Below are 71482 nucleotides of genomic sequence, written 5' to 3' on the forward strand. Positions count from 1 at the left end.
ATTTTACGCTGGCAACTGTGCAGATCTAGAAGGCCTTGAGGAAGGCACTTTGACCCACAATGGCTTAACAAAGGTGTGAACACGCACATACAACCGAGGGTCAATCAGTATGCTGAGAAAAACAATATACACATTACAAATGTTTCCTAAAAAAAGTTAGATTAAAGAAATAATAATAAGAAAAAACATCTTTGTGCATGTTCTAATCCGTTATTCAATTAAGCCTCAATTAGCCTTTAATCCCTATTACCAGTCCAGTGAGAGACGAGCGCTGAAGGAATGAATCAGTGTCTCCCTGAAGAGGAAGGAAGAGCAGAATAGAAAATGAAAGGCTGCAGAGATATAGGGGGCTCGGGGCAGTTTCTGATAACAAAAGTACTAATTAGTGTCGCTAAATGATTTATAGAAATCAGAATAGTGTGTGTGCGCAAGTGTGTGTAAGATGGAAAAAGGAAGGTGGAGAGAATGAATGGAGTGTTTTGAAAGCGTGCCCATTTTTACCAGACTATTTTCTGCACCTACGAAGTCGAATGAGGGAAATCCTCCAGGGGTTGAAAATTGCTGCCAACAAATATACTCATATACACACACACACACACACACACATACACAAGATGGACGGATGAGGGAAGTAGTATAGGCAGCAAAGAGCAGAGCACCTCTTATGGCTTTACTTTCGACAGGCTGTCATTCTGCGTGTGTCCATATATGGCCTCCGCAATTCATTCGCTCTCAAGTTTGTCTATCAGCATGACATCGTCCCTCCATTATTAAAGACAGCCTTATGGACGCAGAGTTTGGCCGTCATGAATAAGGCTCCTCGCTCAGCTCCCCCTAAACCCGCCCACCGTCCTCGGTCTTCCACCCCTCCCATCCCCCAGTCCATCTGTTTTGGTGGAGGCCATCCATTAATAAAGAGTCTGTCCTTTCATTTTCTATTTCCCCTCCTTCTGTATTATTTATTTGCCCATCTATCCTCACTTATGGAGACCAGATATGGTTGCCTGATTGGGATGCAGCACATCCAAACTTCCTCTTGGATGAAAAACTTGATGGAAACTCGATTTCATCCAAACCTCAAAAGACAGAAATTCTCTTTCAGATATAAAAAAACATTTAAAGTTTATAACTAATACGACTTAAATGTTTACATCGGAATACTGTAAACCAGGGATATGCCCTCGCTTTGTTTGGGGGCCACTATTGCAAAATGACAAGAGGTCATTTTGCTGCAGCAGCCCCATACATGCTTCTCGGATTTTGGGAACATTTCTAAGATTTTTGCGGTTTTTTTTTAGGATTGTGGGATGCTAGAAGGACATGTTTCTAGGATTTTAGGGTCTTAGCTAGAGCCTGTGTTGGGTGGTGCGGGGATCGTCCACTCCCACTTTTTGATGCTGTATTATGCCCTCTGCTCCTTTTGTATACTAAAAGTACAAAAACAATTCCCTGTGTGAATCACTTTTTCCTGTGAACTAGAAAATGGTTGGGAGGGTGGCAGATTTGGCCCAGGGGCCATAAGTTTAGTATCTCTGCTGTTAACTTTCTGATAACCACTTAAACTGCCAATATCACATCTAGCACAGGCCCTGACTGGCAGCTCCACTGATTTAAATGAAGTATTTTTGCCAAGCGTAGGTGTAACAGCAGCTGAGTCACTTCAAATGCAGAAAACCTGCTTGATTAGAGCCGTTTTTATGCTCCCAGAAGAGTCATAATGTGATGGCTGGAGTTGGTGTGAAAAAGTATTTTTCTGAAAATGCTAATTACTGTAATTAACTATTCACCTTAAAAACTTTTTAAACAGCATTCATGAGCTCATTTAAATTGCAAATCTCCACCTGTCAGATGGAAGTATTTAGCCTAAATACTGTTTTAAAATATCATCCAAATATTGTTGATTTTTGTGATCTTTTGTGATCTTAGATTGTCAATGGCTCGTCTTTTCCAGTCTCCGTTTAGTGAAGGTTTTAATACCTGACTGGATTGTGATTTTTGATGTTTAACCATAACATTTGGGTTAAAAATACAAACAAGCAAGAAAAAAAAAAACAGAAATACAGTAATATAATAATTATTTCTCTCTTTTTTAAAAAAAAAAGTTTTGGTTAAGAGCTCTATATGATATTCGGAGTGTAGATGATGTGAATGATTCAGAAGTTGTCTGCACATGGCTCTCAACATGGTGGTGGCCAAACTAGCAGCTAACGGTGCTAACAGCGCTAAACAGATCAACAGTGCTAACTGGAGGAGGAACCAGAGGGTGGGCACTATGCTTCTGCCACAACGTCATCCCACAATTATTGTTAAACTCTTATTCTAATTGATTTCTCTAACTACTTGGGGGCAGCAGAACAAAATGTGTCACTGTACTTTTAGTGAATATTTTAGCAAACAGTTTTTCCAGCAAACAAAGAGAAACACAGTCATTAATTTTAGATGTGTTTCTGACCACCTGATGAATATCACTCCAATATTCACTCTCCTTTTAGCTCTGTTTTGGTCTCCACCAGCTCCTAAGGAAAATTAAAAAGCCCTTTAGTATCCAGATGTTCCACTATGTACACCAGCTAGATTTGTCAGTCTACCTCCCCAGCTCGAGTGGATGGTGGGAGTTTCGTGCTTTTTAACTATTAATAGCTGAAAACTGGATTGGTGAAAGCAGAGTTGCAAGCCAGAAGACAAAACAAAAATACATTTCTGCTTGATTAGAGAAGCTTTTAAGTTAAACAATTTGCAAAAGATACAAAACTAGTGTCCTCATTTCCATAGTTTCCAGCCTCTGCATCCTCATCTACACCCACCTATCCATCTCTATTTGACTCTTTGTTGATTCTGCATCCTTTTGGTGGTCAGCAGCATTCATATTCTCCAAATGTCATTTGGACAGGAGCTCATAAGGCCAGGAAGGATGCTGTTTTCTGCATCCTCTTGGTGGTCAGCAGCATTCATAATTTCCAAATGTCATTTGGACATTAGCTCATAAGGCCAGGAAGGATGCTGTAAGTGGGGGTGATGGAAGAGGGAGGTCATAGGGAGGGGCACGGGATGAGAAATGCAGTAAAGTCGTCTCCATGGCCTCTTAGAGACTCAGAGATTTGATTACAGTTACAGGCCAGAACCAGAGAAGATAGATGCAGATGGATGCAGATAAAAAGCGTATCACATGGCTCACTCTGGTTCTCTTTCACCAACACAATGGCATGAGGAGGCGCCAGAAAGAGATATAGTGTGAAGCAGCTGAGTGCCACAAGCTTGATAAAGAAAACTGGGAGAGGCCTGATGACTTCAGCTGTGCCCGCGTAGGAAAACACCATTTGCTAAAAAGGCCAGAGTGTGATATCTGAGTGGAGCCATTTTCACCTCTCAGAAAGCTAAATTTAATCTGCGATTACTGGGCTTCATCTGTAATCTGTACACCACCTCAGAGAGGCACTCAAGGTATGTTTTCCTGCCCCCTATTGGACAGAAATAGAACTGCATGACTGGACAGTAGTTTTTTGTCAGCAAGTTTTAATGATACAGTCATCAAATTCTCCTTAAAGACAGCAATATAATTTATCAAAATCTCTACATCTTTATCATCTCATGCTGTGCAGTATATCATCATTGTCCTCAACCGTAGCTGGGAGAAATTGGCTCTCGTGGGTTGCAATGTGTTGGACAAATTTTTATTAAAAGCTTTTGGACATTCATCAGAGTAAATATTTAGCAAAAGGGGTTCCCAAATCTTATAAGGACATCAAAGAGAGCAGAACTTTGGTAAGAAAGTCACAAATGTAGTCCAACACATATAGAACTCTAAACATAGACCCCAAACTGAGGATAACTCAATGCAAAAGGAGAAAAGGATATCAGTATCATAAGGGAAAAAATACAGTATTGCACTGAAAGAGTGCAGATTACAACTCTTTACGCATCCAAATCAACTAAACATGCTCAGTAATTTGAAAAAATTGAGAAAGATGAACTTAAAGATGAGTGACTGTTACATTCACCAGGTGGCCCAAAACATGACATCAAGCAATTTTTTTGTGATTCTTTGGGTCAATCTTTGCCCTTCTGTGACTTGATTTATTAATGTGTGCAGATTTGTGTAGTTTTGTTTAACAGGGCATGAATCCAGTGAACAAATCAGCAGTTTAATCACCTTGGCTGTCATTTTTACTTTGCCCACTAAAGTAGATTTATCACAATTCAATGAAGTAATGGCACAAAGTGAGGTGGTGGCTCATTAGTAACTGCTCCACCAACACAGAGCATGGAGGAAGCTGCAGGAACTGATTCTTGTGTTAGTGTCTGACTAGCAGGGCTGAATGCAGCGGCTTTGATTTAAAGCTACAAATATCAGATGTATACATACCAGAAATAAAGCTTGAACATATTCAAATCACAGTTTGAAGTGTGTTATCCAAACTAAAAATGAATCCAAGTTGACAAAGAACAAGGGAACTGGGCAGGTAGGGAGACACTCATCAGGGGAGTAAAAACAGGTGAGCTGACTGCAGGACAAGCGACGGACAGGTAAAACTAATCAGGGCGGGGCATGCAATCAAAACATGGCAGGAAAACACAAGGGAAGGAAGTAAAGTGATCGAAACAAAGGAGTGATTTCAGTGACAAAATAAAACAGGAAACCTTGAGGATTACAAAATCAAAGGAGAAAAAAAACATGACCTCGAAGAAATCAAGGCAGATCATGACAAAACTCAAAACTCGAAAGGCGCACTCAGTAGACTGCAGATCTGACAGATGGTCAAGTGGTTTGCCAAGCTGATCGCAGCTCTAGACAATTCATCTAAGTCCTGCAGATGCTTTTCAGAAGCTTCCAAAAGCTCAGATAAATAAGCGCCTTGTCTATAACTGGACTTCAAACAGTACTAACTCTCTCTGTGAGCTACAGCACAACAAAGTAGGAGATTAAAACAATAAATATAACTAAAACAGGCCAAAAAAATAAACTTAATTGCTTATGGTAGAAGCACAGTTTTCAAGGAAAAATAACCAAATTTATAAAATCTGACACTCTACAAAACTGGTCAGGCAAATCATTCCGCTTCTGAACCAGTGTGGTATAACCAAGCCTCCAGGAAGTGCGCCAGACTCTGATGCAAATTTGACACAGTGGCCAAAAGTGGAATTAGCAGTGGATAATTTTTTTGTGAGCGGCAAAACCTAAATTTACGCCAGCCAGTTCAATAACCTTTGGAAAGTCTAAAAGAGCCGCAAGATTACATTTTTTAGACCACCATTCAAGATAATCCTCCCACTCTAAAAACATTGTTTAAGGCAATTTTCTTGTCACGTTTTAATAATTTATCACAATTTGTGGGACATTTCTTACCAAGCTCAGAATTGGATTTTTTTTCCATGTCACTGAAAGAAATAAAACCAATTTACTGAGGGTTCAAAGTGTCAAATAGCTTGTGAAAGGCATCTGAATGCAGCACAATCCAGGTTTTAAAGCGTTTATATAGAATTATAGTATGCAATGTAATGGCTAAATTGTATGGAAACCAAGAAGAAATTTGTTAATATAGGCTAGTATAACATAATATATGGTAGTAGAGCAATATACTGTAAAATATAAAATACAATAAATCATGCTAAAAATACTGGTTGTTAGAAAGGACAGCTGCAACTAAGTAACGGCAAGGGAAAGTTAAAAAAAAATGCTTTCTTCATTCCTTTATGTACATAAGTGGACGAATCTGCCATTGATAATGAATGTCAGAGTGTGCGAATGGCTGCCAGGGGCCTGATGCATGGTGTTGCTTACACATCCAGTAAAAAAGAAATCTCTGCTCATTATCATCCATCTCACTTACTCCGTCTCACTCTCTTAATCGCCCCCACCCCCACACAACACCAGCAGACATGCGGTACACACAACACCATAATAGACTGGGGCACTGGACTGTTTTTCTAATTGGTGTGTATTGATGAAACTGCCGCTGGTGTTGCCACAGATACAAGTCATTAATGTTACCCCCCGCCTGGCCGTGTAAGACACACCGAAAGACAAACACATACACACGGTGACAGTTTCAGGTTGCCATGGAGACTGCTGAAATGAATGAATGAGATATGATGTGTGTAATAGCAGGTGCGAAGGAAAATCGATACATGGACATGCTTTCAGGTGGAATCTCAATCTCTTTTTTGTCCCCCATCCATCAGCACCCTCCCTTCAGTGTCTGCCACCTCGCTACGCTTCTCGCTTAACACACAACTCACCTTATCAATCACAGCAAAGTTACAAGGTGGAGCAACAGTAAAGTCTCAGAGTTTTATTAGAGCCCGAACAGAAAGAAACAACTGAAAACAGCAACACAGTGAACCACAATCAGGTTTACTTCAATGATGGAAAAGCAAGAATTCATTCCATTAAGTTACAATGAATTAATGAAGAAAAACATCAGTAAAAAATCTAAAAATTCACAGTGGTTTAAATTATGTTACAGATTTTTTTTTTTTAGCAAGAAAATTGTCTAATTGTCTTTTTTTTAAAATGTTTTTTGTTTGATTTAGTTTATTTTGGTAGTTTTTTGTTTACAACTAATTATCAAGTAAAAATACTGGAAGAAGTTATATAATATAGATGAAATATTTAATGAAATTATAACAATATTAATAATAAATATAGTTTTCTGGACATATTTTTTCTATTTTTTAAATCATTATTAAGTTCTTTAAAATAAATTTTTAGTACTGTCTTGCAATTTGCGGGAAATTGCAATTTTACTGTCCTGCTCTCATTCACTAAATTACACCCGGTATGCTGCTTACTGGATTCTGTGTGAACGCAGCATAAATCAATGTCTGAAAAAACACTGACAAAAATGAACTTACAGTACGCATGCATCAAGGCTGCTGTACAAAGAACGAACAAAGGAGGGAAGGCTGCAAATAAAGTCTCTCATTAACTAAAGTGGTTGCACCTTTGGGAGGTAGATACTTTTTAAGCAAAGGGGGGTTGATTTATCCTCCTTGCCTCAGGTGGGTCAGGTGACCTCTTTCTGGGACTTCAGACTTCAGACAATACACCCATCACATTTTCTGACTGTCTATCTGTGAAAATACTCCCTTTATTACAGAGCAACTCCACAAACAAGCTGACATGCGAGTCTGCCTCAGCAGCTCAGTTCAGTAACAGAAAGACAAATGGAGAGAGAGCTTCTTTTAGTTTGAGTGCTTGTAATTCTGAGAGTTCATTTGCCCGGGCTGAACTGCAGCAGAATGAAAATAAATGTCAGACACAAGACGGATATTGAAACAAAGGGAAACAGGGACCAAGGCAGGGCTGAGAGGAATCAACACACACACACAAATAAAACAAAACACACACACACACACACGCACACACAAATAAAACAAAACAAAACAAAACAAAACAAGACATACCACATCTCAGGTAGTTTAATCTCATATTAAGTCTTAAAAATAAGACAGCAGGTTATCAAAAGTATGATGCAAGCTCTCACAATCGTTTAAAAGTTAATAAAGAACAAAGTAATGGTTTTAAGATGGAATAAATCACAATGTTTGTTTACAATAAATTTCCAGGTAGAAAATCCCTGCATCACGTACATAAAATGAAATACTGCAGAGCACACATTGCCTCATTGGTTCATTTCAAAAGGCCGACTTCAAAAAATCATTATTAGTTCAAGTGAATGCTATATTTGGAATATTTTTAATGCTTTATCTTGCCGTCAGACAGCTCTTTCTGACGGGGAACTGAAGTGGTTATCTCAAAGCCACCAGACTCCAGTGACAAAAACAATAATTTACTTTGCAGAACATGGGAGTTCTGCTGCTGTTCTGATTGGTTAGTGTGTAAGGTAAATACAGGAAATATTCTCAATATAATGTACAATTAATCTGACAGAGATTTTTTTAGATGGGTAGAATATATTTTGCTGCATGCCCCGTCCACAGCAGTACATCACTCAGCTTTTGTGCCGGTAAATTTAATTTATGAAAAACGCTAGAGAAGCAACACAGTACATAAAATTAGCACAGCAGAAACATCGGACAGGTCGGACAACTACAACATATCTTTAAATGTTACAGCTGAAAATCAAAACAGAAATAAACAAGTTTTACTGATCTCACATATCTCCGGTTGTCTTCCCAGAAGTGGTTGTTATTGTTAGGGCTCATTTATGTTTAAAGTTAGATATGGACACAGACAGAGTTTTCTATCCTTTCACTTGTGCTTATTTGTGCACCTTTTCTGAAAGGTTATATATACGGACAAAACAGAGCAGTACTATAAGAGATCCTGCTGGCAGTGTAGTGTAGTTCAAGTGAGATAACATCCGTAGGAGGCAACAAAACATTTAAAAAATAGCAGAACAGAATAAGTCAATTATATAGGAAAAAAGAATTCTCCGTCCACATTGTTGTGATGTCTTTAATGGCCTAAAAAAACAGCTATGTCTACAACAATGCCTCTGTAAGGACTTCCTCCATTGTCCCCTTTTTGGTGTCACATGAACCTTTTGACTCGAGCCTCTAGTGCCATTTAGTGGCTGTATCTATTCTGACGTCAAGGTCACGTGGAAGTATAAAGGCAGTGATGTTTAAAAAGTTTGAAACGTATGTATCTATTTTCATATGTAAAAAGAATATAAACAAGCCCTTAGTGTGACGACACAATGATTTGGTCTATATGAGATCACACTGTAATGTAAATATCTAACTACATGTTTTTGGTATTATATTCAGCATTTTCCCTCATATTGATGCTCAAACATTGATAAATCTTGGGGATTTCATCAACATGGCTGCTAATGAATATTTGCAGACATTGACCGCATATACTTCACACAGTTACTGTAGCATTTGAAATATGGGTATCTGTTAAAAAAAAACATCTGCTCACTTTACCTTTACTTTAATATATATACATTTTTATTCCCATAAGAAAGGTTCTAGCTTCATCAAGTCACACTTACAGTACATTTAGGGCTGCTGGAAAAAGGGACAGCCCTTTTTTCCAACATTTTTATAATCCATAAAGTATGGTCCTCAGCAAATGGCTGCAGTCATAATTTACGCAGTATCTGCAAACATATGCAGTAAATGTACCTGTGGAAAAAGTTACAGATCTGTTGCAGTAACAATATACAGTAGCTCATTAAAAATGGCTTCAGTCTCTAACATTTTCCACTCTTGCCCAAACATGAGTGCAGTTTTTCTGTGAGAAGAACTCATTTTTGTTCCCACATCATGTAAACTGTGCTGGCTATGAGTCCAGCATTAACAGACGCCCTGCTGGTTCAGGGTCAAGCTGAGGTCAAAGGTCACCAAACCCGGCAGGACTTTGCAGCTCGGTTCATAACCGACGATTCGGGGCAGCTGAACGCTTTCCGAAACTCCTCATAGTTACTCATCGCCCCGATTACTCTGCAGGGTAACAGTGATGGTAAAGGTCAGGTTGTAAGGATTTTGTGTGTGTGTGTGTGTGTGTGTGTGTGTGTGTGTGTGTGTGTGTGTGTGTGTGTGTGTGTGTGTGTGTGTGCTCACCTGTATTTTGGTGGACTGTGAGCTCCACTCTGGATCTGGTCTCTGGCTGCTTCTGGTCTGTATGAGTTACATCTCACCTAAAGAGTGCAAGCACATTCAATAAATGATTTGATTGTCTGTGTGTACTAAGTTTCAGTGTTGGACAGTAACTAGTTACATGCAACTGAATTATAAAATTTATGTAATTGTAAAATTAAAGGTAATGAGAAAAAATCTAATTAAAGTACAGTTACTTTTATTTACCAAGGAAAAATATGTGGTTTTTTTTGCTTGGATGAACTGTCCCATTAACCTAATTTTGGCTAAGCAGCTACTCAGGGGAAAACAACAGCGAATTCAGGGATGACAATGGAAGTGCACATAAATATTTACTGGTTGAATCATGGCATTGGCAAGAGTGTGAAAAATACTTTGTGTCCTTACGTGTGCATAGCTCAAGAAGAACAGCTGGTTGTTGTTCAGCCCAACTCCAGGCAGCCGAGACTCCTCCACACCACCTCTGCTCTCATCCACCCACCGCCGGTACGCCTGCTCACAAACATAAAGACAACATTGGGCTTCTTAACATGACATGGCAAGTTTTATAAGTAGTCCTTTCACATGAAGAGCATTTGTGGTTTTGAAATACAAATAAATGCAAACCAATTACAAGCCTAGTCACAGCTAATTAACAGATGCCACACTAATAATTATAATAAGTGAAACTATTTAGGGCATTGGCATGGTTTACTGACACACCTAAATGCAATAAAATCAAAGTTAACATTATTAGCTAGACCTGGAATTTTCCATACAAAAGGTCGAAGTGTCTGCCCTGAGAAAGGCCCAATTTCTGCAACATCCGGTGGAGCTTTTCTTCTCTGGTGGCAGTGTCATGTAAGAAAACAGATCATACCCTAAAAGCCTCTCTTATTCCTCCATTGTCTGCTATGTTTTCTGCCAGAGTCCTCTTGCCTCGCACCTACACAAGAAAATATCCACAAAACACAATTTCTCACATTATTCCTTCAAGTATGTACCAGTTTTACACAGGATTACATACATTTTTCTAGACATTTTTTTCCCATGACTTTTCAAGGACCCGCAATGAAAATTCCATAACCATTCACAAAGTTAACAAACATGGCGCAGTAGAGCTTCTATAGTGTGCAGATGACACCCAAAAGTGCGGTTGGCCCGTTAAGTTAATTTGATATAATTACTGCCTAGTGGTTCTATGTCACCTTTGACCTTTGACCATCAAAATCTAATTAGTTCATTGTTAAGTCCAAGTGATTGTTTGTGCAAAATTTGACATCTTCTCAAGGTGTTCTTGAAATATCACGTTCACAAGAAATTAGACAGGCATAGTCACAGTGACCTTGACCCTTGACCTATGACCACTATATTCAAATCAGTTCATAACTGACTTAAAATGGATGCTTGTGCCAAATTAAAAGAAATTCCCTTAAGGTGTTCTTGAGATGTCAGGTTCACAAAAATGAAACGGATGTAGGGTCACATTGGCCTTGACCTTTGACCACCAAAAATTTAATTGGTTCATTGTTGATTGAAAGTGGACGTTTGTGCCAAATGTGAAGAATTTCCCCTGAGGCCTTCTTGCAATATTGTGCTCATGAGAAGGATAAAATAAAATAAAATAAAAATGAAACCAAAGTGTCGTGTCAAACTTCTTACTTTCAGGCCTGCCTCCTCCCACTGGTAACCGTTATACTGTTCAATCATACAGCGAGTCTTCTCAGTGAAGGCCGTTTCGGACGAGTTGGTCCACCAGAGTTTGAGATTGCCATTTTTGTCATATTTGCGACCTGTTCATAAAAATCATCACACTCAAAAGTATATTACCACTCCATTTTAAATCTCTAATTTTACTGTTTCATTGGTCATTGATGGCGATCAGTGTTTACCGTTATTGTCAAAGCCGTGTGTTAACTCGTGTCCTACTATCACCCCAATGGCTCCGTAACTTAAAGATCTAGAAACGAAAAACAGTAAGTAGTTAAGTTCTAGAGACGAAACGCAAAATGAATGATGACATGATGGTTAACGAAAAACATCACACATCGATTTATATAATAACTACATCACATCAACATCTACAGAAAATAAATATGCCGTTATGTTATATTATGAGGAAGGTTATCCCTGGAAGATTAATGTAATTTATTTTTATTAATTTTTTATTTGTATTAATTTCATATTTATTTTAATCATTTTACTAAATCTTTGAATTTCCCAGGTTTGGAAACTGTGAAATTCCAAGACTTTTCCAGGTTTTTCATGACCATTGGAACCCTGTAAGTAATGCACAGTATGGTGACATAAAAAGACTTGCCTGAACTTCGAATAAACATTAAAAAAAAAAAAATGTTTTAGCAAATATGTGTTAGAATTTGAAAAACTTGTCCTTGGATGACAGAAAAATGAATCCCCCAAATTTGCGTACTGTGCAAAGTTATCAAAGATTATAAGTTATCATTTATAGCTGTAATATATTTACTAATTAATTGAATAAAATAAATTTAAAAACCACAACTTCTTCATAAAACTGATGTAAAAATTAAACTTACAATTGATGTATGATTCAGCATGAAGTGCTAAATTATACTGTTAGTCCACCGGGCTTAACACTACAGTTTTCTGTGGTTTTCCATCAGGAGGTTTATGTTTCGATAATTATTTCTGAGCCGCACATTTCTCACGAGTAAAAAGCATGAGGTGGCACTTTTCTTCAGCCTGTTAGTCAAGCGTGTTTCATTTCTTTAATCTCACCTTGGATACTCTCTTCCCCAGAAGAAGGGTTTTTGAAGCTCTCCCGCAGGAAATCCTAAACGAGAAGACCAAAATAGTTTTCGTCTGTGTGTCTTTAGCCCCGTCCAGACAGGAGTCATTTACAGCAAAGGGTCGGGCCTTTTTTTTTCTCTATTTCAACCTGTGTGAGGCGCTGTTATTTGTGATTACAAACTGTGATTTCTCAGGGGAGCGACTATTATAAAACAGATCACATTTGACCTGTTTTAGGAGGCACGTTCCTCATGTCCTCTCTGTCAGGTTTACTTTGTTTTTTATGCAAATTCCCAATTATTTCTGACACCGAGATGCCTACTCAGCCATTTGAAAGGAATAATAATCCCCAAAAATGTGTCCTAAGCAGATTCTTAATTGAAATCACTGAGTGTAGCATCATCCTGTCTGGACAGAGCCGTACAAGTCAAGGACTTATGAATAATTACGTTAAACATCAGCTTCTCAATAATCAATTAATCTTACTGATCTGATTTGTGGAGGAACTGTAGAAGGCGTTGACAGTTGTTGGGTTTGTAAACCACCTGCAACAAACAAACAAACAAACACAAACACATTATGGCATGTCAACACAAAAAGGTCACACAGCATTTTGACATGAAATAAGTAATATCACTCACTCTGTACGCGGGACGGGCTTTCGGAGCCAGGCGACATCAGACTGGGCGATGAATTTCAACGTCTGCATCACATTCCCGTAGTAGTCCTTCTCACTGAAACTTAGCTAAAACGCACACAAATGCAATTACACACTGTTAAGTGCTGCACTTGTCAAAAAGTAACTTGTTTCACCATGGCAGCATGTGAGAATTACAAAGGTTACTCCACAGATTCAATGTCACGTGGGGCAAGTAATTAATACACAAATGATCATCTTGTGGATGAAGTTTTCGTTTTACTGCTAAACTTTTAAAATATAGGGCGACCTCTAGCTGTGCGCCCCATATGTCTGAGGCTTATGCAGCAGCCTGGGTTCAAGTCCGGCCTGTGGCCCTTTCTCTCTACTACCTTTCCTGTCTCTTTGTAACTTTCCTATGAATAAAGGGAAAATGCCCAGAAAAAATAATCCTTTAAAAAAATAATAACAAAAATTAAAATGTAGAACTTTAAGTTCAATTATTTCTTTACAAAAATAAACTGATATTTTTGATATTTTGATATTTTTGGGCAGACAGACACAAAGAAAAGACAAAGATAATAAAATGTTGATTTGTTTTCATACTCTTTCACACTCAATTGTGCAAAGTCAATTCCCACAGGGGCAATTAAGATTTCATTCATTTTTTGCACACTCATCTTTTAATTTTCCATTTCCGACCCCATGTTGTACCCCTGCAGATAAAAACAAGAAATGCTTTCAGTATTGTTTTACAGACCTCCTTTAAGTCCTCGTTGAGGTAGGTGTCGTTCAGGATAAACTCCGGGTAGCCGACTTTCGCCAGGACTGCGTGAGCCTGTAGAGACAGAGAGAGACAACAGAGTGAACGTGATGGGGCGTTTAAACAGATTTTTTATTTTTTACATAATCATATATAGAACTGAATAAGATTAAATTCTGTTACAAAGGAATAAAGAGTGTGAGTCACAGTCAAGGTGCCCTGATAAAATATAATCCTGAAATGTCTTTGTTACATAAGAAATGAAAAGCCAGCGGGAACAATAAAAAGGTCTAAATACAACGATGTCCCTATTGACCCGATTCAGTCTAACATGCTTGTGTTACTAACAAAAACTCAAGGTGGAATGGATTTCTTTTAATGTTTTCAAAATTGGCATTTTAACAAATTTGGTGGATGAAGAGTTTGAAGGAGAAAAGTACACCATAAAAGGAGCATTTTCAGAGTCAACAGTCCTCCACATACAAAGGCAGTAAAGTGAAGGACTAAACGCTGCGCCGTGTCAAAGAAAACAAGGTCTTAAATCACGAAAAGTGTTTGCACTCATGATGAAAGAAGATAAAGTGGGAACCACAGAGGTCAAGGTTATGTTTTCATTACAAGCCGGTCAATACTGTGGTTTAGAGCTGCAGTATTCATATTAAGAATAAATTAAATGACTGAGTGTAATGAGAAGCCTTTTAGCCTCCTCTAGCTCGTTGTTTGGACTTCATATCACATCGTAAGTGCCTGTTAGTGTCTGTGAGTGGACAGTGCTATCTTGTCTGCAGCAGCCTGAGGGTGGAAGCCATCAACAGACTCAACAAACTAATCCAGGTCCAGCAACACTGTGGGGGTGGAGCTGGACTTTCTGTCGGTGTCATAATGGGGAGGACACTCTCTAAGTTATGTGTCATCTGGGACAGTGTCTCCCACCCACTCCATGATGAGATGGCCAAGACTACACTCGGTGCAAGACTCCGAGATGCACCACAGAGCGCCACAGGAAGTCATTCCCGCCTGTGGTCATCAAACATTTCAACTGCCCCTTCAGAGTGTCACACAGTCCGAGTCAATACTCCCTTTGACCCTTGGACTTATTTCACCAATCAGCAGCTACTGCCCACAATTTATTCATTGTTTGTGCAACAATGACTCAACCTGACTTAAACAGAGCTGCCCCCCAACGTGGTAAAAAAAATGCAGCTGATATTTTAGAAATGAAAATTACATTTTGAGTCGAGAGGAAATCAGAGAGGAAGATGAGCTGTTTCTTTAAAGCAGTTATATCTTTATATGAACAATTGATCACATGACTGTAAAAAGTGTCAAATCTCTCTGATGAACCTGGAGGCACTTTAGCATATTAAACACACATATATATGTGTGTGTGTGTGTGTGTGTGTGTGTGTGTGTGTATATATATATATATATATATATACACACATACATGCAACAAGCAGCTAGTATAAAGTCCAAGATCCAGCAGCCAAGGACAAATATTTTTCTTGGGATTTGGTGAAAATCAAAACAGTGGCACCCCCAAGTGGCCAAAAACAGCAGCTTAAACTTTATAGCACAAAAAATGAGTTATTTCTTGTGGCTGTGGAGTTACTATCCAGACTGAGGATGGACTTGACTCCCTAAAAGACTTGGTATGTCACCCAATATTATCAACTTCAAATAACTTCTCACTCTCTTAAAACTAATTTTCAGGCCACTTTCTACTTCTTGCAGTTTGTGGGACATCATTCATTCATCATGTCCATTGCCTTTTTAGTCATGTTTCAAAAGAAATCACACCAATTTGCTCAGGTTTGAAAGGTTTAAATGTACGTGACAGGGCACCTGAATGCAGCACGAGAAAAACTGAGGATACCGATGCTAATATGTATCCCTAAATAGTATAATTCTGATTGCATTCATACTCGTAGCGTGTATTTTTCGGTCTAATTTGCCTAATTTTCCAAGCTTTAAGAATAAAACTACTTTGCCACTCAGTCCAACTTCTTATTCCAATCAAAATAATCAGGAGTTTGTTCTGCTTTTTTAGGTGCATGCAAGAGCAGACTGAGACGGTCATGTAGCTCGCAGAAGCGTGCACTGCTATGTACTGCAAAACCACGCCCATCCAAAATAATATCTTTTTTAGGGAGTCCTGTGATTAGACAGAGGAAACAGAAAGATGGTGATGAAGCTGTCAGCTGTTCTTGCCTTCTCTATGGCTCTCTTCTTCGTTATTTCATCCATCCAGTCGTTCTCCTTCTCCAGCATGTCGATAAACGCCCAGCGAACGCCCTCAATCAGCTCCTCCATCTGAGAAAACACACACTCAAAATGATTAGAGACAGTTTACAAAAAAATACAGCGCACAGCCTCACTGCCACATAAACACACACAGCCACAATGACGCAACATTGAACGCCTGACGTCACCTCCAGGTGACACACAGACAAAATACACTCAACACACACATCTGTTACACATACACAAAAATAAAACGTGTGACCCACAATTTAAGACATGATGTCATTTCCAGAGCACACACACCATGTGTTTCTTGTCCTCCTGGAAGTGTGTGTTGACAAAGAGGCGCCCGGTGGCATAAACAAGCGAGTTCTCCACGTAGTTAACGCACTTATCCCAGCGCGGGGTCAGAGAGGTGGTTCCCGTGGTTACCTGGTGGGAGTGTGAGAGACGGAGATGCAAGGTGACATTGTCTCTTTCTCCACACGGCACTAACTGTCACTGCTAAAGTCTCTTGGCCTCTGAATCATCACAATGATTTAACAATTTATTTATTTTTTAAAATTGTTTAAAATCAAGTGATTGTATTTAAGGCATAGATTGGTTGACGTACCGGACATGATTTATGTGACTTAAGAAATTGATTTATTGAAATTGATGAATTGAATAACATGATTTCTTTTTCTTTTTCTTTGAGGTTTTTAACACTCATACTCCTGCTATCTACAGTATACCGAGTCGAGTTCAGGCAGGCATCGAGGCTAAAACTCGACAGAAAGTCAACACTTGTGATGGGAAATTTTGGGACTGTTATGAAATGATTTCACATATCATAATCTGTACTTATGGCAAGCTGTGAAGTTCATTTGGAGCTCCATCTAAGGTCTTAAAAATAGAAAACTGTGGCACTCAAAATTACATAACTTTCCCAGCTCTCTAATTACTGTCATGAACATTTGGGGACTTTGGGGACAGAGATTGAGAAAAGTTAAGAGCTTCCTACTTACATTTTTTCAGGATTTTAGGTTTTCCTAATTAAAAAGAGATTTTTACATATTTTTATGAGGCTGGAGCGTCCTAATTTTATACCACATACTAATTCCAAGCAGGTTTTCAGTCAGTAGTCCATTCCATCTGGAAAAGTGACAAAATATACATACTAATTGCACATTAAATGACCTTGCAATGGATGTTTTTTTAAATCTCACTCCAAGAACTATTCAGTCTCAAAAGTATATTTTTAAAGCTTCTCTGCCCTTATTTTCGCTTATTCTTTAAATACACTAATCTTTGATTTATATACTGATTCAAAGGCTTTTTATCGTCTTTTTTGGTAACTGTTCAGCACTTTGTGACACTGGTTTTCAAAGGTGCTATGAGTCTGATGTTCATGCACAAAGGAAATGAAGCAGCTAAAATATGTACAGTAGATATAGTAAGAGACAAATAATCTTTTGAACCTGTATAAATTGTGCTCAGCAATTTGAAAGATAATTTTGCCAGTCAAGAAAGTCACAGTTTGCTGTAAAACTGTTCTCGCTTATAATTGAATAATGCATACTTATTCCTCTTTTTTTATTCTTTAATGCATGTGCAAGAGGCTTTTTACGTGTACAATGGAAATTAGAGAAAGAAGCACCTGGTCTTGCTTGTTGTTTTGCTTACTGACTAATAAAAAAATGAGCAGGAGCTGCTGGATTAAACACTTCAGGTAATATAACGTCACATTTGTTCATTGAACAGATAATGTTTAAAGGAAGAATTGAATCAGTTGGATTCTGTGTTTGATTTATAGTTCTGTTAAATAAACTAGGAATTCAGACCTCTTTTTGTATACAGTGGAGCTACATCGTGTAATTTACACCAAATTCCAGCATTTCACAGCCAAACACTTTCCATACATGCTGTATAAAGTAGAAGAACTATAAACCATTAATCTGTAAAGGATCCTCATACCCGTTTCAACCTTTTTTATGTTTTCTTTTGCTTTTTTGTTAACATAATTTATTGGGCTTTAGAGGTTTGTTGCCCTGTAATTTATCTAACTTTTCTCACAACCTAAACACTTAAAAATCCAGAACTAAGTACCAACCCGCGCAAAATCCAGATATCTGTAAAGAAAACGCCGGCTCAGAGTGGTGATCCTGGAAAAAACTGTCCTCCACTGTACATAGTTAGCAACAGTCCTGGAAAAAGAGAGAGAGAGAGCGAAGAGGAGGGACATTTATTAAAAGCCCACATGTAATCTCATTATACACTATAATGTACTTATAATGAGAGACAGGAGCCCTCAAGCCCCTCTGTGTGCTCATCTGTCTGTGTGTGTTCTCTGTCTGGTTGTTCGTGTGTGTGTGTGTGTGTGTGTGTGTGGGTGGGGGGGTGGGGGGGGTACCTGGGATCTGTAGTGTTAATAAGGTTGAAAAGTTCCTTGAAGTACTGCGGCACTCGGACGATGACGGGCTCAGAGGAGGAGATGGTGCGAGTTGGGTCGGCTTTAGACTCCACCATGGCTTTTACAAAACCCAGCCAATCAAACTGCAGACAATAAAACATATATTTAAAAGCCATTTTGTTTATTTAATTAATTTAATTTCAGTTTAAGTTCTTTTAGTTGGCGTAACGTGTTCATATTTCATTTCAGATTGGACAATACAAATATATGGTATTTTATTGGAAGATCTTATTTATGATGTTATGATGTCTATAGGATTTGTTCCTTTACACATCAGGGTTTTTTCTGCGATTCATTCCCATGTCAATATATTTTTTCAAACAGTTGTTTATGTCATGAGCACATTTACACAGAACACAAATATAACAAGGTAGAAAAGCCATGTAAAGGTCAATTTTCGCGATTTCACACTAGAAATAAGGGCATCAATCAATCACAATGTGCAGAATGGACATCGTGCCACAACATTACAATGACGGCGGATTGTTGCATATGTCCCAAATTTGCATCTCTGCCATTATAAATGGATTTGATGTAAAATATTAGAGTATTTCACATTTTCGTGTCGTTCATTCGTCACACCTCCAGTGTGTAAGGCCTTAACCCTCTTGTGCTGAGTTTTGGTGTCTTTCACAAGCATTTAAAAATTTTAAAATGTGAGCAAATTGGATTTTTTTTTTTAATGCATAGGACAAAAGCCAATCAGCAAATTGGTAAGAAAAAAATATGCAATATATTAGTGACAAAGGTGACAAAAAATTACCTGTAAATTAGATAAATGAGAGAGAAAAATGTTAGAAAATTATCCCAAAAATTATACCTGTGGTATGTCGCGCTGCAGGTCAGAGAGCGAGTGTCTGTTATACATGTTCTCACTGGTGCGGTTTTCGTAGGGAATCAGGATCTGCAAACACAAAAAAGTAATCTTATTCAGACATGACTGATCGGGAATTCAAAATTAAAATAAAAAATCATTTCCCTTTAAGTTGATGAATTTATTTCATATTTCATATTTCACAGTTAATAACGCTGGGGTTTAATTAGCTCCAGACCCAATTGGGCCGATAGAATCATCTCCATCTCCATACATTCAGTGAGATTATATTTATCTGACGTGACGTCTTTACATGAGCCAGTTTGGTCTCGAAGGCAAGAGCTTTCTCCATCTGGGTCAGTGCTGCTTTCTTTGGAGCGCCCAGCATGACGGCGGTATCTACCATCAAACTCAGCAAGGCGGCACGATACTGGAGAGAGAGAGAGAGAGAGAGAAAGAGAGAGAAAGGAAAAAAGACAAAATGTCAGTTCTGTGGGAGTTTGTAAGTGGATGTTTTGAAGAAGTTTTGATGTAAACGCATCCATTGTTTACTTCAATTAATATAGAATATTCGCCTTATTTGGATTCTTTACTTGCAGGGGAGGCCGACAAGAAAAACAAAGATTTTTCACAAATTCATCTATCACAAGGTGATATACAAAGGGTCATTTTGCAGCCGTCAGCTTCCCTTTGCAGCCTAAAGTATAGTCTTTCTTCTGATTCAACGTAGAGCTTTGTATATAAATGGATAAAGACTGTACTTTCTACTGATAGTGACAGTGTACTAATAGCATGACAGTGAGAGTTTTTCCACTTGAGAAAAATTAGTCGCTGCATACTAATTGCATTTTTATTCTAGCCTAATGAGCCAACTATTAGTGGAGCAATCGATATCAGCTGCCCCTTCTACCATTAATATCTTGCATTAAAACTGAGTAGCATTTGTGAAAATGTTGGCTCTGGAAAGAAGCTCTTGTTCTAATATAAAAATCCAACATTAACTGTCGATATTTCAAGTGTCTGAAATTCTTTTTCTGCCACAATTTATCACTTAAGCAGGTAGGAAATAGCTGCTGCAAGAAGAGGAGTTTTTAGATGACAGGTAAAAAAAAAGGGGGTGAAAGATGAAGCAGAGACTCACCGCCCGGGCGGAGGAAGTGTTGGTGATGTAGTCTTCCCTGGAGGGCAGAGACAAGGACGCCTGATCGAGCTACATGAAGACAGAGAGCAGAGGTTGGCTTCTGCTGCTTTTTGGGGTTGTTTATCTTGTTACTTTGACTACAGCAATAAAAATTGGCAAAATGTGACTAAGCAAGGCATCAAACTGTCTCTGCCTACATGCCCATGCCAGGGGTTTTATATCTTTTATGTACCAATTGTGTGGAAATAATATTGAACATTACTTTTTCCCAAGTATACCATCAAGGCAGCCATTACATTACAATCTTTTTACGTTAAAATGAACTTATTTAAGATATAAGTTATTAATCACAGTCAAAATTAATGTTTCGAAACATTTCCTAGTGCGTTTAAGAAGGCTGTGACATCTTTTATTTAAGTTAGTGTCAGCTATCAAAGATTAAAGAGGGGGTTATGTGTTGCATAAAAAGGCGTATTTTTCAAAATGTCAAACTAATCCTTTAAAAAATTATATGCAAAAATGTCCATCAAAAGTGATAACAGTGAACAGTGGATGTCTGACCTTGATGATGTAGTGTAAGGAGTTTTTGTCATCGGGGGAGACGTACAGGCGAATCAGGACACTTTTACTGTGCTGGTTCTTCATCTCTGCCAGCGTTCTCAGGAGGTTCCACTCCCCCACCAACCACTGGTACTCCCCACCGAGCCCATCCCCCACGACAGGCCACCGAAACTCCGGTTGTCGAAGTGTTTTTAACATTGGCTTGGTGTCCAACTGCTCCAGTATAGCTATACAAGAACACAATGAGAAATGAACCCTTTGAAACATGAGCAAATTGACATGATTTTTTTCAAAAACACTGAGACGGCAACAATAGAAAAATAAAGATCAAAAAAAAGAAGCAAAATATTGGTAAAAGCACAAGAAAACAACCTGAAAATTAGTAAAATAAAATAAAATAATTAAAAAAACAAGGTAATGACCTAGAAAAAGCGATAAGAAAATAAGAATAATTTTGTAACATAGTTTCAAATATATGATTATGATCATTATGAATGTAGTTGTTCCCATAGCTCCTTTTCCTACATATTTCCCCTCTAGTTATTTTTTAACAATTTTCTAAATTTACTAATTTCTTGTGATTTGGGAAACATTTATAACCATGTTGCTCTTTGCCTTTTTGATATGTTTTTCAAAACAATCACGCCACTTTGCTCAATGTTAAAGGATTAAATTAAATATATATTAATATATTAATTAAATATAAAGGCATCTGAGAGCAGCTCAAGAAAAGTGATGTCGCTCCAGGTTTCAAAGGGTTAAGAAACTGACATTAAGTGCAGCATTTTGTATGACTGATTGCTTTTACTATTTTTCGTTTTTATATTGTTGTTTTTTTTGTTTAGATGCTTGTTTCACCTGTTGTATCATATTGCCTTTGCTTGTGCAGTGACCTAGATTTGCCATGACGATCAATAAAAGCCCATCTTGTTCAGTTCACACTTTCAGTGTATCTTTGTGCTCTTGACTTGCAGCATCTTTGTGAGGACCTGTGTGTAGACATGGAAAGTGGGGACATTTTTAATTGTGAGGACATTATGGCTATTCCTCACTTGTTCAAAGAGCTGTGACTCTAGATGTGGTTTAAGACTGGACCTAGGTTTAGATTTATATTAGCTTAGGCATTAGGAGTGAGTCATGGAGTTGATTTAGTCAAGGCTGGGTTAACATGGGTATACAAACATGTCTGTGTGTGTTCAGTTTTATTACTACACCCTGTGGATTAAAAAAGTCTCACATTATGGGAACTCAGTTCCCTTATAAGGTTATGGTCAGGTTAAGGTTTGGATTCGGGGAAGAGTTGGTGTTAGGCGTGTTGTGGTTGTGGTCAAAATGAGGCTAAGACTCCTGGGAATGACAGAGTGTCAATGTAATGTCTTCTTAAGGGACAAAACCAAGTTTGTTTGTGTGTTTAAGACTTACTCTCGTTCATACAGGAGCGGTAGAGGATCTTAGCCTTGGTCACGGCTTCCAGTTCATCTGGTTCTGAAGGAGCTTCTAGCAGCTCTGAGGGAGAAAAACAATCTGTGTCACAACACAAAGATTCAACAGGGCTCCTGCAGCTTACAACATTGTAGGATTTTTAAGGCTTTCTTTTCTAACCCTTAGGGAGTGTTTTGTTCATTTAAGAAAGCTAATGTTTGACCTTAAGAATTTCGACTTATAGCAGCGACTGGACCTTGTGTGATTCTCACCACAGTCACTTGGGACTTGCTTGTGACTTGCACTTGTGTGACTTTATCTCTGATGAATACTATATATTTTAGTAGTACTATAACTGTTTGTTGGTAAAATAAAGGTTAGTCTTGCCTTTGAATAAAATATACTAACACAACAATTTGAGTCTCACTTCTTTCTTGCAATTTCTTCTGTATACTAATTTCCTTGTGATTAATAAACATTTTACATCTGGTTAGTAAAGTGTACTCTAGCTGAGGTAAATGTGTACTTAGCCACTGATGGGAAATTTGTAAGCAAACACACCTTTGAGTCGGATGTCTACATGCTGCCGCAGCCAGGGGTAGATGCCGTACGAAGAGGAATCTTCAGGGATAGGGTTGTCCTTTAACCAGCCGCCACAGGAGAAGGAATAGAAGTCCTCACAGGGGTTAATGGACTGATCCATTTTACTCAAAATAGACCCCGCTACAAGAAGGAGACACAAACATGACCCAGTGCGTTCAAATAATAACCTTTGAGTTGCAACTAAAATATCTCACGCTCAGCCAGTTGCTATTAAAACAATAGTGAAATTGTAGAAATCGTATGTAAAAGGACTCCTCACCTGCTTCAATGCATTCTGGGGTCAGGCAAAATTCCTCCTGACTAGATTTCTGAGAGACTGGGGAAGAAGAACAGATAATGAAGCTTGATAAATAAGATGTAAAAATCACACTGTGACTAAACCAGCATTTATAATTGAGGAACATTTGCATTGCATGAATATTCTTTTGCAGTTCTGACCAGCCATTATCTCTTCTTCATAGTGATCAGTGTTGAGATGTTGCTCAACAGAACCGCAAACCTTTATCTAAAAAAACATTGACAATACACTGTGAGTACATAATTCATATTGGCATCTATTGTGGAAATCTACCTTTTAGTACTTTCAGTAACTCAATGCACCAAAATGTACCATGCTACTTTTATCAGGAGTATTTTCCAATCATTTAGTCACCAGCAAGTCCTACATATCGCCTATAGCTAGGTACCAAACAATATTTTAAACTTAAAAAAAAAATTTAACCTGAAAGAAAACATTTTTTTTTTGTATTTTGGGATAGGCTGCAACATGAGTCATTTTCTATCCATCACTGTAACACAAACTATCACTGAATAAAGTGTACAGAACTGAAAGTATCAGCTAATCATCCTTTTATAAGGCTCAAAATGATAGTGGTTATCAGAGGCACATCATTAAGAACATTCCCACAATGTACTCTTTATCATAAATGGGACAAACACAGACCAAAGTGCAGTTGATACAGCTGGGGAACAGTCAGACAGAGTAAACAGTAACCTCATGCCTGCCTGCGACAACGAAGAGTCGACCTACAATCACAACTCTTAGCTGAGTGATTTATAACAGCCATACTCTGAATCACAATCTTGAGTTCTTTCCAAAATATGCATCAGGCTTTTGATTTAACTTGACTTGTAATTACTTTGTACAATTGTAATAAAAGCAATCAGAACGCCACAATAAGACTAAGAATAGATCCACCCATTGTTTATGCAGTGTGATCACAGATCTACCCATTCACTTCCTTTCCTAGAAGGTGAACGAAAGGCAGCGTCTCCACCGTTACATGATGTGGTTCTGAGGCCAAACAGAGGCAGCACAAGTCCACGTAGTGAGCAGACAGATTTAGAAACCAAATCCTCATTGTGAACGGATGAGTGGAGCGTTACAGAGCTGCGCCGCAACGTCTGACCTCGAACTGGTCTTGCTGTCTAGTTTCAGCAGAGGTGGAGGAAGTATTTTGTTCCTTTTACTTAAGTAGAAGTACAAATACCACACTGTGAAACTACTCTGATAAAAGAAAAAGTCCTGCATTGAAAATGATACTTAAGTAAAAGTATTAAGAATAATCAGAAAAAAATTACTTAAGTATGAAAAGTAAAGTACCCAATTCAGAAAAAACTTTAAAAAACACCCCCCAAAATAAAACGAAAAGAAAAGAAAAGCAATACCCAAGAAAACTCCAAATTATTAAGAAAGAAAAAAAAGAAAATGACTTATATGTTTATAAAGTACAAGTTGTCGAAGTACCCAATACATAAAAATCTTCTGAAACATAACAAAATTCTAAACTATATAAAAAAAAGAAAATGACTTGAATCATTAAATAGTTCTCTATTCAGACAACAATCTAAAAAAAAAAAAAACAAACTAAAAACTGTTTTAAAGAAAAAGATAAATGTAAAAAAAAAAAATGCATGAATGTTTATCAAAATAGATGCCAATTTTTTTTCAGTCAGTCACTTGTATAAACTGTTGGTTACTTAAATTTATAACAAAACATCATATTTCATTCACTCTTCTTGTGTTTGCTATGCAAAAATCTTAATTTGTGAAGTATCTAAAGCTTTTAGACAAATGTAGTGAAGTAAAATGTACAGTATCTAGCAGAGGTAACGTACAAGGTGAAATGACAATACTCAAGTAAAGAATAAGTACCTGAAATTTGTACTTAAGGAGATGTACTTAGTTACATTTCACATGACTTTCTTCTGCTTGAGAGAGTCTCTTAATGTTGTGCCCACACGTAAAATCACCCTGTCAAAATTTCTCCCTGCATGACCCACTTGGCCTGGGACAACCTCAACAACCCTCCCCCTGACCGCCCCGTCAGAAACATATACAGGGGTTTAAACACACACACAGATGTCTGAGGCTATGGGGTCACTGCTAATACCAACCTCATGTTCACTGCTAAGACACTTACCAGGCCCAGCAACGCAAACACACACATACACACACATTGACGGCGGGAAAACTCTCTAAACTAATTAAAAAGTCAGAAATCAAACGAACCACTTTGCATTCCTGTGTCTGGTCATTCGCATGGCTGCAGACCAGAGGAGGGTTTCCATTAGAGTGGGTGTGTGGTACTGCATACATCGGCACATAACATAATTACACTTCAATGCCACCACAAGAATGCTGGCCTCCTTCAATAACAAAAAAAAATAATACTTACCCCACCCCAGAAACACACACAGACACACACAGACACACACCACTCCCAGCCACAACCATCCTCACTACCACGCACCACTGAAACTGAACAAGTGACTCTTAAAGGAATAGTTTAACATTTTGGGGAAAATACACTTTTTCCCTTTCTTTCATAGTACTAGATGAGACGATTGATGCCACTCTCATGTCTGTCAGATGGATATAAAGCTAGAATCAGGACCTGATTCATTTTGATTAATACGGTGGTCAGCGGTTTAAGATTTTGGTGTCAGAAGCGTTCTGGTTTCTGTTATAGTCCAATTAGTATTAGCCAATCATGTTTGAGCAGAAGGTAAAAAGTCTGTGTGGCGAGGCAGAAGACAGTAGCTGAAATGCAATCTCTAAACCCACTGGCTTTAGTGTGACAAAGTTTTAACATTATATGAGCAAACATATAACTAAATTGCAAATTGCTGCACAATATACATTAATGAATAAAGAACTAAGTAAAAACAAGGCACTATAATAGTCACAATAATACTAATAATAATATTTCATTTTTTAATATGCAAATTTGTGTGAAGAGATTAGAGCTGAAATGACCGGCGGCCAGAGGAGGAAGTCTTGGCCTGGATATCCACACAAGATCTTCCAAAATACTAGCCATTGCCGAGACCAATAGCCGATAGCTTCTGGGATTGGGAGCCAATTGGCTTAGCTTAGCACAATGGATGGAAACAAGGGGAATAGCCTGGCCTGGCTGTGCTTAAAGGTTAAAAAATGTTATGTTTTGTGACTTGACCACTTAAGGTTTCATACAGATTCAACATAAAAAGATTAAACATGAGAGTTTAAAGGTGTTAGTAGGCATGTGTCTTCATGCTATGTTTGCACTTACTTTTGATTCATCAGGCAAAGTTAAACAAATATTTCATCTTTTTTTTTTTAATACTGTCCTTGCAAGTCTTGTCCTCGACAAGTTCTTCACAGAATTTCAAGCTTGTATATGAGGACTTTTGCCTACTCTTTCTCCTTTGAGCCAGTTCATTAATAAGTTGCCAGAATCAAGCTGTTCTCATTCACTGTTCATACTCATAATGCATAAAAGAAATGCACTTTCATAACCAACATAATTGTGGGCCAGTAGGCTGTGACCATGTGACCTCTGCGCTGCAGGCTGTCCACAGTCATATGATAAAAGTGAAAGAGGAAGTCCGGTTCCTCAGCATAAAGAGCGACAAAGTTCATGTAGGGATGTGGTCTGGTCAGCCAAACACAGGACTTTGACCTAAGAGACTGTGCATAATGTCTTTTGTCAATGTTGAGTGATTTTAAGTCATGTACATACTTAACATCACGTCATGTTATGTTAATTATGCAAAGTGACGACACTCAACCATGATTCTTTTCCTAAACTTCACCTAACGGGTGCTAATTCCAAAGATATCATACAACTGTGTGCGTAAGTTTTTGTATGATATCACCAGGAACCATTGTGGAAGAATAAGTTGCCAGAATTGACAGCATTGTTCCATTTAGATGCAAAAAGACTGACAATTCAGTTTTTTCTCCAACAGCAGGAAACATCAGCACTTCTCCTAAGATGAGGAACTGCCCTACATACAGCTCATCAAAATCTAAGTTGAAGTATAATTAAATCTGCAGATTTGTCTTCTTTCTATATAAAACTGTCTTTTGTCTTCAAACCTTACATCTCGTGTAGTTATGTTTTTGTTGAAAGGTGCTTTATAATTGAACTTGCCTTGCCTAAGTTAACAGGTCAAAGTATTCCAAAACTTGAATTTCCTCTCTAATTTTTATCGTTACAGTGTTACATGCAAAAATTACTTTTTGGGCCTGTTTTTAGCAGGACTAAAGGTGCAAATCACTTGCTTATCTCCTAACACATCTGTATTAAAGTTTTTTTAAAACATCAGTGTTAATTAATGTACACTGTCCACTATAAATAAATGAATACATATACACACCCTACCCATTAATCTGCCAAACGATTCCCTGCTAATTAATTTCACATTCGGCAGGAGATAATACTCACAAAGTGTCAACATACACATTCCTTACTCCTTTTACCCAGAGTTCAACTTGACTCCCACAGTGCACTATGGAAAGTACATGTGCATGTGGGCGTGTATGAAACCTTATATGAACCAAAAATAGTTTGACACAAGTTACCCGCGAGTGCTCCACAAAGACCTTTGCTCCCACTAGCTTGCTCGTGTGTGTTATTTACAGTCTGCATGTACTATAATCTGAGGACTGCATGCAATACATTTCCGCTGAATTCCTTACAAATTATAATGCAGGTTGAGTAAAAATGTGTGTGTGTGTGTGTGTGTGTGTGTGTGTGTGTGTGTGTGTGTATGGTGGACTTACCCAGTATGAGTGCAAGCAGCAGAGCGGCACAGAGACACACACACATGGCCAGGGCTATCTTGTAGAGACGACTGTTGCCCCTCTCGGGTTTAACCCCGCCACCACCTAAACGCTCCAGTTCCATGACTTATTGCACTATATGTCACACACACACATAGAAACACAGTGGTGTTGTGCAGATGGAAAAGGAGTGAGAAGACAAATTGAGGAAAACACACCAAAAAGCAAAAATTATCAGGGATGAAATTAATTCCAAAAAGTTATAGTAACATCTTCCTAAAATTCCACACTTTCTCTATGTGCTCTGGTCTTTTTCCCAATTAAACACAAACTCCATTCACATTCCCAGTCTCTCTCTCTCTGCTGCTATCTGTCTATCTGTAACTACTCTAACTTCACTCTGGCTCAAACTGTTCCTCCCTTCATCACTCCTCCTCTCCTCCAACACTCCTCCCATCCCTCCCTCCCTTCACAACAAACCAGGCCTCCCAGTGATGACCAGAGACCATTTAATAAAATCAAACCAGAACATTATCTGTTAATGTGCAACATTAGAGCCTGCAGACCTTGTTACTAGCCCGAGCATACATGTGAAACGCGTGTGTGCGTGTGTGTGTGTGTGTGTGTGTGTGTGTGTGTGTGTCTGATCTACTGCACAAAACATTTATCAGATCAGACAGTCAGTGGACCAGAACAAAATTAGACTCACACAGGACACTGATTACAATCGATTAATCTGATGATGATGACGTGGCTGCCTGTAAAAACACATCAGTGTTTTTGTCAGAAAGCATCGATAGTTTCTTTGAATAGACGCGAGGTGGTGATGACAGTGACACCGCAGCTCCTGATTGGCCCCTCAGCCTCCCTCCTGCTGTGGTGAGAAAGCCTTTTTCCGCACGTGCTCATTACGGGTTTGGGGCGTCAACCACAGAGTCCTTATATAGACGTGACTTCCTGCGCTGCTTAAAACATCCCATTCATCAAGCAGACACGTTGACCACGATGCTATTGTTCACCACTGTGACTCACAATCACTCTTGTCCTGTTTTTATTCTTATTGTTAAACATCCCAAGTAGGAAAATTTCCTCTCGTTTTGATTGTCTGTGTCAGTCCACCACTTTGGTTCAGACTTAAATATCTCAGATGGATTGCTTTGACATTTTGTAAAGACATTCATTATCTCCAGGGGATGATCCGCACATATTTTAGTGATCTCTTGATTTTTCCTCTAGCACAAACAGCAGGTCAAAAATATCAATTAATCAGTGAAATATCTCCACAACAGAAATTGGTTCAACATATTGTACTAACATTCATGGTTCCCACATGATGTATTGCAGCGACTCCTGGCAAAAAATGCTCTACATTTTTGTTTCCCAAAGGATAAATCCTGCTGACTTTGGTATCCTGACTCTTCCTATAGCACCACAACACGCTTCACCTTTTTGTTTTTTATAGAAATATCCCAACAACTAGCGACAGATTGCTGTAAAATTTTCAGCACCACCAGCAGGTCAAATTTTTCACTTATCAAATTAACTATCTCAACATCTCTGACATGGATTGGCTAAAATTTTATACTGACTTTCATGTTTCCCAGAGGATAAATCCCGCTGACAGTGGTGACCACCATTTTTTTTTTTTTTTTTTTTGTCAAGCGCCACCAAGAAAACAACTTTTTTCTTTTTTTTTTAAATTACTTAGTAACTGTCTGAGAGATGTTTATGATCCTCAGAGGATAAACCCTACTGACTTTGGTGATCTCCTGACTTTTCCTCTACCACCACAATAAAATTCACATTTTTGTTTTTTAATTGAAATATCTATTACAACTACTGAATGCATTGCCATTGAATTCTCTAAAGACATTTATGGTTCTAAACACTGAACCTCTGACCTTTCATCTCGTGCCATCATCAGGTCCAAAACTGATCAAAAACTTGTGCAACTATTGATATTTAGCGGCACTCTTAATTTAGTGCTTATAAGCAAATATTAGCAATGGATTAGCATTTATTATTCTAAAATAAAAAGGTAAACATAGTGAGAAATGACACTTGCTAAACATGAACATGCTGGCATTGTCACTGACAGCAAGTCTGCATACTTATGTGACAATTCAGCTCAAAGCTAAAGCCTCACACAGCCAAAAGCATGTCTGCGGACTCTTTGTCCTGTCAACACAGAGGAGGTCACAGAGTTAATTCATGGGGCCCATCGCTCAGTATGAAGCAGACAGTAAGAACATGCCTCCTCTCTGCCCTCTCCTCCTCCTCGTCTTCATCATCCTCTCATGTCTGTTTACCCAAACATCCCTTCAGGCTGTCATTAGCACAAGATAAGCAACAGAAACACACACGCAGGGACATAAGTAACCACTCCACATAGATAAGGGAAAGAAAATCAGTTTTCCAAATATTTTATCTGAACACAAACACACATACGAAAGACGCAGACCCCTTTGTCCGATCCTCCCTTAAACTTCCCCAGTTATTCAATGATAAAGTCTCAAAAAATGCAGTGATTTTGAACCTGCTGACAGAGGTGTCTGCTCACTGCTGGTAAACACACCTCTGTGGCTAAGCTAAAGGCCATTCAGTATTTACATGTCTGTGGGAAACACCCTTCCAAATTACAATGTGTCATCTCTCACGCTCACACACTCAGGAAGCGTAATCACTGCACGACTCCCTGAAAACACTCAAAAGAAACACTGCAGTCTGGAGCCGTTACTAAAAGTGCAGCACGTGTACTTTTGCTTGAAGACAATGAGCCGACAGTGCGGGTATAAAATTAGAAAGGTGCAGTCTCCTTGGAGGAAGACTCAAGCTACCTTCGTGTGGCAGAGAGGCAATTTTAAGACCCTTCAAGTCCTTTTTTTCATGTTCAATTATTGGTGAGCAATACAAAAAAAGATGCGAGGAAACTTCCAACTGTCTAATTCCTGCATTGCATGTGAATGGCTATTTAATACAAAGATATATTTAATAGCACAGTGAACAAATAGAAATGATCACTGAGAACTGCACTGGGGTCTTTGTTTTGTGCTCACTTGAAAAATGATCACAAAACAAAGACCCCATAAAAAGTTTACAGATATTTAATTAATAACAGAGTTGTATGTAAATATAAGTCAATTTTTTTCCCATTCATTTTTTAAGATTATTTTTTTAATTTTAAGTTCTATTAAGCTGCTTTCAACTACATTGAAGTGAGGTATAAATCATGTATTAAATATTTTTATACATTTATTTAGCATATACGGTGAATGTTTTGTGACATTTCAACACATGGCAGTTAATGTGAGGTTATATTTAGACACAAAAACCCAAAATATAAAGATATAAAATATGGAATAAACATGTGGTTAAATGTGTAACTAAAGTGTTTATTCCATATTCTATTAATTTTATATTTTATTCTGCACTTTACTGCCTCTTCACTTCTGTTTAGATACCTGCATTTTGTGTCTCAGTATTTGTACTCAATGACAATAAGTTATATCTACTTAAAAAATCCGACCTAAAATAAACTCTTTGACTTATTAAACACTCTGAAAGAGAGCACTTCAATAACAGCAGTTTTTATTCCACTACTTTGACAAATCAACTTCCACAACCACGTTGCAAACAGTGAGCGGCCAAAAACTGAAACTTGAGAAAAAGCGGAAAAAGGTTCATTGACAAATTATTTTTTTCCCACCGCAATGCCCGAGGACGAGAAAGACACTTACAAGAGTGTTTCTTTTAAAATGGGATACCCGCATTTTGACATTTGCCGGATATTACAAAATGTTGTAGGAATAATCTTCATTAATTACTTTACACAAATATGAGGAGCCTTTGACATACTGTCGAACGAATATTAGGTAGTCCATTTTTTCCATTGGTGATATGTGGTAGAAATTCACGGTATTGCCATGCATTTACTAATACATGTAAGGCTTTTTAAACTTTTCTTGGCTTCTCTTCTCTGATCAGCCTGACTCCACCTCTCTGCAGCACACTGAGGCAACAGTGCCAGTGGGTAAATATGGCATTTTGGAATCAAATCCTTAAAAACCAAAGACGGTTTCCTCTCAAACTTCACACATATCACAGATAATAACAGTTGGAAAAGTTGTGCAGTCTCTGTAAACAGTCACGTGGGACAGTGCTTTACGGCAAGTGCATTAGTTAATCGTTTATGTGCTTTTTAAGTATATGGCGGCAACAAGGTGGAAGAAGGTTGGTTATAATTTCCCTGGTGGTCCAGTAAAGGCAGAGGGATGTTCTGCTCAACAGTCTCCTAAAACTGGCTGGGTAACGCAGCCTATTCCCTGTTTGTTCACAGTTTATTGGTCCACACGTGTCAAATTTATTTATTCATTTATTGTTTGTCTTGCCAGGGCAGCTCACCGCTGTGGCTACCGCGCCGTGACCATCCACAGGCCCAGCGCCACATTGGCTGCCAGCAGGGCGCTGCCCGCCAGCAGCAGGAAGAAACCAATCAGCTCGCGCTTTTGACGCTCTGTTACCACAGAAACCAGCGTGGCCTCCAGCAGGGCGTTCAGCATCCACTGACCGTCAAGAGCGAAGCACGGCACGGAGTTCACTACAGCTAACGCGCCAGAGAGGGACACCACGTATCTGAGCGATAGCAGAGTTAAGGACTTGACTATTGTTTTAAGATCATTCTTAACATGTAAACACAAAATCTCACCACAAGGTCTATTTAACAACATTTCTTGAGCTTTCAATCATGACCTTCATCAACTGATGGATTTTTACATTTTTTTATCATGAGCACTTTAAGGACTTCAAAAAAATCCTCTAACTTTACCGCCTCTGCTAAACAGTCAAGTTGCAGTTTACATCATCCTGTTAGACATTTGTTTTTTGTCATAAATGGAGTATGAAGTTTTGAGTTATGGCCTACACCATGTTTTTTTGAGGTCACAGTGACCTCTGACAATCTAAGTTTAATCACTTTAAGTAGACAAGTGAACATTTGTGCCAAATTTGAGAATGTTCCCTGGGGCATTCTTGAGGTATGACATACACAAGGTCATAGTGACCTCTGACCACCAAAATCTAATCATTTTTTTGCTGAGTCACAGTTTTTGTATCTTTGACGAAATTCCCTCAAAGCAACCTTGAGAACTCACATTCACGAGAAAGGAAGGACAGATGGACAATGCACAGCCAGACATATGGACGAACAGACAACTTGTTGTTGATGGTGTGGAGGCATAAAAACAGCAACAGTGCCAACTAATGATGCAGCAGAACTGCAATCAGACATGTCCACGGTTATGCAATAAAGGGTTAAACTTGTCCAACCATGCTCTGGGCTGCAGCCTCCAGACTAGTGAAAAGCATCAGGTTTCTGCTGAATGCAGAGCGAAATGATTTGAAGTTAAAAAGGGGATTTTTATTCTGAAATAACAGACATTAGAATATGCTCTGAGCCCAATCAGGACGGCAATGCTTTATCACGCTTTTGTAGAGATTAATGAATAAAATGTTCATCACTGAGACAGAACCAAGGACTTACATTATCCTGCTATCCTTTAAAAAAAAGTAACATCATTTATTTTAATTTTGTGTCAGAGACTTTTACAGAAGAGCAGCATTCACACTATTGGAAAGTTTAAAAATCCTCATAAATCCATTATCTCATTGTGACTTATCAGTTCTTTAAACATAAAAGGATACTTGCAGAAGGTCTCCAAAAAGACAGGCAGATCCAGGTGGAGGAAACCAAAGCGGGGGACAAAGTTGGTGAGACTCACTGGGAAAGACAAAATATGGGAGGTGTTACAGACATGCTGGAGGAATTTATACAAACACATCATTATACAAAGATTTGATCCACTCAACAGTTTTGTCTTAAAAAGCAGCAGACAAAGACAACAAGCCTCTCCCTGCACATTTACTGTCACATCTCTTAAAGACCGGAGAGGCAGCTCAACACTGTAAACACCAATTATGTGATTATTACAGAAACAAGCTCATGACTCCTTCACGGGTGGGACTTGTTCATCAAAAAAAAGTATCTTGTTGCAGCTTTCACAATGAAATTAAAAAGGAATTTGTTAAAATAGCATAAGGAATAAAGAAAACCATATGAAAGTTTATAGGAAATATCAAGGTACATACTTATACTTTAGTGAATGGTTTTCTACATTTCAAGTATGAACATGGCAGCACAACATGCTGTAACCTACCAGCGTACTGAAGGTGCGGCGGATACCCCACAAACAGCATGTGAGCGCTGGGCGGGTGTGCGACACGGATGAAGCGAGTCTGGTTCTCCAGAGACGGAGTGACGCAAACGCTGGCGGCGTGGGAGTGTGCGGCGCAGTCGTCGTCCGTGCGACAAACTCGCGTCCCCGTCACCATCTTACGCACCGGCATGCAGGCGTACTGCGGCCGCAGGATCGCAGAGGGGATGCAAATATAAGAAGTACAAGAGAAGTCAGTGGGAGGAAAAAGACAGGAGGACGGTGGGTTTTTTGCTTTCTTGGATTTACTTCGCTGTGTGCCCTGAGGATGTGAGATATTTTGTTTTCTTTTTTATACATCTTTATTGAAGATAAACCCTTTTTGATATCACACTTCTTATATCCATTTAAAATGTGATGTTATGCAGACAGTATTTTAGAGGTGCAGTATAATTTGCAAAGCATAATTTAATTGAGAAGAAATATTTTTGTTTTGTTTGTGTTTTTTGTTCTTAGAATTACTTTTGTATTTTTATTGTAATTTTTTATATTTTTTTATTCTATTTTAATTTTAAGACAATGAAGTGTGTTTTTGTGCGCAGTCATACTGTTCTTTTCTTTTTTTGTGCATTACATTCACACAACATAGGAGTAAAATAGAGGTGTAACAGTATAAAACGTGTACGCCTCTGTACGTTTTTCATATGTCAAAGAAAACAACACCAAAACAGAGACAAAAGCAGAAAACAGTGGCTCACTGGCCATGATTCTTACTGTAACAAAAGTAAGGCACTCCAATACTGGCATATTGTCAATAACAAATTAAGAAAAAACACAAATATCAATATTGCTCCGTCACAAGATGCCGGCCAGCTCGCTACTGAACTGCAACTTGTGCTTGTTTTTACAGGATGGACTTCAGGCTCACTGTAGCAGGGCTCAAGCCTTTAAGAAAACTAGCTTTAATTAGATATCCGCTATAACTGAGTGCGGGTGCATGTACACAGCAATAAACACCCCATGACTTTAGTTATTACTTTGGCACAGTCTGATTCTGCAGCGTGAGGCTGCCTGAACTCTGTGGGGAAAAGGACTCGCCTTCCAGACTGTTTTGTCTTGTTCCACCAACTTAGACATTTAAATGATGCAGTTGAAATGTTAGCAGCCTTCCTGAGAGCTCTGCCCCGTAACGTGATGTTACCAGTATCTGAAGTGCCTCTGATACTGCCTTAAATGCTGCAAATCTATGCACCCATCCAAAACCACATAATCCATGAACAAAAACTTAAGTTTTAGTAATACAGGACTGATATTTCTTTGCACACCTGGATTGTATTTTAACATGTGCTTCCAGAGCTACTGAGCAATCCATGGATATACATGCATTTGCATAACATATGTATGATATATATGTAAGACATAAGAGTTGAGAACAGAGAAGTTTGTGTTGCAGTTCCAGTCTTGGTTAAGTGACCGTTACGCCCTTAGAATAAAAGGAACTAAAATAAACAAAGGAAAAAATATAAATATCCCTGACCGTCTATAAAGGCTGAAAACCTGCGCACATGATGGAGCAGTCACAAAAAGTCCCAGCCTGTGTGTGTATGTGTGTATGTGTGTGTGTGTGTGTGTGTGTGTGTGTGTGTGTGTGTGTGTGTGTGTGAGTGTGTGTGTGTGTGTGTGGGTGTGTGTGTGTGTGGGGGTGTGTGTGTGTCACCTCTCTCTCTCTGCTGTTCCTGCCCTGTGGTTTTATGTAAGAGAAACAGAGGTCTGTGAGGCTGTTGTTGCTGCAACAGTCCATCGTTCCATCCAAACGCTTGAAGGCTAAAAGAGAGAAGGAAAAAAAGATAAATGGATGAGAGAGTGAGGCTGATTAGATTTGTGTGTCAGGCTAAAAACTAAAGATGGATGTCACTGAGCTTTTTCTTTTTTTTAATCTTGGTCGTATATCTACTCACACGAGATGATTAGACAAAGACAGAGTATCACACACTTCATGACATAACAGATTATCATGCTGAGTCCTCATACGTCATCAGGATCTCTGTGTGCTCGCACAAACTGACTTAACTGTTTACATCAATATGCACATTTAAACAGTATACAGCACACAGCAACAATACATATATAATATAATAATCATAATGTTAGGCTAAATAAGTTTTTAATGCGTTACATTAACGTACACTGGACCGGATTTCTTTACATGCACACTGTCAGTTAACATATTTCTTTAGACTGTAGATACTTTGCACTGTAAAACCAACTTCTGCACATCTGTGCTTCTATGTCTTTATCTCTCATACTATTTAAATGTAATATTTTTTATTCTTCCTTTATGTTGAATATTTTGCACCAAAACACCAAGTCAAATTTGACCGGATTCTGATTCTGATGCATTGGCAGAAAACAACATGTTTCTGTCATTAGGAGCAGAAGACACTGTGCTGCTCAGGTCACAAGTCTTTAACGTCACCAAAATAACAGAGTTGAAAAAGCTGAAAATAGCCACAGAAAGGATATAAATGTAGCACTTGCTGTGGTGAAGTTTTATATGATGGAACGATGGAGGGAAGATGGGAAATGCCATCTTTGGGATAAAATCATGAGTTTAACCTCAACTGCATCCCGTGATTCTCAATCATTTGGTTCAACGTGGTCTTGAAACTCAGTCGAGCTTTTTCTCATCTTGATGTTGCGACAAAATCAAATATCTTTAATATTGCACATTTATTACCATATATTTTTAACATTAACATTTATTTTCACTACAGAATAATAATTTGCAATTTAAAATGTTAAAGAAAAGTGAAAAAAACTACCCAAATATTCTGAAGATATTTAATTGACTGTTGTATATGACAAAAAAAAAAAGTAAATCCTCGCATTAGAGAAGCTGGAAGTGGTGAATATTTTTTAATGTTTGCTAGGAAAAAAAACCCTGGGAGTGATTAATGATCATAATAGTTGGATATTAATGTTCTCTCCAGCAACTAAGCAATTTATAAATGCAGCACTAGATTAATTAGTCAGCCTTTGCTACAGCAATTTCACTGAGGAGAAATTTTAAATAAATAAATAAATAAATAATACGAATAATAATAATAATAATACTAAATAAAAAACATTAAAAACAGATCCAAAAAATAAGTGTTCAAAAATGACAATTATTTGGTAAAAAAAAAAAAAAAAAAGTGAATTTTTAACAAACTCATCAATTTAATCCAATTTCTTAATTAGTTTATGAACTGAACATAATCAAACTTAATTTCATTTATTTTTTAAATTTTGATCCCATTAGCAAGTGTAGAAACTCCTCTGGGGTTCACACAAGTAAAACATTATGTCATAAAATAAAACAAATGAAAACAAAACGAAAAAATATTGTTACTTCTATGATCATTTTTTTTTTTATTTCATTATTTCTTTCAAAGGTCTCTTATTTAAACTTGTTTACAGCACGCTCACCTCGCCCGTGGGCCCAGCTGGGCTGCAGGCTGGCGGCGGGGACACAGTATCCAGTCTGTGGGGTGTGAGAGAGGTGAGACAGGCAGCTGCTCCAGTCCTCCACTCCCTTCACTGGACAGTCCTCCAGCCTCGTCACGATGTCCCCGACTGACAGGCCCCGGGGACCGTCAGCCGCAGAGCCCTGGTGGAGAGACACAGGCAAGAATATAAAAAATGCTTCAAAAGGCCAAAGATCACACAAGCACAGTTTGATGGTTTGATGTTTTGCAGTAGTCGGGGAAAATGAGTGGAGAACGGGATTGACAAAAACACGCCAAGTGCTGAAAAACTTAATTATTATGACGCAAGCACAACAGAACTGTAATTGCGTCAGTCTCAAATGATGCACTGTATTAAAAACTGCACACATAAATAAAATAAAGGGCAAAGGGACTACGGGCAGAAAACAGCAATTTTGCTAAAATCCGGTACAATGCATCTCCCTTTTTTTATATAAGGTAAACGTTTCATTGTACACTGTCCCTTTCTGAATAAAATTACATTAAAATCCTGCTGCACTGACCTGGACGACCTCTGTGACCAGCGCCCCGCCGCCGGTGGAGTACATGGGAAACAGAAGGAGAGGCAACAGGAAGAGGAACGCTAACGCTGCCACACACAGAACAAAGTTGTGCCAAACTCCTAAAGAAAGAAAACACAAACATTTACACTTTTAAATATTCAGTAATTACTAGGGGTCGACCAATATTGTTTTTTCGGCCCATACGGACACCGATTATTATTTGTTAATGAGACCAATAGCTGATAACAAATATGCATTTACTATAAAAATGAAAATATTTCTGTCAGTACAAACTTCAACACAAAACTTTGTTTAAATGGCTTCAGCCAATGTTTAATCAAAACTGAAACTTTCAGCAATTTCCAACTTTTTTTATAAAGTCAAGAAAAAATATAAATAAAAATGAAAAAATAAAAATATCTCCCTAAGGTTTTACAAAGTAAAACCTCTTCCTATGCTTTTTTTTGGTTTTTTTTTTTTACACTTTTTAATAAATGAATTTTATTGCCGATCATTAAAATAAAATGTAGATACAGATAACTGAGAAAATGCCAAATATCTGCCCTAATAATCGGCCAGGCCAATAATCTGTTGACCCCTGTGCATTTACACTTTTACTTTTAAATATTTAATTTGCTGCATTTTAGGAATAATAAAGTTACATAAAAAAGATTTTAAACTTCTCAAATGTAATCTTGATGCGACAGTCTTGATACTGTATGTTGAAACAACCGTTTTGTATATTCTTGCATATTTTGTTGTGGGACTGTAGGATGTCGTGGCAAACCTGCAACCGCTGCTCACCAAAAATAACTTAACTATACCATCTTAATTATGCAAGAAAAACCGCAAGAGGAAATATCTCATTGCTCGAGGAGGTCCAGGCACAACGTTTATTTCCTGAAACATGCAAAGCCATCATTCAAACACGGTGACGGCAGAACCGAGCACCAGGCCACACACAAAAACTCTGGAAAGGAGATAATTAATAGCTGAAGATGTTTGGAGGAAATTTGTTTTCTCTCGGAAAAAAAAAATCTCAGAATGTGTTATCAGATTTTAATTTCAGGCCTGAAGGGTGCATATTTATTGTCCATGTTGACTTTATACAGTAAACAAACTATTAAAGTTGCATCACCTTTCGCTACAGGAATAAATAACAAACATGTTATGAGAGAGAGCCCCCTGCGTACGGAGAGATCTCCGCTGTGGAGAGACAGAAAAATAAACACACAGCATGCCGTTATGTCACCGCTCCCCTGATGGGAATTATGGCATCCTCCTCTCTCCCTCTCTGCTCCGTCATATGACTCGATTGGACGCCTCAGTTTGGTGCCTGCAGTCACCACCCGAGTTATTTTTCTGGTCACATTAAACAGAGGAGAAGCCTGGAGGAATCTGTGTCTGGTTCAAGAAACAGATGGTTTTTACAGAAGCTCGTCGCTGCCCTCTAAAGGCTCCAAACAGCACAGAGGAAGTAACGTTTAGTCATTAACCCTCTGAAATCTGAGCAATGGCCTGATTTCATTCTAACGCATGGAAAAAAAAAAAAAAAAGTCTATTAGCAACTTAAAGAGAAAAGATCCATACATTTGCAAACAAAATTGAAGAAGACAAGAAAATTACAAAAAATAGAAGAAAAAACCCAAAGAAAAAGTAAAAAACAAATAAAAAAGAAAATGAGAAAAAAGGAAATGACCCTAAAAAAATAACCTAAAAATAGCAATTTGTTAATAATAAATTTAAATATATAATTATAAATATTTTTGGGGACTTTTTTGCCTCGCTTTTTAAAGAATAATTTTCCAAATGGAATAAGTTCTTGCAATTTTATGAACAGTTCTTGCCAAGTTGGTCATTGCCCTTTTTCCTATGTTTTTGAAAGAAAGCAAACCAATTTGCTCTCATTACGATGGTTTAAGGAGTCATTAAGGTGTCTGAAGCACAAGAAAACTGGTCCAGGTTTCAAAGGGTTAACGCGTCATGCTCTTGCACACTTGGACAGCTGTCTCTGCAGGAAGTTTAGTGACTCAAAGGACTTTGATAAGATTTTATTTGACACTGTACTACTGATAATAACAAGTCTGCTTATTGGATCAATTCTTTATCAATTCCTGGGTGATTTTCTGTGAGGAGAAACAGGGATCCACTCAGGTTTTCAGCATCTACACAACCGTTTTAATATCTAATCATCTGAAACGGACGAAATTAGAGACTATTTGTACATCATTTGTTTTCAGTTAGGTGTCCTTAGTCACAAAAAAAAACTGCTAGGCCTGCCTGCATGACACTACTGCGATAATAGCAGGTGGGATAATTTGCCCTCTGTAACGAATGTGTTGTTGGGTTGGGAATTAGGATGTTCCTAACATCTAATTTCCCTGACATTGACATGCAAGTTTAAACTTAGAATAATGGGAATAAATCGGTCTAAATCTCCTGTAATCAAAGACTGGCCTAACAGCATAATTCATAATGAACAAAAAGTACTTAATAAACTGTCCAAAGTAAGAAGTTCATGTTTCACAGTGGGCATCTTTTGCCTTTTGTTTGATTTCTCGTAGCGTTTTGGTCCTTGTCGGGTTCATTTTAATACATTTTCACCCAAATCTCAATAAATAAATGCAAAATTTGCATCTTTATGTTTAATTTGAAGTTTTTTACCTTTGCTGGAATCTGTGAGGAAAAAGACAGAACTATAACTTTCCTCTAACTGATCGCTTAATTGTTGAGTTTATACCACATTATTTTCCCAATCAGCATTTTCCTGCTGCTTCAAATTTTCATGACTGCTTTTTGATCTCATCAAAACTGGCAACTTTTTTTTTTGACCAGGACGCATTAACAGTAATCAGCCTCTAAGTGGCTCCTACGGAGGCCTGCAGGAGACATCAGTCACATTCATGCGTGAATAACCACCAGCTCCGCCAATCAATTCATTAAAATCTAATTTCCTTAATTGCAGAGTGAAATGATTTGATGTGCATCAGCTGTCTGGTGTTCAGGAATAGATGACCGCGGAGCGACCTTCACAGGCAAAACAGAAAATGAGTATTTAACAAAATGCTCGTAATAATTGTGATTAATAGCTGTGATCACATTAGCTGGAAAGATAATCATGTCGGCCATACGGAGTGTTTTAAAACACCTCGAGAGGAAAAGTCTTACCGGCGCAGAAGATGCGGAGCTGCTGAGTGGGTGAGATGATGTTGAGGTGTGTGGTGAAGAGGTCCACAAATGCTCCGGGATACACCACGAACACAAACATGCCAAAGCCGTTCACTCTCACCTGCTCCCTAAAAAAAAAAAAAAATAACATGTTAGGAAGAGTTGCAAAAGAGACAGAAACTACATTAAAGTCCCTGAAAACGTTTTAGTATAAGTGATGGGATGCTACATGAATTCAACATTTTCTGCCAAAGTTAGAGTAGTTTCTTTTAGCAAGGCTGCACAATTATGACCAAAATTATGATCAAAATTATTTTCGATTAATACTGAGGTCACGATTAGTGTAACAATTATTCATTGATTTTAGGGACAAAATATTTTCACATTTAAAAGAACAGAGTACTGCTTACACTTCCATGTGGTGCTACATTTCTGTCGATGAACAACACTTTTTATCAAAAAATAATATCAGTCTTTATTCACAGTGCGTATGCTCGAAACAAAACAAATAAAACTGAACAAAAACGTTTTACTCTCATCAAAAAAGCAGTTTTTTACTTTCACTATATATCACCATTTATATATTTATATATATATATATATATATATATATATATATGCTGGCACGGCGTGGCCCAGCTATATATATATTACATTAAATTGTAAATCATGGACCCATATCACAGACAGCCACTGGATGCGCTTCTCTCTGCTGGTTGCCATGGTAACAGATTGTGTTTTGGAAATGTGTGTGTCTGCGTGTTTTACCTCAATGCTGCCACGGCGTGGCCCAGCTCATGTATGACTCCGCTGAGCAGCAGGGCGCTGAAGAAGTAGGCCAGCTGACTGGTGGGCAGATTGACGCCAGGGACCTGAAGACACGCCCGAAACCAAAAAAAGAAAGAAAACCACTGTGACTGATAGAGAAACACAATATGAACACAAACAGTCATCTGCAGGGTGACAAACAAACAGGATTTATTGATTTTTTTTGCCTCTCATGATATATCTGGACTGCACATTTAGCCACTATTTAAATCTTCCTCCTCACTCTTTTTTCCTTTCCCTCTTCGTATTAATTGTTTAGTGTTTTGCTGAGCTGTGGTTTTCTGTGTGGTCTGCATTTTCCTCCTTCGCTGGCTGTGTGCTGCACTTTTCGCCGCTCCCGCCGGAATACGCCGTTATAAATGGCCGACTAATAGCCTCCCATGAATCACCTCCAGTGCTCTTCTGGGGATAGTGCTCACATTAATGCACGGCGATGTGACACCTCAATGAATTTAAAAGCGAACAGGAGCAAAATGCTAAATAAGAGCCCTTCACATAATTGGGGGCATTTTCCGCCACCTCATTTGAATATCACAGGCTTTGTGTGAACTTTCAAGGACGTTTAAGCTCTGAGCTCCAGTTAGTCTCTGACCCCGTGCTCGTGAAAGAGATTCACAACGCAACCAGTGGATGTGTGCACGTACCACCACCTGCAGGGCCTGCTGACCTCCAATCCGCGGGTTGTCTGTGGTCATCTGTGCGAGCGTCTGCTGCAGCGTCTTTACCAGCAGCACCACTGAGCCCAGCATGGCAACTACACCGAACACCAGACCACTGTTGAACCTGCATGAGATAAGATTTATAAAAACAGAGCAATTTTTAAAATTTGGCCAGACTTTATAAATGTGATCGATTTATCTGAAAACTAAATAAAAGCTTGTAGAAAAACTAGACAGCACAAAACATCAGTTTAAAGGATATTTCAAAAATTTGGAAGATTTCCCCACTTCTTCCATTAAGTGATGAAAAAAGATGCACAAAAATCATCACTGCAGCACTTAAGCAAACATTATGTTGAGTGATAGTGAGAGGCAGACATAAGCAAAGTGCCAAAAGTGAGAAAATAAAAGCTTTTAGCCGCCCTGAGTGATACTTTCACAGATATTGACAGTGTTATGTCCTTTATCTTCAGCTGGTACCAATCAAATAATGCAAATACAGTAACATTAGTACAGTAATAGTAACATTTTACTTCAGTTCATGAAGTCATATTCTTTATGAATTATCATTAATTCTGCCGGTCCTTAAAAAAAAGTTAAATTATAGGTCATTCACTTTTGGTTGTGCTTGTATCCGTCTCTTCACAGCTAATCTTAAATACTACTGGACCAATCAACCTCATATTTTGTGTGCACATTAACCCTTTTAACACCTGAGCAAATTGGGTTAAAAAACAGACACCTTAAAAAACAGCCATTAACCCAACAAATTAACAAAAATTTGCAAGGAATTAGTAAAAAGTTAGAAGATAATTATCTGAAAATTAGCGGATAAAATAAGAAAAGAAAAATTATTAAAATAAATAAATAAATGAATAACTAAAACAAATAAATGTCTTGAAAAGGGTTAAAGCTATCATAACTACAATCAAAATTAAATAACATTAACAATATTTTTCTTTTTTCTTTTTGTCCTTTTTCAGAATTTTTTAAAACTAATTTTCAGTTCATTTTCATCCACTAAAGTTAGGCACAATGTGAAAATAAAAAATGCCCTGATTTGTTAACTTCACCAACATGTTGACTGTAAGGAAGCCTGGAGGGACAATTCCACTGGGGACAGCAGTGCTATGTTTACTGTTCAGAGTGGCTGTGTTGCACTTTTCTAGTTTTGTGTCTTTTATTCCTACATTTTGTTTGTTTTAGTGTATTCTTATTTTATTCATTTAAGTATTTAATAATCATAGTCAAAATGTGCATTAGATTAAAACGTGAATAGTCAATAAGTTTTAGTCGGCCAACTGCAAACTCTTCCCAGAAAAAGACAGTGTTTGCCTTTAAGAGCATGAACATAGAAGCCTGAACAAGAAATTCAGCAATAACATTCAGATTAATTTTATTATAAAAATATCAGTCCTCACCACAGGAATTGGGCTCGGGGGTTGATGCGTGCGCAGTACGCAAACAGCCGGTTGAACATGGTGGTTTGCCATCTCACGTGGAAAGGTGACAACATCAGCCCTCGACTCGCCAACCATGACTCGTATCTGATCCGATGCGTCGATGACGACTGCGGGAGTCGATGGAAAAGTGGGAAAAATTAGCAAAGATTGAAAAATCCAAATCAATGCGTTACTGGTGTCAAGTGTGAGATAAGAAACCAAATGACGGTGGATTTTTGACACCAATACCAATGTTGATATCTGTGAATTTAAAATATATTTAATGATATTCTGGCCAATAATCAGTTTTGACAATTATAATATTTACATTTGGTTGTCTGGTCATTTATGAAGAATTGATTTTATAATCATGACAAAAGTCTTTATGGAAAACGGAACAATATTGATTAAAAAACAGACTTTAGTTGCATGACAGCAATATACATACAGAGGAAAAAATAAAAAAAATAACTGAACCAACAAAACACATTCTAAAAAAACTCACAAGAGTTTTAGCTGTTTAATCACATTTAACTGAAGTGGGCCTTTGACTTTTTGAATATAAAACGTCATGATTTCATCATTCCTATTAGACATTTGTGTGAAAAATGTGTCATGATTACGTATGAATTCTTAAGTCATGTCCAAAAACATGTTTTGTGGCCTTTAATCTTTAAAATTTAATCAGTACATCTTTGTGCCAAATTTTAAATTTTGTTTCTTAAATTTGCTTATAGGTAGCTCTTTTGCGATTCCAGTTTCCTGGTTACTGTGCTCCATTTTCCATCAGTTTGCATAAGCTTTGTTTACACTATGGTCATGTTTATTTGTTTATTTAAATCTATTGAATATGGTGTCAAATGCTGCTTCAAGTCAAGACTTTAACCCTTTGAAACCTGGATCGACATCACTTTTCTTGTGCTGCGTCCTGAAACCTTCACAGGTATTTAAAACTTTTGAATTCTGAGCAAATTGGTTTACTTTTTTTTGTTTGGGTGTTTTTCACTCATTTTATTTTTATTTTTGTTTCTTTTTTGCAACTTTTCAAGTAATTTTCTTTTACTTTATATATTCATTTATTTATCTGGATAGTTTATTTTGAAGTTGCTCATTAAGTTTATAAAAGGTATATAGCCAAGTTGCTCAGGACTCAAAGAGTTTAAGGCAAAACAAGTCAAAAACATGCAGTTGCATTGTGTTAACTGCATAGCTGTACACAAGAAGATGCAAAATAAAGCTATTGTTAATAAAAAAGGTTATGATAATTGCAAGAAATAGTTGAAAAAAGAGAAAAAAAAGCCTTAAATCAAAATACAACCTGTCGTGAGGCTGCTAGCGTCCACCGTGACCGCTGCTAGCTAATGAAACAAACTTATAACCGCTTCTAACTTATTTGGCATCTTATTAAACACCAAAAACGTGAAGATATATTCACCTTGAGGAGTGTGTCGGCGAGATAAACCGCACACCAGCCTGCCATCACACACACCAGCAGCGGCACGGGGATCATGGTGCATCAGATCAGAGGACACAATCACACCGCGCTGCCTCCATCGCTCCGGCCGCCCGCCACACGACACGCAGCTACCCGCGGTTACACGTGCTCAGCACGACATGAAACACGCCACATTTTAGGTTAAATATGGAGGAAACACGGGTTTGTTTTCAGAGATGCTCTGAGTGTAAAGAACCGTCAGCAGCACCGGGAGACCAACTTCCGGGTGGCACTTCTTCTTCGTCTTCTTTATGTCAGACCAACCGAGCGGAGCGCTACCGCCACCGAGTGGTGAGCCAGAGAACTTACCGTCCGAAAAATAAATAAATAAGTAAATAAAATAACATAAAATTTGCTTTACAAAAAAGAAATGACACACTAAGCGCTTCACATGAAAATACATAGAAGACATAAAGACATAATACAACAACTATTTCTGCTACTATTTCTACAGCTCCTACTACTAATGATAATAATATGATAATGATTATAATAAATAATCTTGGAAATTCATTTTTTTTCCTCAGAATTTTGCCCCTGTAATTTAATAAAAATAATGATGATAATAACAATAACTATTATTATTATTGTTGTTGTTGTTGTTGTTGTTTTTAACATTATTATTATTATAAAACGGGCAAAATTCTGAAAAAAAAACCTAATGTCACAAATCTCCAAGAAAAAAGGTGGTGGTAGTCTCAGAGTTTATAACGTTGCAAATTTGTGAGAAAAAAATGTCAGAAAACATGTTTGTTTGGTTTTTTTTGTTCATTTGTTTTGTTTTGGGGGGGGGTCATCAATTTACTTTAGATCAACCTCATTACATGCCGTCTGTCATGTATTATGCCTGCAGAGACGAACTTATCAAATTATACTTTGCAAAAAGATTTAGCACTGAGGAAATAGCTACTCCTGATTTTAGCTCAGAATCACCAAAATATCATCAGCATCCAGACTTTGAAGAGACGTTGTTGTGAAGTGGGCCAATTTAGAAGGAAACGACATACTAATTTGGATTAAATGATTTTGTTAAACCAAAATCTGTGACCCATCAGAATCTGTGACTGCAGAGGGTGCTACACTCACACACACACACACCCACACACACGCGCACACACACGCACACACACTGATCCTGAAAGCAGCACCAGCCCTTAAAATGGAGCCCAGAATAATTGATCTGGGTTTGCAGAGCTGCAGCAATGAAAAAAGAAAAAAAATGAAAGCGTGGGTCTGGATATTGGATTTCATCCTGCCCAAAAGGCCAGGAGGGTAAAAGGACACCAATAAATGTCGATGGTCTGACTCAGATGCAACAAGGAAACAAGCTCCCAGTCTGACTCATTAAGCCATAAATGTGAGCGAGGGAACATAAAACTGCTCGTGGATATAGACTCGTGTGTTGATTTCACATTGATATTGGCACAATTCGGTGTCACACTGAGCCTCCAGCTTGTCAGAACTCCTGTCTTATTCAGAGTCACTTTTTTGGAGGGATTTCTGTGAGGTTAAAGGTTAATTCTGCACACTGGTAATTGTGCTCCTGACATCATTTATGCTACAAAAGTTTACTGATTATCAGCTATAGTCAGACAAATTCTCATAACAGTGAAATATTTGCGTCTTTTCTCCGAGAAGCTCGAGCAGACGAACAGGACAGATGCCCTCATGCACACGTGGCTCCAACTTCCCATTTCCTGCCAACTGAGCAGCTGCCTGCGGACGAGAGGGACAAACTGTCGGACGGCGAGAACTTTTATTTGCTCTCAGATGAAAACAATCACACACCAGAGGGAGGAATCATCATTCAGAGGACTCTGTTCATTATTTTAGCCTTAACTGCCTCATCTTTTATTACCTAATTTACATTCTAATTTCAATTCTAGCCCCAAATCTACGGCTCATCCACCCCATGAGCTGTCCCAAACTTAAACTGAACTCTGCAAAAAAAAAGCTAATTGAAGAAAATCATCTATAATTTCAGTTTATAGCTGTAACTGCAAAAACTCTCCCATGTATCAGACATAAGAAATACATGTAACATTTCGTGTATGATTTGGTGAATGAAATGATATGTGTTTTACATGGAAAAGCTCCATGAGTCTAAAATTAAAAAAAAAAAAAGAAAAAAGAAAAGGAGAAACAGAACAGTCAAATACAATGACTCTGTTTACACTGTACCTGTTACTGTGTGAGTGGGTATAAAATGTAAAATAAATAAATAAAAATTAAAGAAAAAGTAAGTAAAAGTAACTCAAAAATAACAATAAATTAGTCTCTCAATACTTTCCAACATTTCCTTCCCTCTCTTCATACTCCCTGTACTCTAATATATAATATATACTAATAATAATATACTAATATTTCTACCGATACTGATATATTTCTACTGTAAATCTTCAAAATATTTTTTTCATGTGCTTTAACATCCTGCAGAGCTGCTTCACTGCAATTTAAATTTCAGCTCATACATTCATAAGTAATCATTTTCTAAATTAAGTTTTTGCCGTTTATTGCAAGCCATCAACTAGCAAGAATCAATAGCTGCATGTTGTCAAATACAATAAACTCATTCAGTGGTGATGGTGTTTATCTAGGTGAGGGTTGTCCTTGCCAACAGGTGAGACCTGTGTGTGTGTGTGTGTTTGTTGTATTTGCATAGCCTGAAATATATAACAAGCCTACAGTTGAGTCTGGTCATTTTACCTCCTGGGCAGACAACAGATCAGTTTCATGAGGTCACTGTGGTCTGATGGCATGAAGGTGGACGGCTGCATTTGAGAAAACGTTGAGGAAAATTCTGACAGACAGGTAAGTCAAAATGCACTTCAAAATACTTCAAATAGAAGAGAAAACACGTCCAAAGACAGAAACGCACACACACACACAGGCTGAAAACTCATTCTACTTCTCTCATGATGGGTCGGATTCCTCTCAGGGAGGAGTTTTGTGTCTTTCGAGCCAATCAGGACGAGCGGAAACAGGTCAGGTAGCCGAAGAGGACCTCAGAGAGAGCGCAGGCAGGGCAGAGCAGCCACGCACGCCAGGAGGTAAGAGAGCGCACACACACACGCACACACACACACACCTTTAACTCCGTGAGATCACACTTCCCCTCTGAGCCTGTGGATGTACATCAGTGTATACAGATATACCAGCATAATCACTTCTGTGTGTGCGTGTGTGTGTGTGTGTGTGTGTGCTGTGTGTGTGTGTGTTTAAGTGAGTGTCAGAGCAGAAATAGGGCAGTGATATTTTAGTCACTAAAATTAGTGTTTTGAGGACTCAAGTGTCAGAATTTGATGAAGACGCAGCAAAAATGACCACGCTTTTTATAAACATTTGTGAGTATAATATAAACAGACAGTTATTTTGATGCTTAAATGTGCCATTTTTTAAATTAAGTTTGGTCTTGCAGTTCATTTATTTCCCTCACTGAGCTACTTTAGTTGCATGTCTAAATCAGGGGACCATACTTAGTCTCCTTAAAATATACAGTTTGGTCTTTCATGCTTAAATTTTCCATTTTTTGAATGAAGGTTGGTGTAACATTTAAATAATTTCCCTCACAGGAGAATTTACTCACATGTTCAAATCAAGGATCATACTTGTCACAAACAGCCTGTTTTGTGTTTTTCAGCCTAAATGTTCATTTTGGTCTAATAGTCATTTTGGCCATATAGTTTTTCACTATAAACATCAGTGAATCTCATATAAGTAGACATTTTGCCTTTAATGCTTAAATGTTGAATTTTTTGAATGAAGTTTGGTCAAGCAGTTTAATCAGCTCCCTCAATGCAGCATCTTACTGTAATTAAAGCTCGAAGAACTTTAAAAAAAGTCTTCAAATCAGAGACAATACTTATCAATGTAAATATTAGGAAATCTCATGTAAGCAGACAGCTATTTGTTTGAGTGCTTCGTGATTAAATGTTTCATTTTTGAATGAAGTTTAGTCTATTTCACTGGGACATCTTACTGAAATTAAAACTTGAAAACTTGAAAAATGTCCATGTCAGGGAGCATACTTGTGATTATAAACACACGTAAGTTTCATATAAACAGTTTTGTATTTCATGCTTAAATGTTTACATTTTTCAATAAAGTTTGGTCCAGCAGTTAAATTATTAGCTTCATCAGAACATCTAGCTGTAATTTAGGCGTATAAACCTTTAAAATATGTTAAAATCAAGGACCTGTCATTATAAACATTTGTGAATATAAAATAGGCAGACGTTGTTGTGTCTAAAGCATGTTATCCGTTTGGTGGTTTCACGCCCAAATCTTTTTATACGAACTTTGGTCGAGCAGTTAAATTATTTCCCTCTCACTGGACCATTTTAGTTTAAATTTTACCTTGAAAACTGTAAAAAACATTTTTGAGTATCATCTAAAGAGACAGTTTTGTCTTTAATGCTTAAAAGTTTCCTTTTTTGGTCTATTGTTTTAGTTTTTTTAGTTATTAGGAACATTTCACTTCAAAAGACATGATAAGTAAAGAGATCCCAGCGCTCGGTGCTCCTGTTTGACAATGTTTTGGTCCGTCACTCTGCGTGTCCATGTGTGGCTAAGAGAGAGAGAGTGTGTGGATAGAAAGCAGGTCCCCTCTGTGTATCACTCTGCTATTTATAGTGAGAACAAATCCCAGATATGAGAGGAATCCTTCCACCACTTACGAGGCGGAGAGAGAGAGAGAAAGTGAGAGGGCGGAGAGAGAGAGAAAGAGAGAGAGAGGAAAGAGAAGGAAAAAAGAGATGGAGAGCAGAGAGGAAACAAGTGTTTGAGAAGAGATGAACAGAAAGTCTTACTGAACAAGAGAGAGAAGTTTGAACACAAAATATTAGACGATATAGTGTTGTGCCATAAACAGGTAAGTTAGAGCTGCTTTGTTTGTGTGTGTGTGTGTGTGTGTGTGTGTGTGTGTGCATGTGAATGGCAGGTAGGTTGAGGCCATTACTATCATGTCAGTTCAGCATATTGTAGTTTTTAAAGAACAGTCTGGAAGTTTTCAGTGTATAATGGAGAAATAAAGTTGAATATATTTGTGCAAAAAGTAACATATCTTAAAGGTTAAGGATGGAAATATTCCTCATATTTTTTTTTTTTTAAATTAATAATTCCAATTAACCCTTTGAAACTTCTTGTGCTCCCTTCAGATGCCGTTTACAAGAACTTAAACCTTAAAAATTTGAGAATTATTGCCACTCAGTAATGAGACTTCATCTTTTACTGTGAATTAGATAATGATTGGGGGCCACCCAGCATCCTATCAGGGGCCAGATTTGGCTCGTGGACCGTAAGTTGAGTATCACTGATTTAAAAAAGCAGGAATAATTGTGGTTATGAGCACGTGTGTGTGTGTGAGTGTGAGTGCACATACAGTATGTGTGAAAGTGAAAGGGCTTGTGAGGCTTTGCAGCGTGGCGTCAGGAGGCAGCTGCTCCTCACGGCCAACATAAATATCATCCCCTTGTGTAAGCATGAGCGCATGTGTGTCTGAGGTTGTGTATTTTGGGGTGTACAGGTTTTTGCTCTCATGTCAAGGACAGAAAAGCTCTTACTGTATGTTGTTGCACAAACAGCACCCTGGTAACGGTATCTAAGGACTGCCATCGAACGCAGCAGCGGCTGCATGTAGCCGGAGGGCCTGAGACTCTCTCTGTGTCTTTGGTCCTCTGCTGTGAGCCACTCGTCGTAGATAAGATAAATAGGCCATGGAAACTTCTACGATTAGGAACCACTTGGGTCCGTGTTGATCTGTGAAACAGTGAAAGGGAGGGAGGAAGTAGAAAATAACAGAAAACAGGACAAGATGAAATGAGAAAGAGGGGGACAAGGTGAGAGATTTAAAGGTTTAAGATTTAAAGGCCAATTCTAGCAGATATTCTGTGCAGGATTGTTATATTTTACAATGGAAATGATGAAGGTAATCTATATTTAATTATTGTGTCAGAGAGATGTTACCTCAGCAGAAAGCTGCAGAGTTTAGACCATTACGAGACATTAAAAACAATAGCCCACAGTAACTGTTTCACCTGTCAAGCTTCTGTTTTTGCACAATGTACTGCTTCTGCACAAAGCCAGACATGTTTCAGCAGGAACTTGATTTGATATCAGGGATAAATGAGCAAGATTAGCAAGATTACATGTTCCCCAAACATTAGCATGTAGCTACATGTAGCATCGCACTTGCAGCTTGAAAATGACATAAAATTAGCATCACTTTCTTCCATGGAAAATCACCAGTTAAAGCTTTTATTCTGAACACAACATGACACGTTCACATGATCCAAATATCAAGATATTAACAACATCAGCAGCCAATATCACATCTTATTAGTTTGCAGCTACATGTAGCATTGTATTTGTACCTGGGAAATAATAGTAATGGTTTATAGCAGCACCTTCTCCTATAAAAAACCAACAATTAAAGTTTCTAAACAAATTTTTTTACAATATGACATGTTCCAGCAGAAATACCATCTAAAATCATGGAGAAATTTCTGATGTTAGCCTGTTGCTACATGTAGCAATGTAGGCTAAGTAATGTCAACACTTTAGGTAGCATGTCTGGAGTAGATAACTATAAAAAGAAATCTAGCATCAGCTTATCTTTTAAGTAGAAATAACATGGAAATAGAAAAGTCTGAAGCGTTTTTGCTCATAGGAATTACTTTCACATACAGCCTAATTATTTAAATCTTTGGTCACATTTACTGTGAAAATCCAACTTTAAAACATCATATATATAAGGCAGAAGATAAGGTCCGTTTTAAGCTAATATAGTATATGCGGGAGTTTATGTGGTTTGTTTAGATTTGCATTTAAGTCAGTGTGATCATGAACCCATTTTAAGGTCTGCCACTGCCTTTCCTGCTCAGTAAAAGAAGAGAAACTGCATTTAGATTTCCTACTTATCCTGCCGCGCAAACACCACTCTACTCACTGCAAACGTTTCTCCCTCACACACTTGAAATTGAGGCACTTTTATTTTGACATTCCCCGCTGTCTCGCTCTCATGAATGATTCAGAGAACAGTTCCTCTACCTGCTTCTCTCTGTAAGAGTCGCTAAGCAACTGAAATGCTATCCCGGCCCTTTAAAACCACAGAAACAGACTCCCAGTGCCCCCAACACACACACACACACACACACACACATGCACACAAACACACTCAAACACACACAGCTGAATGTCTGTGATCTGTGCTTCCTGCAGGTCAGTGGACTTACCAGGGGGATTATGTCCAAACCTTCGTCCAACGTTAAGGCCCTTCAGGTAAAATATTCTCATCTGTGTGCACAAAAAGGTGTGACTGTGTGTAAAACTTGACTTTAAAAACATCACACATTTTGTTTGCAACAAGAAAACAGGCTTGTGCAAGAACAAAAGTGGATAAAAGCTGGTAAAATAAAGATGTCAGGTGTTTCCACATTAAAGTATTTATTGGCAAAGGCAAATACAGAGTTCAGACTGTGCATATACAGTATCAAGGCTTTGTTAGTGCAGAGTCGTAGCGAGGCAAAGGATGAAGAGTCGTCTGTATCACTGTTTGTAAATGTGTCTGTATTCGTGTAGTAATGGCTTTGTGCGTGCATGTCAGAGAGGGTTTTTTCCGTCGTCTCTCTCTTCTCTTTGTGCTCATTTTCATGTCTAACCATGGGGTGGACATCTGGACAGAGGACTTTTTTTTAAACACCAGTCCAAACATGAGGTTCTCTGTCTCAGCACTTCACCAGTTTGAGGATCACAAACAAGAACAGCAGTGCAGAATTACATCATAAATGATAATAAACATTTTCATCCAAAGAAAAAAAAAATTCTTAAAAGAATACAGATACTTTTTATCTATTATATCTTTCCACATTTTCAAAAGCATATATGTCTATGTTACATTGATTTTCCAGGCATCTATTAATTTGCATTTAATCAATATAGTATTATTACTGTTTTAGGTAACGCAGCTGTGTGTTAAATGTACCTGCAGAATATTACATTTCACCCAGCTGGCCACCGATGTTCGATTAGACATCGATATTTGGTTAAACTTAGGTTGTGGCGTCAGGTGATCAAAATCCAATGTCAGGACGCAAAATACCGATGACAGATGACGTTGATATTTTGTTGATGTTAAGTTATGCTAAGTAACCAAAATTTCCCAAATGTCATCATCTTGACGTAGAACAACATTTAGTCGTAAGTTAAAAAGAGAAAAACCCAACATCTGTGAAACATATTGTCAACACGCACGCAACATGAAATTCTAATGTTGTTGGATACTGTACGTCTGACGTCTTTCTGAGGTCGTATTGACATCCAGTGCAGGCTGGGAAGAGCCTTTCATATGCAACCAAAATATACATGATAACATTTATGATACCAGTGTTGGATTTTCTGTTAACGCAGAACATAACTGAATTATGATTTTGGCTGCAGTTTCACAAATGTTGGGAGTGTTTTCTCAAAGCACCTAAACGAAAATGATGTCTTAATTAAGTTGCTTAATTAAGACATAAAATAATGGAAAAGGAGGGAAACCATTTAAAAACCTGTCGTTATGCTTTTGAAAATGTTTTAATTATTTCTGGTCAAAAGGCTAAAACTTGAAACACTAGCATGGTCCTGTAACATCAAATGACCTGTGCAGAACAATTAAACTTTGCTGATGGTTTCGATGGATCCCTTTTACTCTGTGTTTTACACCCAATAACTATAAAACAGAAAACAACCACCAAACAGCTATGGGTCGCTGCCATAAAGGTTGTTAGTCGACAAATGTACCCAACCAAAAAATAAAAATCAAAGTCGGTTGAATTTTATTTGAGCTAAAATGGACTGATAGTCATAGGGCAATTCTCTGACCAATAAAGAGAAATTATCAGCTTGCTCTTTCTCGAGGACTCTGCAGCTAACCTTTCAACATTATAGGGCCAAAATCTTGCATTAATTGATTGACTGACACTTTTTTGACACCCTGCTGGCCCCGACATTGAATCATTGCATTTTCAAAATAAATGATTATTATTTTGTCAAATGCGTGTCATCAAAACTCCTGTAAAGTTTATCGGATTGATCGACACACAGCCACTCACACTCAGCAGCTCCATCTCAGCCTCCTCCCAGATTAACAGCCAGTACCATCTTTTTATAGCTCCAAACTGCGAGCAATAAAAGGTCCATTAAATTTCCTCCAAACAGCTTGTGCAGCACAGTCGAAGCATTTTGTGCCCAAATGTTTCCTGTGTGGATCCCAAAGTCCAGTATTTACTTCCCATATTCTTCAGTAACACTGCTGACTGCATAATGTATGCAGCCTCAGTGAAGACACAAAGTTTAAGTGAAAAGAGTAAAAATAACTAATTATCAGCGATCGAGGTACATTAAATCAAGTACTGTACTAAAGTAAAAATTAGTGTTGCTTGAACATGATTATTTCCATTTTTTCAGACTTTTACCTCACTGCAGTTCAGAGGTAAACATTGCATTTTCTACCCCATTATATTTATTTTACACTTAAAGCTACGCGTAACTTCACAGATTATGACACAAAACACATGATGGGTTTATAAAATATAATTCCACTGTTTTAAATTAAACTAAAATTTAAAAAAGTTAATCTATCAATTAATTAAATGATCTTTTGATAATGTAATAATTCATTAAATCATATGCGGACAAATAACAACCATTGTCTAGTTCCTGCTTCACTAATATGAGGTTCAAAGCTTTATAAAACACAACACTATTTTTACAGCATTATTTTTGAGCAACTTTACCATTAATATTTTAAGTAATTTCCATTAATAAAGTGTGCTGTCGAGGCTGTTTGGAGAAGTCTGAGGAGGTAATAAATCTCAAAGTTAAATCAAAGTTATATCATCATCATGACCTCTCAGTTCTACACTCTCTAGGAGCAGGATATAAATGATAAAATCCAACATTTTTGGAGCTTTACAGAGAGTCAAAGCATATTTCTGCATCTGCTCCATCAATTTCGACCTTTTTTTTTTTTTTAGATTTTGTCCTCCAACTTTATAGTGCAATGCTGTTTCTCTTGAGTGTCCTCTTTAACCCTTTGAGATTTAAGAAAATGGGCTTTAAAAACAATTAAAAGGCAATGAGAAGCTTCATATGAAATAACCCAAAAATTAGGATATGACCTGAAAAAGTCCTTCAAGAATAAAAAACATTTTGTGAAATAATTTTGAATATATAATTACAAGAATTATATGCCTTTTTTTTTTTTTTTATTTTTTACATGTTTTCAAAAAGAAAAAAGGAAAAAATCAAAACAATTTGCTCAGATTAAATACTTGTGAAGGTGTCTGAATGCAGCACAGGAAGAGTGATCTTGATTCCGGTTTCAAAGGGTTAAAGAACGAAAAACTTAAGTACTGGGGCTATTTCAGGTGTGTAAAGGAAGAGACAAACATTTTACTTTGGTAATTCACCTTCTTGTTGATGGTTAAATAGGAAAATAAGTACCTCTCTGTCTGTGCAAACAGTTAGCCTTTAAAAAAAAATACACCAGTCAAAAAAATAAGTCATAAAAACGTATCAGTTAGTGAGGTTTGAAGGTGCTGGTAGAGGTTTATGAATGCTCGGACAGCGTCAGGCTTCCACATGTTTAAGCTAAGCTTATCCTGCTTCACTAAACAGAAAGATACGAGAGAGGTCTTCTCTAAATTTAGGGAGAAATATTCCTTTAACATTTGGTTGGAATGTCAGAAGGTGATGCCGACAACACGCTAAGCAGACGACAGTAAACGACCCCAGCCAAAGCAACACTACAGAGATACAAATCTGAGCAAACATGCTGCGAACGAGGCGACTTTCTTCCAGAACTTTTAACCTCTGGAAAAAATAAATAAAAACCCAGCGTCCTCTGTGACACACACCGCACTCCCTCTCTGTACAGCTGTACAATATGAGCTTATATACAATACAGTACAGTACAAAGCAAAAAAACACATCGAATCAAAGAGAGACAGGATGTCAGGGGCAGGCAGCGGTAACATCAAGTTAGCAGGCAGATCGCTGAGCTCTGCGTTTGTGTGAGTGTGTCTCAATTTTCATAAAGACACAATGCCCTTTTTAGGGATATGATGACAACCAGGAAGTAGTGGTCATAATCAAAACAAGGGGTTTTGTGGAAACAGCACACACTCACACACACATGCAGAGACACAGAGAAAGGAAATTTGTTTAAAGTGTTGAAAGTATCTCATTGGCTTCTTCTCGCTGTCCGTCAGGCTAATTTGAACATCCCGATGGGAGCTCTGCGTCCAGGGGCGGGACATCCTGTCAAGAGGAGAGAGGAGACAGTAGATACAGAAGAAGTAAGAAAACACAGGACACAAACAAACAAGCACACACACACACACACACACACACACGAGAAGTGAAAGCAAACAGCAGGTAGCTGTAGCTTCATCAAATATCAGTTTTTGTGTGAAAATTAGAAGAAATATGAATAATAATGCTTCTGTTTTTATGATTATTTCTCAGGCTCATTCACCAGACCAGACCAGTGCTGCCGCCCAGACGCCAGAGGAGAAGAAGGCGCTGCCGGGCGCCGTGAAACTGCCCGGTCCTGCCGTTAACCTATCAGAGCTGCAGAACGTCAAGAACGAACTACGATGGGTCACCAAGGATTAACATGTAGGTGGTTTTAACAAGTATGAACACCAATAACTTCTTCTCATGGCTTTAAAAATTATTATAAAATAGTTGAAAAATCAACCACTTTAATCCTTTAAATATGTATTTTTTTTGTCTTTTTAATTAAAACTAAACATGCTACTACATCAAATTAAGAAATATTTTCGATATTTATTTGATTTGCCAAAAAGTCAGCCACAGACTAATTTGGTATCAAGGAGTAGCAAACTTCTACATGAAAAAGTACTCAGTAACTCATTACATTACAGCCTACAGGTCAGAATGTGTTTTGCATAAATGTAAAAGTAAAGGAAAAAGGTGGATCCAGAACGAAATTACACATAAAGTACTTTTAAATTACCCGATTATAAACAAAAATAAGACACAAACAGCACCAGCAGACTTTAGCTGTATGTCCTTTCTCAAGAGCTTCGTCATGAAAATTTGTTAACAATATACTATAACAACATTAACACACCCTGAAACTACACTGTAATAACAATCACAGCGCACAAGGCTCAGCGGGGAAAAAAACAGTCTAAATTTTCATAATATTGAGCTGTTGTTAAAGTTTCAAACTGTCAAAAACCTGAATACTTAAACCTTCACAGACGCATGATTTCCTGAAGTGCTGCTGAGTGCAGGTGCATCTAATCAACAGGTCATTTGTGTATCTATTGTCATCATTATTTGGATAGACTGAATTTCCCACCTATCCCTCACAGTAACAGCTTACGTGGAAATATTTGACACAACTCTTTTCAGTGCTGAGCAGTGCAGATGTGATCGAGCTTAAAGGGTCCAAAGAGAAAAATGCAAATCTTAACCAAACAGCCACGGAAAAAAAAAACCCAGAAAGCAAAGATAAGTTCACAAACTGAGTCACCGGCTCTTTGTGAATGATGCAAATCTAGCCCACGAAAACAGCAGATAACTATCGAACTGTACAGATACAGGTCTACAGATACAGATAAGGAAGTATTCAGACCCTTAATTAAAAGTACTAATAACATACTGGTAAATTACTCTATTACAAGTGAAAGTCCTGCATTTTAAAAAAAATGTTATGCAAATGACAAAAAGGGTCTATAAAAAAAAATTGCAATAACAATTCTTCTTATTATAATTATTAAAACAATAACAACCCATGCCAATAAAAGCAAATACTATTCAAAAAATATTAGGAATTAACACAAAAATAACAGTACTTATTACAGAATTAACCACCATCAAGACATCAAAAAATAAAATAAATAAAATTAAAAGACAAACTAAAACCGATCAATTAAAATAGTGAATCCATAAATGATATTTTATATTTTATGGACTAATATCTAAACTAAAGACATTATGTCAAGATGTCTTTATAACGCTTTAATAATTGCTGAGATCAGATCCTGGATCAATGAGACTCTAATTACTTGCAGTTGTCGGCGCTCACCACAGGGGGTCACTGTGGGCTGTGCGCTCTTTGTTTGGGTCAAGCAGCGTGTGTGTTGATGCCTCTGTGTGTGGGCAGGAAGGGTTGAGTCAGGCTCTATATTTACACTTTATGGGAGTGTGTGTGTGTTTTAGAAAATGTGTGTGAGCACTGAGGGGCAGTCTGTGCTGCGACTTTCTCAGCGGGACACACAAACCACAATATCCAAACACTGTGGCTGTTCTGCCCTGCCCAAACCATGTGGGTGTGCTGTGTAGGAGATAAATGAGAAGCTGGTTCAAGTTTTAGTTATAAACATGTTTCTCTGAGGCAGAAAGAAAAAAATGCTGCACGCTTTTTCTGAGCAGGTTCACAGTGTGCATTTGCACTGTGAAAGTGATAAAATTAGTCAAAAAAGTCCGCAGCAGCAGCAGGAGGATACTGCATCTGTCTGATCTCTGAGTGGACTTTTGATAGAGACTAATTGTCTCAGTGTGCAAAGAAAGAAAAGGAGCTGCAAACACTCTAACAGCAGAGGCAAATTAAGATTGCGTATATAAAATGCTCCTAATGGAAACGCCAATTTTGAAAAAAGTCCCATTTATCGCAAAAAAAGTTTTTACACTCGCATGAGGTGGTGGTGTTTCACGTCGCCTTTGATCGGAAATAATGACAGCTAGTGCGGTGGCTGCAATAGAAAAAATGCTAATGTTTCTAACATGCTTCTTTGGATGTTATCGTGAGAGGAGAAGTCGCATAACATCACTCAATGGAAACATGATCATCTCATAATTTTGTTTTATCGCCGTCCCTTTTTTCTTTCGATCAGTTTGTTAAAAGGTTTAAACTATCCCTCTGCAAGCAACTGAAACTTGAATCGTTTTGGGCCTGTTTACGCTGATTGAGGTGTTTATATGGATCATGTTTAATCTGTTTGGGCTTTTAAATCTATTCTTATCAGATTAGGAGGCTCATTGTAAATGTGCCAACTGAGAGTGTGCAATCTGCAGTGGAAAACAAAATTCAGGCAAGAACCAAGTACCAAAAACTGAGTCAAGTCGCACCATGCAGTGAAAAAGTGGCATATGACTACAGCCGGAGTCCTTCAGATGGAAATAAGCAGCGGTGAGGAGAGATCAAGACAGAGAGAAACAGAAATGGGAAAAGGTCGAGAGCGAGATAAGTGCAGGCAGAGAGCAGGTGACAGATCAGCCAGATCTTATAGGGAAGCCCGCATCAGTGAGCACAGTGACCCGGCCTTCTCCTCGCCGTCCCGGCCTTCCTGCTGTCTCTCAGGGGTCAGCAGCTCTGAGACCTGCCGATAGCAGACAGTGAAAATCCCTCACTGTGTCTTTATCTGTCTCTTTCCAACAGGATCCGCAGCCAGGCGGAGAGGAAGGCAGATAATCTTCATAGACACAGACTTGCCCACTGCCACCGAAAACTGAGCAAACCGCAAAGTAATCCCAACATGCTTCGGAAAGGAAACAATAACAGCTTTCTGTGAAGCCGACTTCTGCAGTAAATGTTCAGCGTTTAACCAAAACCACCAAGAAAGAGGCAACAATAGGTTAAAGCACTGCAAATATCTATATTTATCTTTCCATGTCCGATTATTTTGTCACTTAATCCAAAGTGAAATCATAATTGTCCAAAAAGTGAAGTATTGTCGAGATAAAAGATTCTGGCTCATTTCTGCTGCAGATAAAACTTTTCTTGGTGTGATTTGTATTGCAGTAACGTCGTATTACTTGCTTTTTTTGGACTACTTTTTAAGTCCTCTGTGGTGGGTAAATAAAGACATTTGTTGTCATACATTTAAGGAATCCACTTGACAAAAAACACAAAACTGTGATTCCCCTTCTGACTCCGTGATGATATATACACCACTGATTTATACTGAAACTTTCTATTAAATTATTCATTTCTAAATGTTGTAACAATATGCAATGATGCGATGGGACTGAAGTTCAACAGTACTACTTTTTTTGGGAGGGGGATTATGATGTTTTTCTTGTTTTATTGTAATGATTCCCAGATTCTTTTATCTTCAGGAAAATGTTGCAATAAATCAAGATGGTTCTAAAAATCTCAGGCTGTTCTATTCATTAAGTGTTGTTGTTTTTAATTTCTCCAAGACATTTTGGAATATTTGCTTTATGTAATAAGAATTTTGTGATTTTTTTTAGGCCATGCTGGTGCCATGTCTCTATGTATGGACGTGTCAGATGGTCCACCACCTGATCCAGACTGAGATAACTCAAAAACCACCGAATGTATTGACATTATTTTTTGGGAAGATAAAAAAAGGTTTCCAAAACACTAATCCTAGAAAGTTTGATAATCTCATTACTTTTCCTTTGTTTTTAACCTATGCATTGAAATATCTCAAAATCTACAAGATGGATTGCCAACGATTAGTTCACACCGCCGTCATCAGGTCAAATTTTCAATTTGTCCAAAAGAGTGCAGAAATTAGTATTTTTTTGCATTCTTGGTTGCCTCGTAGGATCAAATGCAACCCATCTTCTTTGTCTTCCTTGATGTTCCCACTTTACGACCTCAAAGCACGTGAACACAGCAAAGTTGGAAGAACGACTTCCCAACTCAGAAAATACAACCTTCCAGCATCACATGAATGCAGCATTAATCTTGTTTCCTTGTCATTTTTAAAGAAAACATCATCTTGCTGGTGAAGTTGGCAGCTGTATCAGCTAACAAAGACACCCCAAATAAGGCGACAGGACGCAAAACTAAAGTTTTTAAGGTGACATATTAAAAGGGGATTATTTCACAGTGGAGACATCATTTTCTGCCTGTGGGTGTGAGGGGACTGACAGTAACTGGAGCGTGACATAATACATGAACTAATTTAAAAAAAAAAAAAAAATTATTTTGGCAAAATTAAATACCCTGAAAACTCTGACAAAAGCAAATTAAAACTTTGTGTTTACTGTGATAGAAGATGTGGCCTGGAGAGTCTTTCAGAGTCAGTTTTCACATTAGAAAATAAGCCCTGATATTTCCAGCTGTAATATCCTTGTATTATGTGCATATGTAATGGGTATTACGTGGGAGTCAGGGGCGCCTTTGTGCACCGAGTCACTTTGATCCTCCAAATCCAACTGTTTCATGAAGGAACGCCGCATTTACAGAGCACACACATGCCATCCAGCCCACGACCAGCCCCCATTACAGCAGATATCCATCATCACATCACATGTCCACGCAGACAAACACACGCAGAGCAGCTGTGGCTAAGTTTAGCCTCCATCAGGTCACGGTGGAGAGAGAGAGACACTGCTGGTGTTTTTAACAACCGTACGAGAGGATCTGACTTTGTGTGGGAAAGATTAAAAACACTCGGCAGTTTCAAAAGGCGTGAGTCTTGTTTTCCTTTTTGCCGGTAGCCTGTGTGCTGAATTTTCGACTAACATTTCCATAAAACGAATGCATAGGCACTGGTGGGAGAAGTAATCAAACCCTTTACTTCCGTGAAAGTATGAATACCACACTTTTAAAATAAAGCCTGAAAAGTAAAAGTACTAATTGTATTTAAGGTTATACTAATTTTAACCCTTTGAAACCTAAGCTTGATTTCTTTCAAAATTGCTGGGAGAAGTTGATGAGCAACTTAACACGATAAAAAAAAAATAAATAAATGACATGAAAATGACCAGAAATAAGCCAAAGTATGAAAAAAACCCCACAATTGCTTGAAATGAGAAAAAAGGTAAATAAATAAAAATATTTAAAAATAGAAAATGAATGAGAAAAAGTGCAAATAAACACCCACATATATATTTCTGAAATGTTTCTGGACGTTCTCCCCTATGTTAAAAATGAATTATTTGAGATAATTTTATCTCTCTCCTCAACTAATTTTCATTTTTCTCATCTTGTTTCCTGATTTCTTGCAAATTTAGGAAAGCACAAGAAAGCTGATGTCAACCCAGGTTTCAAAGGGTTAACTATTTTATATCCTGTTGGGTAGTTTAATTTACAGCAATCCATCATGGTCTATACGTCGTCATATGTTTGTCCTTCGAAGCACATATCTCTAAAAAGTCAACTTCTAATGGTGTCAGAAAATAAGCCCTATTTTCAACTTTGTAACGATGCATTTTCCAGCCAACTGAAGAGGGGTTTGGAGGAGTTTATTCATCTTAAAGGTCCAGTATGTGAGATGTAGGGGGATTCAGTGTCATCTAGTGGTGAGAATTGGGGATTGCAACCAGCTAAAACTTCTTTGGGATAGGATTCCTCAAGTGTTGAGCATTCAGGAGGTTTTTTATTTGGGAGCTCAATTATCCACAGAGTTCACTAACTCTACAAAACAAAGGGGCCAGGTGAATTATCTGGAGACACATGGTTTTCACTGGACAGGAAGGAAATTAACTGTAAAATGAAAAGTAACTAAAGACACATGCAATGCAGTAAAAAGTGTATTATTCACCTCCAAAATGTAGTCAAAGTAGAAGTAAAAAGTTGCATAAAATGGAGCAAAGTAACTCAAATATGTACTTTAGTACAGTGTTTGAGCAAATGCACAGTTAGATTTCACCACTGCACATACACACAAACACACACTCATCTCTGAGTGTCAGCCAGCATCCCTCAGAGATCAAAACTCATGATAAAATCTGCGATGCAGAGAACGCCGTACGAAGTTGTAAATGTGCAGTAAAGCCATTCTGTGTGCATCCTGATGCATGTATCATCAGACAGAAGTATGTATCATGTATCATCAGACAGAAGTATGTATCATGTATCATCAGACAGAAGTAACCGCACAACTGTAAAAGTTGGAAAACTTGTAGCCTGTTATTGAAAACAAATCATCACTTAAACAACAACCACTCAACCCGTCACCATTTTTATCTCTGCGTAAAAATAATAGCATGACATCAACCTGATTTTAAGGCAGTGCAGGTCACAAAGAGGTTAAATGCCTCCCAGAAGGGCACGGCTCACTCTAATACCAAATGCTCTGTGCTACTTTTGACACTTGCAAAAATCTTTTGACAGCTTGGCAGAACTTCCTCGGGTTTTGATACCTCCACTGAGCCGTGTCTGTGTTTCTATTCCTGTCCCTCAATGGCGATGAGGGGCGCAGATAGGTGCCGTGGCAACCGTGCCCTGGAATCTCGGTCCTGCAGACTGTGGCAGCTGTATTTACCGATGAGTTCATCCGCCGGGATAGACACTAACACCCTGCCAGGCTCCCTCTGTGTGTGTGTGTGTGTGTGTGTGTGTGTGTTTATCCATGCATCTGCTCGCCTGCCCGGTTGCTGTGTATGTTGGATGCATGTATTCGGGTGATACTCCCTCCCGGACGCAGAGAAAAGGGCAGTGGACGGACACAAAGCCAACAGTGCTGGGACATCACAGAAAGAGACAGGAGGCTTTGGGAAGTTTGAGCGCCAAAAGGGGGGCGGCGTGCGTGTCGGTGCCAGTTGATAGCCTTCCTATCATGGTGTCACATGAAGACGGAGCGGGACAAAAACACAGATGGAGAGACCTCGGCTGAGGACATGCACTTGACTCTTCTGCTCTCAACTTTGCTGTCTGCTCCCATCATTTCCTTCTCTTTGCTCTCACCAACCTATTATCCTGTTCTCCCGCTAACGTCAGATTCTCTTTCTGTCAAACGTTCTTTAGTGCTTTTTTGATAATCATCGCTGCTTTTTCTTCCTGCTTCAGCTTCTTCCTACCTCCCTGACGAAGCCTTTTCTCTTCAACTAATCCTCTTTTTTGACTTTCTCTCCAATATCTCCTCATCTTTTGGATGGATAGCTACTCCCTTCTCTACAGTTCCTCCCACAGAACCGGGCTCCTCTCCGGCTTCCAGCGGCTGCGCTCCCAGAGCAACATGTGTGATGTCGTCCTCGAGGCCGGCGGTGTATCCTTCCCTTGTCATCGCGCCCTTTTGGCCAGCTCAAGCGAGTATTTTTGGGCTCTGTTTGGAGAGACTACCGCCGAGAGATTAGCGGGCCGCATCAGCCTCCCGGCGCTAACACCTGAGGGTTTAGACGCCATCCTAGACTTCCTGTACTCCGGCTGGCTCAGTGTGTCGCCGTTAACACTTCCTGTCGTCCTTGAGGCTGCCAGGTACTTGCAGGTGGAGACGGCTGTTTCGATATGCGAGCGCTTCATGATTGACGGTTTAAGTGCGGAGAACTGCTGTTGCTATGCTAACCTGGCCGAGCACCATGTCCTCTCTGATGCACTTGAGGCTGCCAATCAAACCGTCTCTATGGAGATGGGGACATTGCTGCAGGAAAGCAGGGACGACCTCATAAAGCTGAATATCCAATCACTGACGGCGGTGCTGGACGCTGACGAGATACCGGGCGTCAAAGAGGTGGAGCTCATAAAGCTGGCTCTGGATTGGCTGGATGCGAACGGGCCCCTCCCCCTGCTGAAGTCAAATCTCCTGCTGAGTCGTTTGCGCTTCGGATTGGTTGCTACCTCTGAGCTCAACAATCTAAGCCACGCCCATAGAGCCATGGCCACACCTCTCATCAGAAGCCAGCTGACTCGAGCGCTGGAGTACCACCGCCTGGGTCCAGCTCAGCCAATCAGACAGAGCAAACAGACGACACTCAGAGCGTCGCCAAATCGGGTGCTGCTTGTTGGTGGAGGATCAAGTGCTGATTCGCCGGAACCACAGATGGTGGCGTTTGATCCCAGAGGCAGGAAGTTTTCAACTCTAACTTCCAGCATCCCGCTGCGGCTGAGAAACCACTGCGTGTGCTCGGTGGGAGGTTTCCTCTTCGTGATTGGAGGAGATGAAGTGAAAGAAGGAGACGAGGATGGGAAGAAGTCCATCACTGTGGCAACATCCAATCAGGTGTGGCGCTACGACCCTCGCTTTGACCACTGGGAGGCGGTGGAGTCCATGCTGGAGAGGCGGGCGCGGTTCACCTGCTGCATAGTGGAGGACGCTATTTATGCCATCGGGGGACGACACACGCAACCAGACACCAACACGCACACGCCTGTAGCTTCTGTTGAATTCTACAACATGACCACAGGAGCATGGAGGCGAGGAGCAAACATGCCACGCCCCCTTTACGGCCACGCTTCTGCCATTCTTAATAACAACATCTACGTGTCAGGTGGCAACCAGAGTGGCAGTAACCATGGTGATGACCACAGAGAGGGCAGCAGAGAGTTCCTGTTCTGGGACCTCAAAAGCCGAGTCTGGGAGAAGCGAGCGCCCATGTCCATCGCCAGGTTCAGCCACCGGCTGGCGACCGCACACGGACACATCTACGCCCTGTTGGGAATGTACGAGCCTTTCTGCGACATCGAACGATACGATCCGCAGTCAGACCACTGGACCCGCCTCCGACCGCTCCTCACAGGCTCCTTCAACTACGGGATGGTGTCGACGCCATCGGGGAATCTGCTGGTGTTTGGAGGGAGGAGGTGGAGCGATGGACGGGAGGTGATAGTGAAGAGCGTGTTGGAGTACGACACAAAGAAAGATCAATGGAGAGAGATCTGCCAGCTGCCCAGACCTCTCACTGGGACTGAGTGCACGCTGCTGCCTCTGCCAGACTAATGAGCACATGAAAGTGAAATAATTTCATTCATCGATCAAAAAAAGTCTCAAAATGCTGAGAACAGAACAAAGGTTCAAATGGTGACGTGGCAATATCATAAATTCGAAGCTCAATTTTTATGCGTTTGTCATATGAACAGCAGTGACGTTTAGAGATCTAAAACAACTGTTTTAGTCATGAAATCACTGTTTCTAGTCCCATCTCAGTAGAGGAGAACAGATGTGCATTATTCCAGAATATTTAGGCAAATATTTCAAGTAAGAGTTTTTGAATCCAGGGCCTACTCTATTACTACTTGACTGTTTGACATTTTGGGAAAAAGTATTATTCTTTCTCACTTAATTAGATGAGAAAATTGAAACCACTCTTAAGATTCTCACAATCACCAATATTTTCTTATTTGGTATTTGTTCTTAGGTCTATGAACACAAGAGGACTTTTGTGATGCATTTTGGGCTGACGCTATTACTAGTCCGGTACTCCATCTTCTAGACTTTCATTTGGGCATTATTGACTTTTCTTCTTCAGTTTCAGCAGTGTCATATCTTTTTATATGTACTAGCAGGTTATTTACCTTTGCTTATTAACATAAACTGGCATGTGCTTTCAACTAACAAGAACAATGGGCTTCATTTTCATAAGAATGCAATAACAATTTTAGATTATTATTTGTGAATGAGGCCCAATTTTCTCATCTAACAACTTTATTTATGCGCTTAATAAGAGACTACAAACAGAAGACAGACAGCGCTTTAAACACAAGACCTCCCATAACACCACAGACATCAGTTTTACATATCAGATTTTGTATTAATTAAATAAATCGGATGTTAATTTGTGAAGTTCGTAAGCACTTTTTCCCTTTAGATAAAGTCAATAGCAAATTCCCTGTTGGCAGTCTTTATGCTGAGCTTAGTTGACTATATTCTGGTTTTTGCTAATGGACAGAGAGGTAGGGATCTACTTATTCACCTCTTGGGAAGAATAATTTAAAAAACACATATCAAAACCACAAATAACAAGCTAAAGGGTAAATGTTGTTGTCTGTTTTGTTTGAGTTTTTTTAATTGCATGTCCCTGTCTGATCACTCACTGATCTGACAGAAAAATATGCAATTTAACTCTTTAGCTTTGTCTTTCTATCACTTAGAACAGATACAGTTATGGAGAGCTAATTACAAACATGCACCACTGAGAAGTGAAAAACATGTTTTTTTTGTCAGCGATATTCCTGTGACCGAATGTGTCAATGTTCTAAGGCGAAACATAAAACAAGAGCTAAGGAGGGAGATAAAGGGGATTTTGAGAACAATAGCGGGAGGTAAAGAGATTTAGTGGGACGAAGGTAATTCCTGAACAAATGAGTTTTCAGGAAGAGGTTGAGCCGGGCTGCGGAGGAGGCTATCACACATGAGAGGGAAAAGAGAAGAAGTCAAAACAGGAGATAAGGTGAAGAAGGTGGAGGAGGACAACTTTGAAATATAACAGCAAGGCTAAGCTGAATATTTTATGGAAGATAAAAGTTAGATGCATGTGACATTCCTGTTTATTTAGGTACTGGTGGTGAATAATTTAAGTTTTCTATAAGAAAAGCGAAGCAAGGATATCGACTGACCTTTTTTAGGTCTTGTTTTCCATCTGCACTGACAACCAAAAGGACAAAGTAGGTTAAAGCTGCAGAGCAGAAAAAGTATTAGCGGGAATCATATGCATGATTTGTGGGTAATAGCTACGTAACCTGCTGGAGTTAATTATTCATGGACTGTCGTGCTTACCTCCATTTAATCCTGAATGTGTACTGTCTGCAAAATTATTTATTTAACATGTTTTATTATGTTTCAAGGAAATACTGGATGCAAAATTGATTGGTTGCCCAATTATACCGTAGCGATTATTATAAATGAAAATACGTATGGAAAAGTTCTAAACTTAAACATAAAGGCGAAATATTTTCGATATAAATCATGGCGAGTGGATTTTTCAGTTGCTCATTACTGTCAAAACATTCAGATTTAATGCAGATTTTGTCGCAGCATTGTGCAGTTAAACATTCCTATTGGTAATTATCATGAAATAATGACTATGTAAAATAAATACTGATTTAAAAAATCACGAGCCTCTACAGAAAAATCTGAAAATAATCCATCCATAAATATATCTGTTCTATTACCATTAAGAACCAATAAAACTGAATTACAGAAGAGATGAAGTCTGTGGTGTTTGTTCACTTTATCCTCATTTAAATAATCAGTCATCTGAGCATCTTATATTAGCTTCATTATTTTTTTTTTTTTTACAACCAGCTCTTAGGACTTTTCCAAACCTGTTTTTTGTGACAGAAATGCATATTTCTTCATGACAGGTTGGGATATTTTCAGGTGTATTTGTAGTGAAAAAACTTTTTAACCATGTAACCGGGCAGTTTCAGATGAGTCTGTTGCCTCAAAAACGGGCATTTTTTCATTAACGACATGCTGGGACATATCTAGTCGTTTTTGTTGCAATAAAACTAGGTATTTTGTAATTGTATGAAAATACATTTCCAGTCATATTTGTTGAAACAAAAGAGGGTCATTTTTTTTTTTTACAAGACTTTGGGATTTTTCCAAATCTGTCTTTCTCTGATAAAACCAGGTATTTTTAATGACATGTCTGGACATTTCCAGACATGTTAACTGCAATAAAACTGGTTATTTTTCACCATTATGTCAGGATATTTCCAGCAGTATTTCTTGTGACAAAACTGGACAGTTTTTAAAGACAGTGGGACAATTCTAGCTGTGTTTTTTGTCACCAAACCAGGTATTTTCTAGTGATTTGTCAGAACATTTCCAATCAAGCTTGATGCAACAAAACCGGGTATTTTTTAATGACACATTGGGACATTTCCAGCCTGTTTGCTGCGATAAAACTGGGTATTATTTTACGACACGTTGGGACATACCCAGCTGTGTCTTCTGCGATAAAACTGAGTATTTTTTAACTATACGTTTCAGCCCTGTCTGCTGTGACATAACCATCAATTTTTTTATGACACATCATGACATTTCCAAAAAAAACCTGATATTTTAAGCCAAAACATGATAATTTCCTAACCCTAACCAAGTTTTTTTGTGCTTAAACCTAACCACACAAATTTAACGTACAAATGAAACATATCTATGTTTTTGCAGAAATGTGCAATGCCAACTTCTATTCTGGAGATTGGGTTGGGGCCCTCTCTCTTCCTCCCTTGTTGACAGCTACGGTACAACAGCTTTTACCGGAGCTCATCACATCCTGTCAGCCTCCTCTCTGTCTCACTGTCCACTGAAGCAAAAACAAACCACAAATACGCCGCCGTCCAAATGACCACACTTTATTGATCCACTCCTCTCCTTCCGACAGAACACAGAATGATAAATAAATACTGTTATTTTACCATAATTTATAGATTGAACATTAAACAATCTTTACTCAACTGTCCAAAAAAACCTGATAGAATTAGAGAACATTATCCAAGACACTTAGTTTGCACTCTATAAAGAGAGATCTACTGTATCTAGAGATTTCAAACACAAAAACAGAAAAGGAATATTGTGTTTATCTACAACAAAGACATGCTACTACAACCAACCACTGGCAGCAGCATAGAAAGAGCATTCAAACTGTGTCGTGTGATGTGTGTGTTCATTGGGGTGTGTGCATGTCTTTGTGTGCACGATTGCTTTTATAGTTTTGTGCAGTGTCTCTGAGTATTAAATCATTTGGCAGCAGCGTACAAATAACAAACTAATATATTTTTATTAGATCCATATTTCAATTCCTACGCAAATATTTCCCCCTATTCTCTAAGTGGCATGCAGGATACAGAGAGCCAAATGGTCTCTACGGAAAAAATCCACCCAGAGAAACTTTTACAACATTGTAAATGGTCTACTCATATACTTTCCCTGCTCATTACTTAAATTAAAGATTTTGATTTAGATAACTGTATTCATGGTGACTCGACTTCAGCTGTTAAAGTGGGGTTTCCAGTCAAAGCCTTCGAAAATCCAAAAATAAATCAGGTCCAGAAGCAAACAGCAAGAATCTTGTGCTTTTTTGCTTTGAATGTATTTCTTGTGTATACAATAACATGTCTGCACTGTAGAGCTGCCCTTTAAAATGAAATTATTTAGTGAAATTTTCTCATCAAGCAAACACCAGATTAAGCTTTCTAAAAAGAGACTGATTCACAGAGTTGCAAAATTTGGACAATTTTAACAGACACTTAGTTGAAAGAAGGGTTGGGTTGATTGTATTATTAGTAAATGACTCATTTTCTATGCAGTCTAAGGCCCAGAGTCTGTTTTAGCAGCGTGGGTCGGCTTTTTGTAACCGTTTTCAATGAGAGTGAAACTTTTTTTCTCGCCATTTTTGTGTTGCCAAGCACCTCACATTTTTCTGTTGTATGCAGCGCTCGTTTTTGCCGGAGCGCCCTGAATGCCTCGAGGTGAAAAACTTCAGAGAGCGAGAGTGCCTACCATCAGTGGCGTTTTTTCCCTTTATCCAATCAGATGAATAAAGAGGCGGGCTTTCTGTGGTGGTAGTGTACAGTGGTAGCATAAATGTTAAGATAACTTTCAATCACTTCCATCATCACCCTACAAGCCAAAGCTGCAAGAGATAAACAAATTATAGCCTCAATTACTTGTTCACAATTTACGAACCGTAATTAGGCTCGACGATTGACTGCGGATTGTCAAACTGTCTCTGACTCATCCTAAAAAAATGCAGATTATGAGGAACAGATCTGTCAGTTTACTTCGCAGTGAAATAGCAGTTAAGCTCTGGACAGGTGTTTTGTTGGTTGCTTACCACAATTTTTTTTAAAAATGGAGCAAACTGCAAAATGCACTTTGTCCAGTTGGCCTTGTGCTGCTGAAATAAAAGTCTAAAAGAATTGACAAACGTGATGTGCACTATTTTTGGAAAAATGCCTCATGATATACAGTCTCTAGAAGTGTATAATT

The 71482-nt window shown here is 38.4% G+C and overlaps 4 protein-coding genes across 7 annotated transcripts; 2 read left to right on the forward strand and 2 right to left on the reverse strand.

Moving 5' to 3' along the window:
* Positions 1 to 7636: 7636 nt before the first annotated feature.
* phex (phosphate regulating endopeptidase homolog, X-linked) lies at positions 7637 to 28362 on the reverse strand. 2 transcript variants are annotated; one of them, XM_042510772.1, is made up of 22 exons: positions 28006 to 28362; positions 23215 to 23271; positions 22914 to 23075; positions 22353 to 22436; positions 20931 to 21157; positions 20370 to 20438; positions 19542 to 19658; positions 19235 to 19318; positions 18355 to 18497; positions 18055 to 18148; positions 16266 to 16394; positions 15930 to 16031; positions 13716 to 13793; positions 12960 to 13063; positions 12805 to 12863; positions 12307 to 12361; positions 11442 to 11509; positions 11212 to 11342; positions 10430 to 10495; positions 9958 to 10062; positions 9535 to 9611; positions 7637 to 9414 (listed from the first exon to the last, which is right to left on the reverse strand). In XM_042510772.1, exons 1-22 carry the CDS (start codon positions 28127 to 28129, stop codon positions 9312 to 9314), a joined length of 2238 nt encoding a protein of 745 aa, XP_042366706.1. In that variant the 5' UTR covers positions 28130 to 28362; the 3' UTR covers positions 7637 to 9311. The 2 variants fall into 2 exon arrangements, with proteins under 2 accessions (XP_042366706.1, XP_042366707.1); XM_042510773.1 differs by lacking the exons at positions 22353 to 22436; positions 22914 to 23075; positions 23215 to 23271; positions 28006 to 28362 and adding an exon at positions 21789 to 21828.
* A 3214-nt stretch (positions 28363 to 31576) lies between these two features.
* Positions 31577 to 46060, reverse strand: mbtps2 (membrane-bound transcription factor peptidase, site 2). Its single transcript, XM_042510812.1, has 11 exons — positions 45777 to 46060; positions 44321 to 44469; positions 42885 to 43023; positions 42181 to 42284; positions 41413 to 41540; positions 38245 to 38363; positions 37683 to 37863; positions 35932 to 36038; positions 34218 to 34416; positions 33706 to 33781; positions 31577 to 32637 (listed from the first exon to the last, which is right to left on the reverse strand). The coding sequence occupies exons 1-11, from the start codon at positions 45849 to 45851 to the stop codon at positions 32415 to 32417; spliced, it is 1500 nt and encodes a 499-aa protein (XP_042366746.1). The 5' UTR covers positions 45852 to 46060; the 3' UTR covers positions 31577 to 32414.
* A 2734-nt stretch (positions 46061 to 48794) lies between these two features.
* smpx (small muscle protein X-linked) lies at positions 48795 to 61006 on the forward strand. Of its 3 annotated transcripts, none has more exons than XM_042510781.1 (5): positions 48795 to 48886; positions 53055 to 53114; positions 57089 to 57175; positions 57345 to 57497; positions 60292 to 61006. In XM_042510781.1, exons 2-4 carry the CDS (start codon positions 53079 to 53081, stop codon positions 57492 to 57494), a joined length of 273 nt encoding a protein of 90 aa, XP_042366715.1. In that variant the 5' UTR covers positions 48795 to 48886; positions 53055 to 53078; the 3' UTR covers positions 57495 to 57497; positions 60292 to 61006. The 3 variants fall into 3 exon arrangements, with proteins under 3 accessions (XP_042366715.1, XP_042366716.1, XP_042366714.1); XM_042510782.1 differs by lacking the exon at positions 48795 to 48886 and adding an exon at positions 49056 to 49180; XM_042510780.1 differs by lacking the exon at positions 48795 to 48886 and adding an exon at positions 50561 to 50706.
* Positions 61007 to 64165: 3159 nt separating this feature from the next.
* On the forward strand, positions 64166 to 68680 carry LOC121960728 (kelch-like protein 34). The gene has a single exon (XM_042510570.1). The coding sequence runs from the start codon at positions 64706 to 64708 to the stop codon at positions 66485 to 66487; it is 1782 nt and encodes a 593-aa protein (XP_042366504.1). The 5' UTR covers positions 64166 to 64705; the 3' UTR covers positions 66488 to 68680.
* Positions 68681 to 71482: the final 2802 nt, after the last annotated feature.

This window comes from Plectropomus leopardus, chromosome 21 (assembly GCF_008729295.1).
Source record: "Plectropomus leopardus isolate mb chromosome 21, YSFRI_Pleo_2.0, whole genome shotgun sequence".
Lineage (NCBI taxonomy): Eukaryota > Metazoa > Chordata > Actinopteri > Perciformes > Serranidae > Plectropomus > Plectropomus leopardus.

Excerpts from the sequence above, each read along its gene's own strand:
- phex (XM_042510772.1), bottom strand. The coding sequence starts at position 28,129 with ATGGAACTGGAGCGTTTAGGTGGTGGCGGGGTTAAACCCGAGAGGGGC. Across the intron at positions 12,864-12,959 it reads AAGCCCGTCCCGCGTACAGA|GTGGTTTACAAACCCAACAA; the intron begins GTGAGTGATATT and ends TGTTTGTTGCAG. Across the intron at positions 9,612-9,957 it reads TCTTCTTGAGCTATGCACAC|GTGAGATGTAACTCATACAG; the intron begins GTAAGGACACAA and ends TGCACTCTTTAG.
- mbtps2 (XM_042510812.1), bottom strand. The coding sequence starts at position 45,851 with ATGATCCCCGTGCCGCTGCTGGTGTGTGTGATGGCAGGCTGGTGTGCG. Across the intron at positions 37,864-38,244 it reads TGGTCACAGAGGTCGTCCAG|GGCTCTGCGGCTGACGGTCC; the intron begins GTCAGTGCAGCA and ends TCTCTCCACCAG. Across the intron at positions 33,782-34,217 it reads GCCGCACCTTCAGTACGCTG|TGAGTCTCACCAACTTTGTC; the intron begins GTAGGTTACAGC and ends TGTCTTTCCCAG.
- smpx (XM_042510781.1), top strand. The coding sequence starts at position 53,079 with ATGTCCAAACCTTCGTCCAACGTTAAGGCCCTTCAG. Across the intron at positions 53,115-57,088 it reads CCAACGTTAAGGCCCTTCAG|GCTAATTTGAACATCCCGAT; the intron begins GTAAAATATTCT and ends GCTGTCCGTCAG. Across the intron at positions 57,176-57,344 it reads AGACAGTAGATACAGAAGAA|GCTCATTCACCAGACCAGAC; the intron begins GTAAGAAAACAC and ends ATTATTTCTCAG.
- LOC121960728 (XM_042510570.1), top strand. The coding sequence starts at position 64,706 with ATGGATAGCTACTCCCTTCTCTACAGTTCCTCCCACAGAACCGGGCTC.